Genomic DNA, 72,089 nt, shown 5'->3' with positions numbered 1-72,089 from the left:
TGATTGCTGTGGCAAGGACTTCCAGTATTATGTAGAACATGAGTGGTGATAGTGGACATACCTGTCTTCTGCCCAGTCTTAAGGAAAATGCTTTTAGTTATTGTCCATTGAGTATAATGTTGGCTGTGAATGTGTATGTGTGTGTGTGTGTGTGTGTGTGTGTGTGTGTGTGTGTGTGTGTGTGTCCTTTTTACATTGAGGATTGTCCTCCTATTCCCATTTTGGTGAGAATTTTTTATCATAAATGGCTGCCGGATTTTACCAAATGCTTTTTCTGCATCTATAGATGTGATCATATGATTTTTATCCTTCATTTTGTTTATGTGGTGGATCATGTTTCCTTGCATCCCCAGAATAAATCCTACTTGATCATGATGTATGGTCTTTTTAAAGTATTGCTAGACTTGGTTTTCTAATATTTTGTTGAGGATTTTAGCATCTAAGTTCATCACAAATATTGGTCTATAATTTTCTTTCTTTGTAGTGACCTTTTCTGATTTTGGAATTAGGATAATGCTGACTTTGTAAACTGAGTTTGGGAATCTTCCCTCCTGTTGAATTTTTTGGAATAGTTTGAGAAGCATAGATGTTAGTTCTTTGAATTTTTGGTAAAATTCACTTGTGAAGACACAGTCCAAGACCGTTGTTTGTTGAGAGATTTTAAATTATTGCTTCAGTTTTATTAGTTGTAATCTGTCTATTCTAATTTTCTGATTCTTCCTGATTCAGTTTTGGAAGATTGTATGTTTTTGTCTAGACTTCAACTTGTTGGCATAGAGCTGTTTGTAATATTTTCTTACAATCCCTTATATATCTGTGGAGTTACTTATTACTTCTCCTCTTTCATTTCTTATTTTATTTCTTTGGATGTTCTCTATTTCTTGATAATTCTGGTTAAAAGTTTATCAATCTTGTTTATCTTTTCAAAGAACCAGCTCCCAGTTTCATCAGTCTTTTGTATTGTTTAGATTTTATTTCATTTATTTCTGCTCTGATATTTATAATTATCCTCCTTCAACTCACTTTGGGCTTTGTTTGTTGTTCTTTTTCAAGTTCTTTTAAGTGTAAAGTTAGGTTATTTTTTTATTGAGATTTTTGTTTGTTTCTTGATATAGGCCTGTAATGCTATAAATTTGCCTCTTAGGACTGCTTTTCTGTGTCTCATAGATTTTTGAGTTGTTATGTTCTAATTTTTATTTGTTTCAAGGTACCTTTTGATTCTTCCTTGATCTCATTGCTAATTTATTCATTGTTTACTAATATGTTATTTAGCTTCCATGTCTTTCTGGGTTTTTTTCTTTGTTTTGTGATTGGTTTTTAATTTCATACTATTATGGTCAGAAAAGAGGCTTAATATAATTTCAGTTTTGTTTAATTTTTTGAGACTTTTTCCCCCTAACATGTGATCTATCCTAGGAAATATGCCATGCGCACTTGAAAAGAATATATATTCTGCATTGGAGTGAAATGCTCTAAAGATATCAACTAAATTAATCAGATCTAGTATGTCATCTAAGGATGATATTTCCTTGCTGATTTTCTATCTGGAAAATCTATCCACTGGTGTCCATGAGGTGTTAAAATCCCCTACTATAGCTGTGTAACTGTCAATCTTTCCCCTTATGACCATCAAAAGCTGCCTTATATATTTAGGTGCTCCTATGTGAGATACATAGATGTTTACAAGGTTATATCCTCTTGTTGGCTTGCTTTCTTTACCATTATGTAGTGTCCTTCTTTGTCTCTTACTATAGCCTTTGTTTTAAAGTATATTTGGTCAGAAATAAGTATTACTACCCCAGCACTTTTTAAAAATTTCTATCTGCATGAAATATCTTTTTCCATCACTTTACTTTTAGTCTCTGTGCGTCTTTCATTATAAGGTAGGTCTTTTGTAGACAACATATATATAGGCCTTTTTTTCTTATCCATTTATCTACTCTATGTCTTTTGATTGGAGCATTTAAGCCACTTACATTTAAAGTAATTATTGATAGGTATGTATTTATTGCCATTTTATTCTTTTAACTATGTTCCTCTGTTATTTCTTCTTCTTTCTTCACCTTCTTCAAGACCCTTCAACATTCCTCATAATACTGGTTTGGTGGTAATGAAATCTTTTAGCTTTTTCTTGTCTGGGAAGCTCTTTATTTCTCCTTTAATTTTAAAGGATAGCCTTGCTGGGTAAAGTAGTCTTGGTTTTATGTTTTCACTTTTTATCACTTTGAATATTTCATGCCAATCCCTTCTGGCCTGAAATGTTTCTGTTGTGAAATCAGCTGACAGTCTTATGGGAGCTCCCTTATGGTAACTACTTGTCTTTCTGTTGTGGCTTTTAAGATTCTCTCTTTGGTGTTTGTTTTTTTATTTTAACTGAAAGGAGGGGAGACAGTGAGACAGACTCCCACATGCACTCTGACTGGGATCTAGCTGGTAACCCATCTGGGACTGATGCTCAAATCAATCAAGCTATTTTTAATGCCTGAGGCTGGTGCACTCTAGTCAACCAAGTTTTCCTCAATGCCCGGAGCCACACTTAAACCAATCAAGCCACTGGCTGCAGGAGGAGAAGAAGGAGAGAAGGGGGAGCCTGACCAGGAGGTGGCACAGTGTATAGAGAGTCAGACTGGGATGCAGAGGACTCAGGTTTGAAACCTCGAGGTCACCAGCTTGAGAGCAAGGTCGCTGGCTTGAGCATGAGATCATAGACACGACCCCATGGTCATTGGCTTGAGCCCAAAGGTCGCTGGCTTGAAGTCCAAGGTTGTTGGCTTGAGCAAAGGGTCACTCACTCTGCTGTAGCCTCCCGGTCAAGGCACATATGAGAAAAAGCAATCTATGAACAACTAAGGTGCTGCAACAAAAAACTGATGCTTCTCATTTCTCTCCCTTCCTGTCTGTCCCTATCTGTCCCTTTCTCTGTCTCTCTCTCTCTCTGTGTTTATGTCACACACAAAAAGAAAGAAAAAGGCAGAGAAGGGGGAGAGGGAAGAGAAGAGAAGCAGATGGTCCTTTTCTTGTGTCCCCTGACTGGGAATTGAACCTGGGACATCCATATGCTGGGCCAATGCTCTATCCACTGAGCCAATCAGCCAAGGCCTCTGTTTTTTAACCTTTGCCATTTTAATTATCATGTGTCTTGGCGTGGACCTCTTTGGGTTCAACTTGTTAGTGACTCTGCAGTTCTTGGATTTGTGTCTTTTTCCTTCACCAGATTAGGAAAGTTTTCAGTCATTATTTTTTCAAATAGGATCTCAATCCCTGTTCCCTCTCTCTTTTCCTTCTGATACTCTTATGAGGCGTAGATTTTTATGCTTTATGTTGTCCTAAAGGTCCCTTAAACTATTTTCATTCTTTTTCTTTTTTCATTTTGCTGCTCTGATTGGGTGTTTTCTTCTACTTTGTCTTCTAAATGGTTGATTCAATCCTCTGCTTCAACCTACTATTTATTCTTTACTGTGTATTCTTTATTCCAGATATTATAGTCTTCATTTCTGACTGGTTCTTTTTAAGTTTTCTATGTCCCTTTTAATGTTGCTGTAGTTCTGAGTTCCTTCAACATCCTTACAATCATTACTTTGAACTCAATATCTGATAAATTGTTTGTCTACTTCATTTATCTTTCTCTGGAGATTTCTCCTATTCTTTCATTTGGGGCAAGTTTTTCTGTCTCCCCATTTTGGCTGCCTCTTTGTGTTTGTTTCTATGTATTTGGTAGATCTGCTATGATTCCTATTCTTTGTGGGGTGGCCTTATGTGTTAGGTGTCTTGTATAACCCAGTGGTGCAATCTCCTTGATCACCTGAGCTAGGTGCTACAGAAATGTCCCTTGTATTGGTTATGTAGGCCCTTCTGTTGTAATTTAGTCCTGAATATTATAGGCCCATTCTTGTGTGGGAGTGACCCTCACACTTGCTGACTGTAAGGATCAACGCTGACTATAGTGTATGACCTACTGTACTGGTGCTAACCACATGAAGCCAAATTCACTTCAGCAGGATCGGGTGCCATCTGAGATCACCCTTTGTATATGCTACTTTTGAAGCTATTTGGATCTTGCTCTAATGTTGTCTGAAGCTGGCCACTGAATATGTTGGTTCTGGGGTCTCTTGGGAGGGATCTGATGCAGGCCAGTATTAGACACTGCCTGTGACCGGTCCTGGACAACCTATTTGAAGCTACAAAGTGATCTACAATTAGTAGTTGCTTCTGTTGGGCTTCGGTGTGCACAGGAAGGATCAAGCTGAGTGTCAAGGCTGGCTTTTACCAGCACTACACCTGGGGGCAGGTCAGCAAAAGTCCCAAAGTGCCCTGAGATCTGCCTTGCCTCCATCTGCCTCCACCTGTCAGCGCCTATTAGGCTCAGTCATTGAAATAGCCTCTGGTGGTACTCAAGGTGCATGAGATAGATTCTCAGAGACTCACCAGATAGGGGTGGGTGGTGTTCACCAGGTTGATACAGGTTCAAACTTGATACCAGTACTGAGTATGAGGTCACTCAGCAAATCTCTCAGAGTATTACCAAGTCTAACTGCCACCTGCTTGGTATTCATACACTTTTGTGGTGGTGTGGTGGGGTCTCAGGGAGTCACCAGAGTGAGGCAATCAGAGTTTATCAGGGCCAAACAGTCCAACATTTGACCCTGTGAAGAAAGGGCTCTGCACTTCTTAGGTGTACAAGGGAAAGATGGCCTCTGTTCTAGAGCCACACAACTCAGTCTGTCCTAGATTCTGGCAGGAGCCTGATCTCAGCAGAGCAGGGCTGCTGGTTATCAGAAGATGGGGCTAGTGAATATCCCATAAGGGGGAGGTTCCAATCAGGCTTGGGGGAAGGTGAAGGACGTGGCCCCCATCCCAGAGCCACCAGTCCACAGACTGGCACTGATCTAGAGCATAATTCTTGTTCTTGTAGAACAAAGTCTTATTTTACAAATGGATAAATAATAAGTGAATATTTTAAAAGCTATGCTTACAGGTATGAACGAAGTATTTTTGGAGCATACAAGAAATGCTGAGATCTGCTTAGTGAAATGAGAGAAGGCTTACTAGAGCTGTCTTTGAACTGTACTATAAAGGATAATTAGGAGTAAATAGCATATAGATTGGTATTTTAATTAATGGAAGAAGAAAAGAAAACTTCCCTCCTCCCTTCCCTCAATAGTTATCTAACCACAAAGCAAAAGATAAATACTATTTTATTGATTTTGTCTTTGTGGACATGGAAAGTTAATTACATTTGTTTAATTTGTTAGAGATACATACACTCATACTTTTTCCCATATTATTATGGTGAAATGTAAGGATTAAAATAAATTTGTATTATACTCTCAACTGTATTTGAGATCAGCATGGTTTCATGTATGAAAAAACTCAGGTTTCTCATAGAGATGCTACTATTACTGTGGATAATTATTATTTTTCTTTTTAGCTCAGATAAAATACACTGTATTTTCTTTCATTCACTATATACCAGCCATAATTGATTTCTACCTCCTAAAAATGCCAAGTTCCTGCCTCAAAACCTATAGCCATTTTATGCCCATTACCTAGTACATTTTAAATATTTAGTTGTGTTTCAATATGATGGGGAAAAAATGCAATATGCTTGTCTTCAGTCTCTTCACTTACTAGATCTTTGTATAAAAGACCCTGAAAGGTAGTTATTTTGGTGTAAAAGAAAATCCTTTCCCTTTTTTCTTGGATGTAACTATTCCATATTTTTATATAAGAAATAATAAACTGGACATGGTAATGAAAAAAAATAATTCCTACTTAGATTTTTTTTTTAATTTTTTTTATTTATTCATTTTTAGAGAGGAGAGACAGAGAGGGAAAGAGAGGAGATAGAGACAGAGAGAAGGGGGAGGAGCCAGAAGCATCAACTCCCATATGTGCCTTGACCAGGAAAGCCCAGGGTTTCGAACCGGCGACCTCAGCATTCCAGGTCGACGCTTTATCCACTGCACCACCACAGGTCAGGCCCCTACTTAGATCTTAACAAATGTTTCTTGAATTGTTATTAGGTTTGTCATACTTTTTCTTTTAAGATCCTTTTATTTTTCTACCCATCAAATACAGAGAATAAGAAAAACACAGACTAATTCAACAGATGTAGAATGTTATTAATTATTTAAAAACTCAATGCACAACTCAAATATTTTTATATTATCAGAAGGTATCAATTAGTTATAAAAGGAAAAAGAATAAAGAATAAATATAAGATTAGGGAGTAAATATTTTAATGTTACTGTATTATGATATGTTGGAAGGCAGAATTACTACTTCCTTGGCTAGAACAGAACATGTATAACTTTTGCAAGTAGTTATTTTTCAGATCCATTTGGACCATAATATAACTAAATTAATATAAAATATCTTCATATTGAATACCTGCTTTTTCATTGGACAGACTCTAGAAGCTACTTTAAAATATCTTTCATCTCTATCATTTGATGTGCTTAGTATTTCTTTAAAAATGTTTTTAAAATTTGGACATCAGGCCTGACCTGTGGTGGCACAGTGGATAAAGCATCGACCTGGAATGCTGAGGTTGCCGGTTGGAAACCCTGGGATCGCCTGATCAAGACACATATGGAAGGTTGATGCTTCCTGCTCCTCCCCCACTTCTCTCTCTCTCGCGCCTCTCTAAAATGAAATTTTAAAAAAATCTTTTAAAAATATCTGAACATCAAATTATCACATTTTGCATGAAAATATCTCTAAAACAAATTAGACCACAATTCACCATAAGCTAAGGTAGAATCATCAACCCCATTTTGAAAATGAAGAAACAGCCCTGGCTGGTTGGGTCAGTAGTAGAGCGTCGGCCTGGCGTGCAGGAGTCCTGGGTTCGATTCCCGGCCAGGGCACACAGGAGAAGCACCCATCTGCTTCTCCACCCCCCCTCCTTCCTCTCTGTCTCTCTCTTCCCCGCCCGCAGCCAAGGCTCCATTGGAGCAAAGTTGGCCTGGGTGCTGAGGATGGCTCTGTGGCCTTTGCCTCAGGCACTAGAATGGCTCTGGTTGCAACAGAGCAACGCCCCAGATGGGCAGAGCATCTCCCCCTGGTGGGCATGCCAGGTGGATCCCGGTCGGGCACATGCGGGAGTCTGTCTGACTGTCTCTCTGTTTCCAACTTCAGAAAAATACAAAAAAAAAAAAAAAAAAGAAAGAAAGAAAATGAAAAAACAAAAGCAAAAAGGATAAATATTTGGCCCAGAGTCAGACTTTAGCATGAGCCTCTGTGTTTAAACTCAGACAGTACTCCAGACCCCACACTATTCAATACTTTATCCATCATTCCTCTGCTATACTTGTGCTTCATCAGTCTGAAACTACAAATACTTCATTAAAAAATAAAAAAAAATTTAACACTTCCCAAAGGACACCAAAAAAATAAAAAGGTGAGCTGATTCTTTAGAAAACTGCCTTCTAAAAAGTTAGGTAAGAAAGTTCTAAAAAGAGTATCATATTTATATCAAAATAAAGGTTGACTATTTAAGAAATCATGCTTTAAGAGACAAATTCTCAGCAAGATGTTAATATCAGAACACCAAGTGATGTATCTAGAAGTAGAACTGCTGAGCTGCCAACAACCTGGGTGAGAGTCAGAAAATATTAGGACAGGCCTATCCACCAGGGATGCAGATTTGATTGCATGTGACTTGTGTCAACTTTGGAGAAATCAAGAGCAAAATATAAAAGCAAGGCAATGGGAATGTTTCTAAATGAACCATTCAGCCTCTAAGGCAAGTTATATGGCAGCAATTGAAATTCAAAGGGAAAGCATCAACATGCCAGCCAGGTTTATATATTGCTTATTCATTCATTCTTTAAAAAGATCAGAAAAACTTTAATTTCAAATTGTAATAACACCACTTCAAAACTACTAACACTCTGGTCAGTTATTAAAGATCTAGTCAGCCACTGGTTTAGGTCCCTGAAATTCTAAGTTAATATTTATATTTCCTATAACCCAAAAGAGGATTTACAACCCTGTGGATCAGCAAGATAGTAGAAAGTTTAGTTAAGTCTGTGTGTGTTTGAAGGCAGGAGGTATGTGTGTTGTCCAAATTGTCCTTCCATTGATTTTTTATATAGATTTTATTTTTTAGAGAACTTGTAGGTTCACAGCAAAATTGAGTAGAAGTTTCAGAGATTTCCCATATACTCCTTACCTCTGAAAATGCATAGCCTTCCCCATTATCAACATTCACCATCAGAGTGGTACATTTATTAACAGTCAATGAATCTATATCAGCACATTACCACCCAAAGTCCATAGGTTACGTTAGGGTTCACTCTTTGTGTTGTATATTCTATGGGTTTGGACAAATTAATAATGACATGCATACATCTTTATAGTATCACAGAGTATTCTCACTACCTAAAAATCCTGTGATCTGCTTATTCTTCCTTCCCTCCTAAACCCTCATAACCATTAATCTTTTTACTGTCTCCCTAGTTTTTGCATTTCCCACAATGTTGTATTGTTGGAATCCTACAGCATGTAGACTTTTCAGATTGGCTTCTTTCACTTGCTTATATGCACTTAAGTTTCCTGTTTTTTCATAGCATGATAGTTCATTTCTTTTTAACACTGATAATATTTTATTGTCTGGATGTACCCCAGTTTATTTATCTATTCATCTAGTGAACAATATTTTGGTTGCTTCCAAGTTCTGGCAATTAGGAATAAAGTTGCTTTTAACATCCCTGTTCTGGTTTTTGTGTAGACATAAGTTTTTGCTTCCTTTTTGTTTACACCAAGAAGTGCCAATCCTGGATTATAGTAAGAGTATGCTTAGTTTTGTAAGCAACTGCCGAATTGTCTTTCATTTTGCATTCCAACAGCAATGAATGGGAGTTCCTATTGCTTCACATCCCTGTCAGCATTTGATGGTGTCAATGTTCTGGATTTTAGCCATTCTATAGCTGTGTAGTAGCAACTCAATGCTATTTTTTGTATGTGTGTGAGAGACACAGAGAGAGACAGAGAGAAGGACAGACAGGAAGAGAGATGAGAAGCATCAATTCTTCATTGTGGCACCTTAGTTGTTTATTGATTGCTATCTCATATGTGCCTTGACTGGGGGGAACTACAGCAGACCGGGTGACCCCTTGCTCAAGTCAGTGACCTTGGGCTCAAGGTGGTAAGCTGTGCTCAAACCAGATGAGCCCACGCTCAAGCCAGCAACCTCGGGGTTTCAAACCTTTGTCCTCTGAGTCCAAGTCCGATGTGGACTCTATCCACTGTGCCACTGCCTGGTCAAGCTCCATACTATTTTAATTTGCATTTATCTGATGACATGTTATAAAACATCTTTTCATATGCTCATTTGGATACCTAGACCTTTGCAATTGCCTCCTAATTGGTTTAACTTTTTCAACTGACTGTACTCTCACTTTAATCTTTCTTAACCAATCCTTTTCTCTTGCATTTGTGGCATTAGCCTCAGAAATCAAGTCAAAACACTTGAATATCCTCTATAAATTGGTTCTAGTATATCTTTCTTTTTCTTTTTTTTTTGTATTTCTCTGAAGTTAGAAGCGGGGAGGCAGTCAGACTGCTCCCGCATGCGCCCGACTGGGATCCACCTACCAGGGGGCAATGCTCGGCCCCTCTGGGCATGCTCTGCAGCAATCTCTGTGTTGCTCTGCAGCAATTGGAACCATTCTAGCACCAGAGGTGGAGGCCATGGAGCCATCCTCAGCGCCCAGGCCAACTTTGCTCCAATGGAGTCTTGGCTGCGGGAGGGGATAAGACAGAGAGGAAAGAGAGGGGGAGGGGTGGAGAAGCAGATGGTCACTTCTCCTGTGTGCCCTGGCCAGGAATTGAACCCGGGACTTCCACAGGCCAGGCTGATGCTCTACCACTGAGCCAACTGGCCAGGGCCTATTATATCTATTAAACTCAATATCCTACTTCTATTCTCATTTCCTCCACACATACTAAATTTGTGATTGCATTTTTCTTTTGCTCATATTCTTCCCCTTAACTAGAAAGCCCTCCCTGCCTCCTTTACTAGTCCAGTCAATTTTATTAATTCAACAAGCATTTAATGAAATCCTACTAAAACTTTACCCTAGAGTTAGGCAGTAAAAATTGCAAAGCTACAAATGGCATCAACTTAACATTTAAGAATTTTATAATCTACATTCCTTTAAAGTCCCAATTAAAATCCTACCTCCTTAGTGAATCCTTCCCAGGCTTTCAATTCCTTGATGACTTTTCTTTTTCTGATTCTTAAAGCACTCAACCTCTTCTCTACCACAGACCAAGTTATAAACTATCGTATTTGATTATAAACTACTTTATTGTAATATTTTTATTACCTAAGTTGTCTTCTAAACTAAATTATAAGTTCCTTGAGTATGACTGTTTTTTAGCTCTTCTATATGCTCTCAAAATGTCATGTACACTGTAGATATTTGAAAACTATGTATTTTACTTCACCTCTTTTATTGATACATAAGTCTAAGTATAAGGGTGGGTAAGCATTTATTTAAAGTAAAAATAAACCATAGAATCACTGGGTCCTTCAAGGCTAAAACCAGTTTTGAACCTCTTAATAAATAACAAATATACCAATTACATTTTTCTCCTTTCTCATATATAGTATTTATTTTATCAAAACAACCAATTAATTGTAGTCAATAAAATAAATACTTGCTAGAAAAAGGAAAACTCCAGATTAAAATGTTCATCTTTCAACCCTTGTTGAAGGTTTGTATTTAAAAATTAGTTCAGTTTCTCTTAAATTCTATTGTTAGTTGTATATAATCCTTCTTTTTTCTTTTTTAAATTAATTAATTAATTATTTTAAGACAGAGGAGGGGAGATAGTGAGACAGACTCCCACATGTGTCCCAACAGGGATCCATCCAGTAACCCTGTCTGGGACCAATGCTTGAGTACTGAGCTATTTTTTTGTCCCTGAGGCTGAGGCACTTGGATTAACCAAGCCATCCTCAGCACCCAGAGCCATTCCTGAACCAATTGAGACACTGGCTGGGGAAGGGAAAGAGGGAGAGAAGGGGGAGAGAATCAGATGGTTGCTTCTCCTGTGTGCCCTAACCAGGGATTGAACCCAGGATGTCCATATGCTAGGCTGATGCCCTATTCACTGAGCCATTGGCCCATCCTTCTACTTCTAAAACTAATCTCTGAGAAGTCTTAATTTAATGCATATGTAATATATTGTGAACACTGAAAAAGCAAGATAAACTCTTACCCAATGTTTGCTTGGGATATTGAGACATAATACCAAACACCCTCCAATAGCATATGAAAACTCTTTTTACATGCTTAATGTTTTTTTCTGGGGAAAGTAGGCAAGGCCTGCCAAGTTGGACAGAAAATGCCTTGACAGAAAAGAGAAAGGAGACTGGCTTTAGGTTTTTATATTGTTAGTGGTGGGTCTGAGGCAAGACTTCTTATAGATAGTTTTGACTTGGTGCCAAAGAAGAGAATACCTGGGCTTTCTTATCAGCTTGACTAGATATAGGACAGAAGGGAAGAAAACAGGGTGAGGCTTAAAATCCAAATATAAATTCAGATTCTTTATTACTTAATAACTTAATACAACTAATTTAAAAAATACAAAATACAGAGATATCGAGCAATATGTTTATATAATTACATAAAATTTGAAATACCTTCATTTAAGCTATATAACTGATTAACAAGCAAAAGCTACATATAAAGTATATTTTGGCTGAAGACAGGAAACAAAATTTTAAATGTTCTTCAAAAAGTTCGAAGCAAAAAGGAAAATTAACAGTATTACCATTAAGACAACAATCCAATTTTCAGAAATTAGCATTTTACATTTCCTTTTTTTCTACTAAAGATATTGAAAACACTGATAAAATTAGAATTTTATCCCTTGTTGTACTAGAAGAAAACATTATCCACTACCATTAATGCAAATTCTTTGAGATTACTGTCAAGGTATTACGCTTTATACTGTGACAGTAAAACATACAAAACATTTTTAGCAGCTAAAGAACTAAGTACACCACAACATTAATTGTGCACATATTATAAAAGATCTTTTGATGGTCTGAAGGAGTTCTTGTTCTTATCAAAGCATTAAAATACTACCATAATGAAACTGAAGTTCTGTGGAGAAGCAGGCTTAATTTAATATTTATAATAAAGATTAATGGGAAAAGCATCAACTTCCACTAAGACTAATAAAAGTTCTGCCTAAATATGGCTTGCAAAATCAAAACCAAAATAATGATAATGATAGCTAATACCACAATAAAAACAAAATTAAATGGCATATGCTTAATTTCCTTTAATATTTAAATATCATCAAATATAACCCATTATTGTTTTAATCAACAAAAAAGTAGTCTTCATATTTTAACAACATATATTTATGCCTTAGAGGATTAAAGAGCAATAAAATAATTCAAGAAATTAGTATTAGTTCAAAAAAAAGTAAATTGAGTTGTATTTTGTGAGGAAGATGTAAAACCTTTTACAGAAGAATTCGTTGAGTTTTTATCCTGTTCAAATGAAAACGGAAAACTAAAATCATCTTTTCCAGTTCCAAAGGTATGAGTTGAAGAGTCTGATGGAAAAGAAAATGTAAAAGCATCTTCTCCTTCTGGCTTCCCAAATAAGTTTCCTGAAGAAAAAATATATACAATATCATGCTATTCATGTTACATAATACATATTACAGTATACTGGATATAATAAATAGGGTAACTTCAAGTAATTTATCATGCAGATATTTAACTGTATTCCTCTTATGTGCGAAGTACTGTCCTTTGTACTATGAAAGGTTATACAGATTCAAACTTAAATGTTGCTTTAAAATAATTCGAACTAAAGTATATAAAGAACTAGTATATAAGGTAGAAGGAAGGGTAAAGATCTCAAATGGAGAGCATGACACAGAAACAGGAGTGCATAGGAAATATAAGGGTGACAGAAATTAATTCAGCTTGTCAGGAGCATTGGGAAATAATAAAGTTATTAAAAGGGAATTAATGAAGGCAAGCTTATTAAAATCACTGTATATCCAACTATAGAATCTGGACTTCATTTGGTAGGTAACAGGTAGCCATTAACATTTTCAAGCAGAGATATGGCAGGATTTGTACTTCTTTATTTAAGGTTATTCAGGAGAGAATGTGCTGGAACAGGAGTGGGAATAACAGAAAAGAAATGATGAAAACCTGGCCTTACCTAAAATCACAGCAAAAGGAATGGAGGAAGAACTGTTGAATCTGAGAGACACTGCATAAATCAAACTTATTTAACTATTATTTATAAGCAACTACAATTACTCTTCATGACATTATTCTAGGAAATAGAACAGTGAAAAGGATTCTACAGTTTTAAAAGGAATTTCTAAAGTCAATTCTACATAAAAAAATTATTGGGTTGATGACTCCCAGAATTATTAAGAAAAAATATTGATTTTCCTTCATTTTATTATTTAAGATTATAAATATATTTTCAACATCTTAAATACAATTGTAATTGCTGTTAAACAATTTAAAATGTACAGTAATATACTTACTTGAAAGACATCTTTTAAAGCACCTATTTTTTCCATAGAAAACCAATTCAATGAGTGCATTAAGCAAAACAATTTACTTTGTACCACTTAAAAATTTCATATGTTTTTAAACATCTCAGTTATTTCTTTTTCTTTTCTTTTTTATTCAGTGAGAGGAAGGGAGGCAGGGACAGACTCCTGCGTGTGCCTTGACTTGGATCCACCCGGAAGCCCTGAGGGGCAATACTCTGCCCATTTGGGGCATTGATCTATTGCTCAGCAACTGAGCTGTTCTTAGCACCTGAGGCAGAAGCCATGGAGCCATCCTCAGTGCCTGGGGTCAACTCACTCCAATTGAGCCATGGCAGCAGGAGATGGAGAGAGAGAAAGAGAGAGAGAGAGAGAGAGAGAGAGAGCGCGCACACAAACCAAGAGGGGGAGGGCTGGAGAAGCAGATGGGCGCTTCTCCTGTGTGCCCTGACCAAGAATTGAACCCAAGACATCCAAACGCTGGGCAGATGCTCTACCACTGCGCCAACTGGCCAGGGCCACATTCAGGCGTCCCCAAACTACGGCCCGTGGGCCGCATGTGGCCCCCTGAGGCCATTTATCCCCCCCCCCCCCCCGCACTCCCGGAAGGGCACCTCTTTCATTGGTGGTCAGTGAGAGGAGCACTGTATGTGGCGGCCCTCCAACAGTCTGAGGGACAGTGAACTGGCCCCATGTAAAAAGTTTGGGGACCTCTGGATCTGAGCCAAACAACAGTATGGTACGGATACTTGAATAATTCCTCTCTCCCTTTCTCACTTTATTTTTTTTATTGACTTCAGTACACATGCATAAGATTTAAAGGAAGATAAATTTACTATAGTTATACATCCAGAAAGAATTAAATCTTGAATCTCCTACTGAATAAATGAATGTGTTTTGTTTTTTATTTCAGAAGAAATAAAGTTCATATGAAGTCTTCATTAGGAGTCTGATATTACTGTGAAAGGCAGTAGTCTAGGTGTTATGGAGAATTCAAAAGTGAGTGAAAGAGAGTCCTTGCTTTCAAAAACCTGTGATTAAAAATCTTACAGCCCTGGCCGGTTGGCTCAGTGGTAGAGCGTCGGCCTGGCATGCAGAAGTCCCAGGTTCGATTCCCGGCCAGGGCACACAGGAGAAGCGCCCATCTGCTTCTCCACCCCTCCCCCTCTCCTTCCTCTCTGTCTCTCTCTTCCCCTCCCGCAGCAAGGCTCCATTGGAGCAAGGATGGCCCGGGCGCTGGGGATGGCTCCTTGGCCTCTGCTCCAGGTGCTAGAGTGGCTCTGGTCGCGACATAGCAATGCCCCGAGGGGTGGGGCAGAGCGTCGCCCCCTGGTGGGCGTGCCAGGTGGATCCCGGTCGGGCGCATGCCGGGGTCTGTCTATCCCCGTTTCCAGCTTCAGAAAAATACAAAAAAAAAAAAAAAGAGATCTTACATGTACTGATAAATAATACAGGTGGTAGAATGTAAAAAAGTATTTTAAAAAGAGGTGTTCAGAAAAGTGAAGGAGAGACCATTTTGGAATAAAAGGTTGAAGGGAAAAATAAAGTTTTTATGAAAGGAAACTTGTTCTTGAAAAGATGGTTAGAAAGAAACAAAATTGAGGATATCAGGAAAAATAAAAGTGTGGCATATTTCATTAGCAATGAGTTTTTCAGTCAGTCTGGCCAAAGCATAGATTACTCTTACAAGAAAAAAGACTTAAATGGTATGTTGGAGGTAGGTTAGAAAAGAAGGAGCAAGGGAGCCACTAAATGTATTAACCAGGATCTGAGATGATCAAAACTATACATCAGTAAGATAAATTGAACTGTGATCTATGGGTAAGGTGAAAGGATTAAAAGACTAATTCTGATGTTACTGCAATAGCCCAAGTGAATAGTAATAAGAGTTTGAAATATAATTTCAATAAAAATAGAAAAGGGAAATAAATATTTCAGAGAGGCCTGATAAAACTTGACTAGCTGAATGTCGTCACAGATACAAACAAATGTTATGATGTTCTGAGTCTTGGCAACTAGAAGAGTGGTACATCAGGCCCTGGCTGATTGGCTCAGCAGTAGAGTTGGCCCAGCATGTGGATGTCCCAGGTTCGATTCCCGTAAGGGCACACAAGAGAAGTAACCATCTGCTTCTCCATCCCTTCCCCTCCCCCTTCTCTCCCTTTCTCTCTTCTTCTCCCTCAGCGATGACTCCAATGGTTCGAGCAAGTTGGCCTTGGGCACTGACAATGGCAACCTGGCCTCCCCTCAGGCGCTAAAATAGCTTTGTTGCCGAGCAACAGAGCAGTGGCCCCAGATGGGCAGAGCATCACCTGGTAAGGGGACTGCCAGGTGGATCCCAGTCAGGGCACATGCGGGTGTCTGTCTCTCTGCCTCCCTAACTTTCACTTAAAAAAAAAAAGGAAAAAGAAAAGGAAAAGAACAAATCTGATATGCTGAGGTGTTTTTGTTAGTTTTGTTTAATTTTAAAAACTTTTTCAATTATAGCCCTGGCTGGCTAACTCAGCGGATTAGAACATCAATCCAGAACATCAAGGTTTTGGATTCAATCCTGGTCAGGGCACAGATGAGAAGCAACCAATGATTGCACAACTAAGTGGAACAATAAATGAATGCTTCCCCCTCTCCACTTTGTCTCTCTAAAAATCAATCAATAAAAATTTTTTTAATTACAGTTGCCACTCAATATTATATTAATTTCAGATGTTCAGCATAGTGGCTAGACATTTATATAACTTAGGAAGTGATCACCCCAATAAATTTTGAACCCACCTGATCCCACATATAATTATTATAAGATTACTGACTATATTCCCTAAGCTATACTTTATATCCCATGACTATTTTGTAACTGCTGATTTATACTTCATAATCCCTTCACCTTTTTTCTTATTCCCCCAAACCCTCCCCATTTGGCAACCATCAGTTTGTTCTCTGTATCTATGAGTTTCTGTCTGTCTGTTCCTTTATTCTGTTCTTTTTTAGATTTCATATGTAGGTGAAATCATGATATTTGTCTTTCCCTGTCTGGTTTATTTCACTTATCAAATATACTGAGTTTTTAAAGTCAAAAGATATCTTAGATATAAAGAGATATTATTAAACACAATCAGAAAATAAAGTCAGATGGCTTCATTGGTGAATTTTACCAAACATTTAAAGATGAATTAACTGCAATCCTTCTAAACTATTCTGAAAATTTAAAGAGGGAACACTCCCAAACTTGTTTTATAAGATCAACATTACCTTGATACCAAAGCCAGAAAAGTCAAGTATGGATACAAACTACAAATCACTTACCAACTTCTTGTTGTGATGAGAGAGGATTTAAGTTTCCTGCAGAATAGTGTTCATTAAACTGGAAAATAATTTCCATTAAATATTACTCATGAAATCAGTAGGACATTATATATAGCAATCTAAAGCCTGGTTTTTCTTACAAGCAAAATCAGAGTAGACAAAATGGCAACATTCTATATAGCATACTACTGAACAAATCTATCTTCAAAACCTATCCTTTACTTATGTTACAATAAAGCTTATTGATTTGATTCTGGCAATAGATAAAATATAAGGTCTACCGGAAAGTTCTGTCTGTTTCTATCACAACAAGTTTCAACACGTAAGCACATGTTTATTTGGTGCATGTGTGCCTCTCTATTTTTATCACTTAATGTATACATACTGACGTAGCAAATTAACTAAAACAAAGTTGATTCACGTTAGTCTTATGTGTGAAGCGATAGTGTACCCATGGCTACTGATAAAGTTCATTTACACCACTGTATTGTATATGAATTCCAACAAGGAAGAAATGCTACAGAAGCATGTAGAAATTTATTGAAAGTGTTTGGTGAAGGTACAGTTTCTGATAGGACATGCAGAAGATGGTTCGAAAAATTCGAAACAGGTGATTTCGATCTTTCTGATAAGCCATGTTCTGGGCAACCATCTTTGATGGATGACGATGTTGTTAAGACCATGTTGGAGCAAGATCCTTTTCTGACAACATCAGAGATCTCAGAAAGGCTTAAATCAGCTCAGCAAACCATTTCAGATCATATTCAAAAGATAGGATTGGTGTGGAAATATTCAAGATGGGTGCCACATGAATTAAGTCAGAAGAATTTGTATTTTGTTTTATTCCAAAAACGGACAGAACTTTCCGGTAGACCTTTTATTAGTAGGCAACATATATATTTACTAAGAAAGTTCCTATTTTGGAATATTAATGTAATCTAAAATTCTAATCAACTTTTGCCTTATTCTGAAGGCTTTTTTTACAAATTAGGTTCTTGGTATTGTTTTCCTGCCTGTAAAAGTAATAGAAAGTATGACAGCTTCATGTCACTTCAGATCAAGTTTTTCATTTTAAAAGATAAAATGATGGTAACCTAGTTTTCTCGGTTTCTTTAAATTTTACTTTTTTAAGACTTTATTCATTTGAGAGAGACAGAGAGAGAAGAGAGGGGAGGAACAGGAAGCATCAAATCCCATATGTGCCCTGACCAGGCAAGCCCGGGGTTTCAAACCAGTGACCTCAGTGTTCCAGGTTAATGTTTCATCCACTGCGCCACCACAGGTTGGGCCTTCTGTTCTTTTTTATCTTAATATTGCATTATGAGCATTTTTAATGTAATTATTCTTCCAAAACCTGATTCTTTTTATGACATTTTAATATTGCTCCATATTGACATACTATACAGATTCAATTATTCTTTTGTTTTGAATATTTACATTGTTTCTATTTCTTTTTCAAATATAAAGCACACCTGAATACTATTATGCATAGATTTACATTTCTTGACAATTAATAAGAAAAGCTGTTTTTCCCAGAGATTTTATAAATCATTTGAATTTCTTTTTCAGTGAATTTTTCACTATATGGACTTTGTACATATATCTGTTGGGCCAGCAATTTATCTCATTTGCACATATAAGCTCTTTATATATTAAACATGTTAATTCCTCATCATATTATTGGAAATATTTACATGATCATTTTGCCTTTAAATTTTTTAATATATAAAATTTGTATATAACCAAACCCAAACATTTAAAATTTTCTTTTGGTTCTTCTTCCATTGTTTTTGTGCTTAGGAAATCTTTCCTCCTCTTAAGATCTGGTAAATATTCACCTATATTTCCTCTGAAATATATTATGGGTAAAAAGTTTATTTAATGCATCTATAACTTCTATTGTTGTACAGTGTAAGATAAGTGTCCAATTTATCCCTACTGTTTTGTGATCCCATATTTATCACATTCTAAATTTGTTTAAAGATTATCTAGCTCATACTATTGATCAATCTATCAATCCTTGTACCATTATCATACAATTTTGATTGTTCTAGGTTTATGAGATGTTTTATTATGTAGAATGTGAAATTACATGTTTTTTTCTTACTATTAATGTCAAGAAGATCTGTAATGTTATTTGCTCTTTCATTCCTAAGGTAATTTTATCTTTTTCTCAGTCTAGTAAGGAGTTGATAACTTTTGTTAAAAATTTTCAGAGCCGCCTGACGAGGCGGTAGAGCAGTGGATAGAATGTCGGACTGGGACACAGACGATCCAGATTTGAAACTCCGAGGTTGCCAACTTGAGAGCAGGCTCATCTGGCTTGAGCAAGGCTCACCAGCTTGATCGTGGAGTCACTGGCTTAAGCATGGGATCATAGACATGACCCCATGGTTGCTGGCTTGAGCCCAAGGTTGCTAGCTTGAAGCCCAAAGTTGGGGGCTTGAGCCCAAGGTGGCTGGCTTGAGCAAGGGGTCACTCACTCTGCTGTAGACCCTGGGTCAAGACACATATAAGAAAGCAGTCAATGAACAACTAAGGTGCCACAACGAAGTATTGATGCTTCTCATCTCTCTCCCTTCCTGTCTGTTCCTATCTGTCCCTCTCTGTCACACACACACACACACAAAATTTTCAAAGAGCCAATTTGGCTTTGCTAATAATTTTCTGTTTTCTTTCATTGATTTTCTTATTTTTTCATTTTACTTACTTTGGGTTTATTTTTTATTTTTTTCTAGCTTTTCAAGGTGGAACCTTAGGTCACTAATTTTAGGCCTCTCTTCTTTTCTATTAATTATTTAAATTATTAATCATTTAAAGTTAACATTTTGCTCTGGTTTTGGCAGCATCCCACCATTTTTGATACACTGAATATTTATAGTCATTTATTTCAAATTTTTTCTAAATTCTCATGATTTCTTCTTTGATCCCAAACCTTAATATTTAGAATTTTCCTAATTTCTTGGTATTAATTTCTAATTAAATTTTATTGTGGCATGAGCATATACTCTGTATGATTTCAGTCCTTTTAAATGTATTAAGACTTATTTAATGTCCCAGATTATGATGTTTTGATGCACCATTACCACGTAAAAATAATATATATGCAATCAAGGGGGTCAGTGGTATTATTTAGATTTTATCAAATATATTTATCGACTGTTGTCTAATTCTATAAATTGCTAAAAAGGGTGTTAAAAAATCTCCAAGTTTGTGTTTTTATCTATTTCTCCCTTAATTCTTCAGTTTTTGTTCTGTCTTTTGAGCATATACACATTCGTCACTGTTATATCTTCCTTAAGAATTGACCCTGTTATCCTTACAAAATGCTTCTTTATCTCTGTCAATATCTTTGTCTTGAGGACTACAAAATGCCCCTCTTCCCCTGTCAATATTGTCTTGAAGACTACCTAAAATATTGATAATAGTATAAGCAATTGTGACCACTTATGCTTATAGTTTTCATTATGTATCTTTTTCTATCCATTTACTTTAGATCTGTCTTTGTCTTTATATTTAAAGTATTATCTTGTAGATACCTTTTAGTTGAGTCATGATTTTTATCCACTCTTACAATTTCTGCCTTTTAATGGGTATGTGTATGTGCCCATTTATATTGAATGTAATTATTTTAAAATTTCATATTTTCGTCAAACATTTTACTACTACTTGTTTTCTGTTTGTTCCCTATATATCTTGTTGTGCTGTTCTTCTCTGCTTTCTTTTGGGTCAAATGTTTTCTGAAAATTCAATTTTAATTTATTGCCAATCTTATTTTTTGAGCATTTTTTATTACTCTTGACCAGGAAACTTAGTAATTATTTGCCAATCTTGTTCCCCAACTTCACCACTACAAAATCAAAACAAAAAATTAAAGGTAAGTCAGCTTCCCAGGACTTCAATTAGAATTTGTTTACAGTTATAAGTTATTTTGGGAAAAATTATGTATTTACAATATTTTCTTCCTATACAGGTATTTCATATCTTTTGAAATACTCAATTATTTGTCAATATTTTTCTTTATCCAAATGTATATATTTCCTGCTTAGGTTACATCCATGTATTTGCATTTATGTTGCCATCGTAATGAGAACTAACTAGCTGTAGTCTATCTTCTCATGGCCAGTACACACCTTCCAGGAATTGTCTGTTTTTGAAAGCATTTAGGTAAAAAATTGAGATAAAAGTTGAAGACATAAAATACTAGGAAATGTATAATACTGTATCAACAATCAATAGATTTATAATTTCAACATTTCTTTTAGATTTTGTTTATTCATTTTAGAGAGGAGAGAGAGAGAGAGAGACAGAAAGAGAGAGAAGGGGAAGGAACAGGAAGCATCAACTCCCATATGTGCCTTGACCAGGCAAGCCCAGGGTTTTGAACCAGTGACCTCAGCATACCAGGTCGACGCTTTATCCGCTGAGCCACCACAGGTTATGCAATTTCAACAATTTAATATAATGTGGTAGGAATAAAATATTCTAATCCATATATAATTGGCTGTGACTAACTTAAATAAGCGATAGCAATACTTATATTACATTACATTGCTACTTATAGCATTATTAAGTAGTTAGAAGTTTTCTATGTGTTTTATATACATAAAGCCATTTAATATTCACCAACCCTGTGATAACAATTATTATTTTCATTTTATAGATAAAAACAGAGTTACATACCCAAAATTGTACATCCAGTATACACCCAAGTAGTCTAGCTTCAGAGTCTAGTCTTAACCATTTCGCTATTTCTACTAATCAAATAAAGTATTCTGGCTCTGGCTTGTTGGCTCAGTGGTAGAAAGTAAGCCCAGTGTGTGGAAGTCCCAGGTTTGATTCCTGGTCAGAGCACACAGGAGGAGCACCATCTGCTTTTCCACCCCTTCCTCAGCTCCTTCTCTCTTTCTCTCTCTCTTCCCCTCCCATAGCCTTGGTTCAAACGCATCAGCCTGCGTGCTGAGGATGGTTCTATGGAGCCTCTGCCTCAGGTACTAAAAATAGCTCAGTTGCGAGCAGGACCTCAGATGGGCCGAGCATTGGCTCCAGGCAGGGGTTGCCAGGTGGATCCTGGTCGGGCACATGCGGGAATCTGTCTCCCTATCTTTCCTCCTCTCACTTGGAAAAAAAGAAAAAAAAAGAAATAAAATATTCTTAATTGCTAAATACAGAGATTTCTATCATGATTTCTATCACTGTAACACTGAACAGGAGAATCACTATTAGATGGAAATTCTTTAAGACTTTTAAAATAAAGCAATGATAATGTTGCTGTATATACACATGTAGATAAAAAGAACAACTAATAACCTGGAGTCTTTACACTGATAATATGGAAAATTTGTTTAGAAGTTAAATATATAAATTATAAAGCCAAATTAATTTTTAAACTACCTTTAACTGCAATTCACATCATTTCTACCCTGAGATTCATTTCTATAAACAGATGTCAATTTGGGGCACCTAAAGTTGAAAACAAAAAGATAATGGATGGCTTTGGTCAGTTGGTTCAGCAGTAGAGAATCACCCTGGCAGGTAGAAGTCCTGGGTTGGATTCCTGGTTAGGGCACACAGGAGAGGTGACCATCTGCTTCTCTTCTTCACCCCCTGTACCTTCTCTCTCTCTTCTCCTCCTGCAGCCATGGCTCAATTGATTTGAGCATGTCGGCCCCAAGCACTGAGGATGGCTCTATGGAGCCTCTGCCTCAGGTGATAAAAATAGCTCAGTTGTAAGCAGCCCCAGATGGGCAGAGCATCAGCTCCAGAAAGGGGCTGCCAGGTGGATCCTGGATAGGGTACATGCGGGAGTCTCTCTGTATCTCCCCTACTCTCACTTAAAAAACAAAAACAAAAACAAAAAAAAACAAAAAAAGATAATAGGTGAGAAATGAAGAAAAAAAAAGATAATAGGTGAACTTTGCTATATTGTCAATACTCAGAATCTTTTTAAAAAAATGCTTCTGCCCCAGGATAGTCTGGTACTAAAGCATTAAAATTACCTGAAGTTAAAGTGTACAATTTTTTAGAAATAAAACTCGTTTCTCATATTACCTGGTCTGATGAAACTTCTGAATCAAATAGAGAAGAATCAAATAAATTCAATCCAGGTGATCTAGAAGTATAACTCATAAGAAAAGAACCCCCAGGAGATTCCTTTTCAGTTTGATCTTCAGGCACTCTATTTCTATTACAGAGAAATAAGAAACCACCAAAATGTTAAAAATGTATTATTAAATGTTGAAAACTGGCAAGCACCACAAGAAATGGCATAGAGCAGTGATTCTTCAACCTTTTCATTTCATAGCACACATAAATTACTAAAATTCTGCAGCATACCAAAAATTCTATTATCTTTTGCTGATCTGACCAAAAACAATGGTATAACTGATTCATTCACACCAGTTGGCTACTGTCATTTTTTTTTCTTTGACAATCTAAGGGAAAAGAGGTCAGTGCCCCTGACTAAATGGTCAGTTACTGCATGGTTTAAAAATTCTTGGGGACACCAGTTGCAAATTGCTGGCACAGAAGAAAGAAATGACACAGTAGCGAAAGAGAGGAAGTAGCTATTAAAGTGACAAACCTATAAAAAAAGGTCATTTTAGGTGGAAAATAATGTTAAATAAAGTAGAGCAATGATTATGAAATGGTAATTAAGTCCTACTGAGAATATACTGTTAGGTTCTAGTCTAGGTATTTTCTTTTTAATTTTATTTAGACAATTGACTTTAACAGGGTGACACTGATCAATACTTTCCATCACCTTCTATTTGTCCCTCTTTAGGTCCTTCCTCCCCCCCCCCATGTTCTCTTCCCCCTGGTAACCACTTTCACATTTACCTATATCCATAAGTCTCAGTTCTATATCCACCTATGTGTGAAATCATATAGTTCTTAGCTTTTTCCGATTTACTTGTTTCAGAAGAGGATTTTTTTTTTTTAAGCAAGAGAGAGGAGGGGCAGAGAAGGCAGAGAGATGAGAGGCTTCAACTCGTAGTTGTGGCACTTAGTTGTTCATTTATTGCTTCTCACATGTGCCTTAACCAGGAGGCTCCAACCAAGCCAGTGAACACTTGCTCAAGCCAGTGACCCTGGGCTCAAGCCAACAACTATGGGACCCCATACTCAAACCAGTAAGCCTGTGCTCAAGCCAGATGAGCCTATGCTCAAGCCAGCAACCTTGGGGTTTTGAACGTGGGACCTCAGCATCCCAGGTCGACGCTCTATCCACTGTGCACGACCAGTCAGGCCAGACAAGGATTTTTATGCACAGAAAGGTTAAACAGGATGTAAGTGCCAGAGCTAGGATTTGAATGCAGCAATACAAATTTAAAGTCCAGACTCTTAATCCTGATTCTATAGGTTTTGTTTAGTCTTTTTCTTTTTTTTCTTAAGTGAGAAGCCAGGAGGCAGAGAGACAGACTGCTGCATGTGCCCTGACTGGGATCCACCTGGGAAGCACCCTATGGGGCAATGCTCTGATCATCTGGAGCCTTTGTTCTGTTGCTCGGCAACTGAGCTACTTTAGCACCTGAGATGAGGCCATGGAGACATCCTCAGTGCCCAGAGCCAGCTTGCTTCAACAGAGCCATGACTGTGGGAAGAGAAGAGAGAGATAGATAGAGAGAGAAGGCTGAGGGGGAAGAGGGAGAAACTTCTCCTGTGTCCCCTGACCAGGAATCGAATCCGGGACATCCACACTTCAGGCCAACACTCTACCACTGAGCCAACCGGCCAGGGCCTAGGTCTTGTTTAAGTCTTAAGAAGAAGCCAGTCATTACAGATTGTTGCATATGGAAGTTAAACATAAAATGATTTGGGAAAAATAATTAGACAATACATAACACAGTGGTTAAAAGCATGGATTCTGGAGGCAAAACTGGGTATGAATCTCAACTCTAACACTAATGAGTTGTACCATTTGTAATTGTTTTTTCATCGATAAGAATAAGTACTTAAATCTCATGAAGTTGTGAATCTTAAATGAGAAATATTTACAAATTCTTATAGTGCTATTGTTTATTAAGTATGATAGAAGTCTCAAGATAACTTCTATAACTACCTCCATAACCATTAATGAGTCACTGAACTTTAGATGAGTTTTCTCATCATAAAAAGAGGTTTTAGCATATATTGCCATATCCTTTCAGCCTTCCTGGGTTGATTATGCATTCAACATTTTGAACATGCTATGGTTTTTTTTTTGTTGTTTTAATATTCAGTGAGAGGAGGGGAGGCAGAGACAGACTCCTGCATGTGCCCTGAACAGGATCCACCTGGCAAGCCCACTAGGGGATGATGCTCTGCCCATCTAAGGCATTGCTCCATTACTCAGCAACCAAACTCTTCTTAGCACCTGAGGGGAAGGCCATAGACCCATCCTCAGCACCTTGGCCCAACTCTCTCCAGTCAAGCCATGACTGCAGGGGAAGGGGGAGAAGGAGAGGGAGATGGAGAGAGAGAAGAGGGGGAGGGGTGGAGAAGCTGATGGGCACCATCTCCTGTGTGCCCTGACTGGGAATCAAACCTGGGACATCCACACGCTAGGCTGATGCTCTACCACTAAGCAAACCGGCCAGGGCCTGAACATGCTATGGTTGAGTCGACAGCATTATATTCATATATATAAAACTCTAATTAGCAATTAAAAGCAATAGAACATGCGTGAGAGATTCCTGATTAAGTGAAATCTGTTTCCATATGTTTTAGAGAAATCTCAGGGTTCAGTTAAGGAAGGATGTGAACTGAACAAAAAGGTCAAAATGGAGCATTACTTTCTTGGCTGCAAATTACAAATCTGTGGTTTCCAAAATTAACCATTTTAGAGATATTTATGTCTATTGAAGTTTTAACAGAAAAGCAATTCTTGCTTTAGACACTACAATGTAAGGAAAAATGAGTGCTGGAACATTATTCAATGACGTTCACAATCTATCACATGGGATAGTAGCTTTTTAGCTTGGCATTTAAAATTTTTCCATAGGCTTTCTTATTCTTTGGAAAATCTTAAATATATAAACTATTCTACCAGATAAGTACTCAGGATATATGCTTGATGTGGCGAGGAAAATGGGGAAGAGGATATAAAACAAGAATGGCAGAATGTTATAATTGATTAATTGTTCAAACAGGGTGAGAGGTACATGGGTTTATTATACTAGTGTATACTAGTGTTTATCTCTTGTATATAAATAGGATATTCCATAATAAAAACTTTTTAAAGGTACTACACATTTTATTACTCTTATCAATTATTTATATAACTCAGTATGTAGATTCTTTAATTATATTCTTACCTTTCTAATGAGGGGGGGGTTTTAAGGAACAGTGATTTCTCCAAAGAGTCAGGTGTTTTCACAGCTTCCGAAATTCTTAAAAATGAAGGCATTTCAGGAGTTCGTGAAAGATTCTCAACCCTTTCTTTTACTTCATCATTATCTACTGCCTTCCCAAAATGTTCTCCATATGTAACCTGCAAAGTCAAAATAACAAACACTATAAAAATGAATCTTATTGCATTAATAAACTTACATATTTAAAAATGTGTGAGGTGGAAAAATATCATGTTAATATGTGATATTATTTCTTAGGCTAAATAAGTAAATTATGAATAGTTGGTGAAAGTGACACCAAAAGATAGCTGTCCAAAAATCAGAAAAAGCTTTTAATTTTCCAATTTTTCTTCCCAGTTCCACCTCTCCTACTCCTACCTGAGAAAGTAAATGATAACCAGAAAAAAAAATGGTTAGGAATGATTTTTCTTTTAAAATTTCCATATCATACTCTGGGTCACAAATTGTATGATACCTCCTTGAAAGGGAGAAGCAATTTATTTCTAAGCAATCTTGCTCTCATTGGTTATGTTCTTTGCATTCTTTTTTTTTTTCCTTATAAATTCATCATACTGTTTTCTTGGCCAAGACTAAGAACTTGAAGGACTAGTTTTCATTTACATCATTTTGTATGTTAGCAATGTGATTTCTAAAATACCTTTGCTATACCAAATCCCATTACAGAAATAATTTGGGTTATCCCATCAAAAAAATTCAAATGTGCTTTTTACCTATATTTCTTTTTTTTTTTTTTTTTTGTATTTTTCTGAAGCTGGAAACGGGGAGAGACAGACAGACTCCCGCATGCGCCCGACCAGGATCCACCCGGCACGCCCACCAGGGGCAACGCTCTGCCCACCAGGGGGCGATGCTCTGCCGCGACCAGAGCCACTCGAGCACCTGGGGCAGAGGCCAAGGAGCCATCCCCAGTGCCCGGGCCATCTTTGCTCCAATGGAGCCTTGGCTGCGGGAGGGGAAGAGAGAGACAGAGAGGAAGGAGGGGGGGTGGAGAAGCAAATGGGCACTTCTCCTATGTGCCCTGGCCGGGAATCGAACCCGGGTCCCCCGCACGCCAGGCCGATGCTCTACCACTGAGCCAACCGGCCAGGGCCCCTATATTTCTTTATAGCAAAATACTACTATGTTGTTTCTTGGGGGGGTATATTCTTTTCTTATTTTTTAATTATGTATTGGCTTCTGGTTTACAGCTTAGTGGTTAAACAATCACATACTTTACAGTGTTCTTCACAATATTTCCAGTACCCCAAATGGCACCATACCGTTATCGCAACATACTTACTTTCCCATAACTATTTTGTTAACTACCAATTTATTTCTCGTTTTAAATTCTAGGATGGTGAAGTTAGTATACACTGTCCACATTAAAAAATAATCTGAAGATATTTTTGCAGTAACCACTAATCTTAAATTGCCTTGGTAAATCATTCAATCTTAACAAACAAAATTGTTTTCTTCAGTTATGATTTAGTTGTGGTATCAATATATGTAGTTAATTATTAATGACAACTCTTTCTGTATATTTTTCCTTTTCTTTTTACTTTTTTATCCAGTGAGAGGAGAGGAGGCAGACAGACAGATTCCCACATTTGCCCTGACAGGAATACACGTGGCAAGCTCCCTATGGGGTGATACTCTGCCCATCTGGGACCATGCTTGCAACTGAGCTATTCTTAGAGCCCAAGGCAGACGCACTGGAGTCATCCTCAGCATCTGGGGCCAACCTGCTCCAATTGAGCCATGGCTGCAGGAGGGGAAGAGAGGAAGAGAGAGAGAGAGAGAGAGAAGCGAGAGGGGGAGGGGTGGAGAAGCAGATAAGCCTTTCTCCTGTGTGCCCTGACTGAAAATCAAACCCGGGACCATCCGCATGCTGGGCCGACACTCTATCCACTGAGCCAACTGGTCAGGGCCTGTGTATTTTCATGTAAAATTTTTGTAGCTTAAGTTTTTAATCTAAAACTCCTGTAAGAAATAGATTCCATAATACCACAACAACTTGATTACTAAATTAATCTTCATTATACTAAATCAGAATATTTAAAATTATAATGTTTTGCTGAGAAACTGAGAAACCAAACATTTGACTTACTTGTGAAGCACATTTTGATTCTTTCAATTCTCTTACTGTCCCTTTATCTCCACACTCAGCATCTGTTTGTTATATAAAAACAAACTATTTTTTCTCTTTACAATTTAATTATAAATAAAACATGTTAGTCAGACCATTTGAAATAGCCAATATTTAACTGTTTTTGACCCACAAAAATGTCAATTTCATATAATACAACCCAACCCATAAAGATAAGAGAATAAGACCTAGATGAACAGTTTAATAGACAAAATTATAAAGAGAACACATGTACCCATCACCCAGGTAAGAAACAGAATTATAAGTACTCCTATAGGACTTACTTTCCTCAAATCCTCCTCTTTGGATGTAACGACTTTCCTGACTTCTGTAATAATCATTTCCTTGATTTGTTTTATATGTATATATCATTTAAGCAATATAGTTTACTTTTCCTGTTTTAAAGAGTTACATGATAACAATAATAATATATATACTCTTTATCTTGCCTTGTTTAGTATATGCTTGTGAGATTCATGTGTATTGTTACACAGACATAGTTTGCTTACTTTTAGTGATGTAAAATTTTCCATTGTCCAAACACAACACAATATATCTATCTGTTTACCTGCAAATGGGCATTTGAGGTGTTTCTGCTTTGAGGCTATTACAAAAAATGATATTACAAACACTCTTTAACATATATACTTGCATGTATGTACTTGTATTTCTCCAGGTATATACCTAAGAATGAAATTACAAGGTATAGGATCTGTGTGTCTTCTATTTTATCAGGTGTTAAACTATTTTCAAAGTTTAGTTTCCAAACCAGCAATTTTTGTTGTGGCAAATGACCATACTGAGATACCCTAGAAAATCACCAAATTTCACCAGACAAAATTATTAGCTCCAATTATAATTTAGGTGTGGTCTCAATATATGGTCACTTATAAATGGCAGTTCCTTCCAATAGTTATGATAGTTCCTATTGCCCTACATTCTCATCAACACTTAGTATTCTATCAGAATTTCTAATAATTTTGCTAACTTGGTGAATGTGTAATGATACCTCATTGTGGTTTTATTTTTGTTTCCTGATTCGCTGAACAACTTTTCAGATTTACTGCCACAAAAATTTCTCTATTTGAAGTGCCTATTTGTGTATTTTGTACATATTTCTAACTGAATTGTCTTTCTCTTCTTGGTTTGTAGAAGTTCTTTATCCATGGTCTGAAACTAATCTTTTGACAGTTCTAAATTATCTTGCCTTCCATTCTTTTTATAGTGGCCTTTAACATTTTTTTTTTAATTTGAGAGAGAGAAAAACATCAATTCGTTGTTCCACTTATTTATGCATCTATTGGTTGAGCTGTGTATGTGCTCAGACCACGGATCAAATTGGTGACTTAGTTTCCATTCTTTTTATGTACCTGTTAATAAACAGAAATTCTGAATCTTAATATAGTCAAATTTATCTATCTTTCTTTCATGATTGGGCTTTTTAATTCTATTTTTTTTAAAGTGAGAGGAGGGGAGATAGTGAGACAGACTCCCACATGCTCCCTGACCAGGATCCACCCAGCAACCACCGTCTGGGGCCACACTTACAACTGAGCTATTTTTAGCACCTGGGGCCAGGCTTAATTTTTATTTAATATTAATCCTTTCCTATCTTTAATAGTTTTCTATTTTATTATCTGAAAGCTTTATAGTTTTGCCTATTGTATTTAAGTCACAACTATTAGTTTTACCATTTTACTTTTATTATATTAACCATATTAACTTCTTCAAATAATATGCTTGTAAATTATTGAACACTGTCTTTTTTACTTCTAAGATAACTAAATGCCTTCCTGGGTATGCAGCTTCACAATATCTGCTCAGTGTGCATTTCTCCACATAAGTGTATTAGCAATGTATTGTTTCTAGAGATTAGCCATTCCTTTCTTGTCTAATACTTTGTCAGCTCGGCGTATATAGAGGATCACCTGTGCAGATAGATATATTTCTTTATTCCAAAAGAAAGCAGGAAGAATATCCACTGCATAAAATATGAATATTATATTGGTTGAATCCTATATTGAGAGTGGGAGAAATGGTATATTATATGACCATTCTGACAATGCATATTTACAGAATTTTTATACTGCCAGAATGAGCCATTTTTGAAACTTCAAAATTAAAGTCAGTAATCCACATGCTATAGATATGAACAGGTGAACATTTTTATATAAAACTTTTATATAACCTATGAGTAGAATAGTTATTATTAAATACTGGGTTACCAAAATATGTGTATATGTGTGTATGATATATTAAATATATGTACGCTTACATGTATGCATATATGTATATACACACACAAATAGAGACAGAATCAGTATTTTCAAGGCTGTATCAAAGTTAGAACAACTAGTTGTTTTTAGGATAAAAAACTCATACATATATATCCTGTGACCTTCCTATGATTTTTTTCAATGATCATAATGTAAGATAGTTAGAAGATTTATATAAAAGAATATAGTAGCATTATTTTAATAGCAAAAAATTGGAAACAAAATATTAAAAATGAGAATCATTAAATAAATTATAACATATCCATACAATTATATATACACAATCATTACTAATAAATTCTACTAAATGGCATGAAAATTATCCTCAACACTCGTATATCAAGTAGGAAAAGGACGTAAAATGATATACATAGCATGCTTCAAATTTGCCAGAAAAATGTAAAAACAAAAATACACACACATAGGAAAAAAGTAAAAACTATACACCAGTATAGAGTTGGTTAAGTCTGGGTAGTGGTATTTTTGTATCTTTTATGTTTTTCTTTGTTTCCCAAATTTTCTACAATGAAATGTATTTGTTTTATATTTAAAGAAACATGTATTTAAAAAACAGGCATGCATGGTCAGCTAATCAACAATGCAAACAATCTAAATAATTTATTAAAGTAGTATAAAAACTTGATATAATTTGTTACTCCCAGTTCTTAGGAAAAACCCAAAAAGCAAATACCTGAATCTCCTTTTTCAACCCATGGATGGAATGGTACCTGTTTCTGTGGGGTTAACAATCTAAAATACAATAAATATAATTTTTATATTATTTGCTGAGTTGATAAATTTCAGAAATTAAAGCATTTTGTTATTTTTAAAAGTTACCTGAACTGTATAAAATTCTGTGAACTTTTAATAGCCTGTGAACTAGTAATATTTGAACATTCTGAATGGTAATTCATAGCAGAGTCATTAAATGCCTGAGGAAAAGAAGTTAAGCATTAGAATTGGCTATATAAAACAAAAATTTTTGGCTTGCCATCAATACTCAGAGTTCTCAAGAGCATTGTCACCATCATTATCATTAACAACTACAAATAATAACTAAAACCGCTACATATAAAACATTAAATGAAATACTGAGAAACAAAAAAGATTTAACCCTAAAGGAATTTGATGTTTTTGACAAGGATAGTAACTATGCATGGTTGTATTTCTACATTTAAGGTAAACTTTTCAATATTTTATCCCATACTCATGGCTAATCAAATAAATCTTTTACCATTGATTACCTGATTTCTATGTCTCCTTAACCTCTACCACCTTTCAAATTGAACATAGGAAAACCACTGCTTTAAACTACCCTGTTTCCCTGAAAATAAGACATCTCCCAAAAATAAGACCTAGTGCAATTTTTTTCAAGCTTACAAATATAAATATAAGGCCTCCCCTGAAAATAGACCTAGCGTGTCTTTAGGAGCAAAAATTAATATAAGACACTGTCTTATCTTTGGGGAAACAGGGTAGATTGTTGTACATGGAAATAGAGTCACAAGAAATTCTCGATGGAATTCAGAGTTTGGCTGGTTATGCTGATGTTTGTGATGACATGACTACAGAATATTAATAAATGTTGATTTTTGTCCAACAATAAACGTGAATTCTTGTTCATGGAAAAATAAGACATCCCCTGAAAATAGACCTAGCGCATCTTTAGGAGCAAAAATTAATATAAGACATTGTCTTATTTTCAGGAAAACATGGTATATACATGTTTGCATATGCCTCCTAGTACAGGTATTTGTACAAGTATCTTAAGTATGATATTTGTTTACAGTAAATGCCAAGAAGTGACACTACTGAGTATGTGCATTTTTATTTTTAATTAGTACTGTGAATCAGTCCTCCAAAGTAGTCATACCAAATTATACTCCCATTAGTATCACTGACCACACTAACAGCAAATTATTTTCTTTTAATTTTCCCATTGATTTGAGAGAGAAGAAGTGTCAACTCATTTTACTTAGTTGTTCCAATTAGTGTGTACTCATTGACTGCTTCTTGTACCTGCCCTGACAGGGATCAGACTTGTGACCTCAGGCCTGACCTGTGGTGGCGCAATGGATAAAGCGTCGACCTGGAACGCTGAGGTCGCCAGTTCAAAACCCTGGGCTTGCCTGGTCAAGGCACATATGGGAGTTGATGCTTCCTGCTCCTCCCTTCACCTTCTCTCCCTCTCACTCTCTCTCCTCTCTAAAAAATTAATAAAAGAAAAATTAAAGAAAAAAAGATTTTAAACTTGTGACCTCAGCCTGCTGGGAGGACGCTTTACCCATTGAGCCACCAGGCCAGGGCCAGCAAATGTTTTGATGTCTGAAAACTGAAAGGTGAAAACAGGTATCTCACTGGTTTAATCTGCATTTTCCTGTACTAATGAGAGCATCATCTTGTTATGTTTAGTGACCCTTTATCTTTCCTTTTCTGTAAACTACCTTATCTTTGGCCCATTTTTATTAATTTTTAAGAATTATTATGTGTTTCTTTACATATTATACATTCTGGATATCAATCCCCTGCCCATTCTACCACTGTCTTTTAACTTTGTTAGTATCTTTTGTCATAGAGAAGTTTTTTATTTTGAGGTAGTCTACTAATAAGTTTGTCTTTTCTTATTCCACAGTTATAATCACTGCATTTTCATGATGTTTTAAAGTGTCCGGGAATGATGAAAATGTTTTGGAATTAGACAGTGGTGATGGTTACACTACCTTGTGAATATACTAAAAACCATAATCATACTCTTTAAAATGGTGAATTTTAGCCCTGGCCCGTAGGCTCAGTGGATAGAGCATGGCCTGGTGTGTGGACATCCTAGGTTTGATCTCCAGTCAGGACACACATGAGAAGCGACTATATGCTTCTTTCCCCCTCCCTCTCCTCTTATCACAGCCAGTGGCTTGATTGGTTTGAGCGTCAGACCTGGGTACGGAGAATAACTCAGTTTGTTTGAGCATCAGCCCCAGATGAGGAGGTTGCCAGGTGGATCCTGGTCAGGACACATGTGGGAATCTGTCTCTCTATCCCCGCCCCCACACACTTAAAAAAATGGTGAATTTTATGATATGTGAATTATCTCAATAACAAAAGTAAATAAATAAACATTATAAACATTTTGATATCAGTCAGTATGAGTCTTCCTACCTTTCTGGGTTGTATGCTCTTTGTTTTTCATGGGAACCAAGAACCACCCGAGTATCATCTCTCTCTAACCCAACCTCCTATATTCACTGCTTCTACTTGGAGATAGCCATCTCGTTGTTGCCTGTCCAAAGGCAGGATTATGAGATGAACAGATGTTAACTAAACTAATGTCCACTAAAGTAACCCAATAAATTACCCTATTCAGTGCTCTCAGACCTAAAACTTCTACAACAGTATTCTTCTATGCCAGTCCTAAACCACAGTTTCCCTCTTCAATTCAATCCTGTTTACTATCTTCAAAATATCTCAAAGTTTTTGGTCTACTGGGTGTAGGGCTTACTATGTTTAAATATCTTTTCTGCTATTTTTAGGAGTACATGAGAAGGCTACAGTATATGCTCATGCTGCATACTAAGTTGTTTTAGGCCCTAATGTTGTACTAATGGCCAATTTAATATATTATATATATATATACAGACAGACACACACACCACACACAGAGCATGTCCTAAATACAATACATTCATTATCTCATTTAATGCAAGGAAATACTTAATTTATACTATTTAAAACAACCTACCTGTATATTGTTTTCTTTTTGTTTGGAGTCAACATTGGCAAGCTTTGACTGCTTAACAGAACTATCTTCTTTTTTATCTAAGATATTAAATTGTACAAATCAATTCCAGGGATAGAATCAAATACCATACCCAACATTTAACCTAAGCTTGTAATTTAAAAAATCAAGTCACATGGCCCTGGCTGGTTAGCTCAGTGGTGGAGCGTCGGCCTGGCGTGCAGGAGTCCCGGGTTCGATTCCCAGCCAGGGCACACAGGAGAAGCGCCCTCTGCTTCTCCACCCCTCCCCCTCTCCTTCCTCTCTGTCTCTCTCTTCCCCTCCCGCAGCCAAGGCTCCATTGGAGCAAAGATGGCCTGGGCACTGAGGATGGCTCTGTGGCCTCTGCCTCAGGTGCTAGAATGGCTCTGGATGCAACAGAGCGACGCCCCAGAGGGGCAGAGCATCGCCCCTTGGTGGGCATGCTGGGTGGATCCTGGTTGGGCGCATGCGGGAGTCTGTCTGCCTCCCCGTTTCCAGCTTCGGAAAAATGCAAAAAAAAGAAAAAAAGAAGAAGAAAAAAAAACACTACATCTTTATAATGGGGAACCAAAGACAGAGTTGCAATATTAATGACCCGGGGCAAAAACAGCAATGTAGTCAATCTGATACAATATAGTTAATCTAATCTGCAGATTATTAAATGAATCATGATTCAAATATCCCAGAGACTAAGTTATAAATATCATTAACACAAATCTGCTACCCACTTTTTTCTTTTTTTTGTATTTTTCTGAAGCTGGAAAAGGGGCGAGACAGTCAGACAGACTCCCACATGCGCCCGACCGGGATCCACCCGGCACGCCCACCAGGGGCTACGCTCTGCCCACCAGGGGGCGATGCTCTGCCCCTCCGGGGCATCGCTCTGTTGCGACCAGAGCCACTCTAGCGCCTGGGGCAGAGGCCAAGAACCCATCCCCAGCGCCCGGGCCATCTTTGCTCCAATGGAGCCTTGGCTGCGGGAGGGGAAGAGAGAGACAGAGAGGAAGGAGAGGGGGAGAGGTGAAGAAGCAGATTGGTGCTTCTCCTGTGTGCCCTGGCCGGGAATCGAACCCAGGACTTCTGCACGACAGGCCGATGCTCTACCACTGAGCCAACCGGCCAGGGCCTGCTACCCACTTTTAATCATATATATTGATAATGTAACTTCTCAAATGAAAAATATATAATTATTCATCCTCCTTTGATAGCCATGCAACTAGATCACAACACTTATTAAAATTTGAGTGATTTCTCTTTCAAAGAAAAAAGTTAAGTATAAAAGGCATATCTTGTTTGCTCTCAGAAAATCAATCAAAGTGGTACTTTTCTGAGTCTGTAGGTCCCTAGTATTGTTTGTTCTTGGTTACACCAAATGATGACTAAAATTGCTTCTCTCCATATCTTTTTCTAGGTATTTGAAAAGAAAACTAAGTTTCTGAAGGTAAACAGATACTGTACCTATAAGTCTTGGTTCTGAAGATAGAATATTTATTGGTATGACTAATTTCTGAGATTTGCTTGAAAGAAATAATTGACTTTTCTGAGAGGATTTATTCAATATAAGTACATGTTCATCTTTTTCAAAATTTCTAAGGAGAAGAATAAATTACATTAAATATTAGTGAAATAAGAAATTAACGTATATTGAAAGAAGACTTGACTTTTGGTGGTGAACACACAATACACTATATAGATATGTACTATAGAATTGTATACCAGAAACCTATATAATTTTATTAACCAGTTATCCCAATAAATTCAATAAAAAATTTAAGACAATAACATATATTAAAGTGAGAGGAGGTATTTAGATACTATATAATTAAAACTCCGTATTTCACACACAAAAAAACTGAGTTCTAGATAATTTAACAGATCTACCTAATATTACTGATTTACTTACTAGCATCACAGCTAAAACACGCCTTTTCTGATTAAGTCCAGTGCTCTTCTCAGTATGTACCACACTTCATATTTAAAACATAATCATATTTAAAGACTTTTTAAACATGACAAAAATATTTTAAACTAAAACTTTATCTACAACTAGGATTTCAGAATACTTCAAACTTTAAAAAAAATTATTTTGAAACAATTTAGCATAAATATAGAAACTATTAAAGCAATAGGACATAGATAAGTCTTATAAGTTATTTACTAAAAGAATTTAACTCAGTTTTTCTGAAGTTAAGGAATAATTTTAATTAAGTGATTAAGTAATTTAAATAATTATATTATTTGATAACTATCAAAATTTATATTAAGTAAAAAATGACTAAATAGCTACATAAGTTCCTCTCAATATAGAAAATTTTTATGATATTAAAAATTTGGCCCTGGCGGGGTTGCTCAGTGGATAGAGTGTGGCCTGGCTTGTGGACATCTCAGGTTTGATCCCCAATCAAGGCACACATGAGAAATGACCATCTGCTTCTCTTCCCCTCTCTCTTCCCCTTTTTTCTCTCTTCCCTTCTCACAGCCGGTGGCTCAGTTGGTTTGAGCATTGGCCTTTGGGTGCTGAGGATAGTTCAGTTGGTCCAAGCATCAGCCTCAGGTGCTCAGGATAGCTTGGCTGATTCGAGCATCAGCCCCAGACAAGAGCTGCCAGATGGATCCCACTTGGGTTACCTGCGGAAATCTATCTCTGCTTCTCTCACTTAAAAAAAAGTTAAAAAAAATGTATTTCCCTGGCCAGATAGCTCAATTGGTTAGAGCATCATCCAGAAGCTCAGGAGTTGCTGGTTCAATCCATGATCAGGGCACATACAGGAACAGCTCGATGTTCCTATCTCTCTCTCTTCCTTCCTCTCTCGCTGAAATCAATTTAAAAAAATAATCTACAATGCAAAATTCTGTGCATTTACCTATTTTTTTCTTTTTTAAAACTTACTTTCCTAATCAATTTGGTTACAAAATTAAAACTACATGACCATAAATGTGAGACAAGGGTGTGGGAGAATCAAAGTAATAGATCCAAGAAAGTGGGATTAGGAAAATTAACTTGTATCAAAAATCAGGAAAAGAGTAATGGAGCCTGAGGAGAGGAATTTAAGAAGAATGAAAAAAAGGTATAGGCAGAAGAAAAAACTAAAAAGTTTATCAGAAACAGTAATACACCTATTTTTCCATCACACAATAATAAGACAAAATCAATCTTTTTTTTAAATGCCTCCAACACTGATATTTATTTTATCACCATTAGGATAAATGACAAGAAACACATGATGCCACAATTCAGTAGCACTTTTGGCTCATCTTCACTCTCTGTGGCAAAGGAAGATGGTCAAGCTGGTGACAGGGTGATAAAAAGGTAAGTACATTGCAGCTCCCACCATTGTTCCTACTGGTGACTCATCCTGAAAAACTGGATGAAGTACACTACTGATAGGTTACAGAACATTGAATATGCTGCTGCTACCCTATTTCTCTCTACAAATTATCCTTGGTCTTACTAAATAACAAGCAAATTTTAAAATTAGTCCATAATACTTAAAGGTATAAATTAATATTTTTCATAGGAAATTAATAAATAGCCTGCACAAAAATATGTATATAAATATTGTATAAATATTAATGGGTTGGGACAGAATATAGAATATAATTGTTAGATGCAGAATAGTCACACAAAATCACATTTTAAAGTTTACTTATACCTTTCTTTCAATTCCTTTCTTTTTTCTATATTTTTAGCTTTTTCTTCCAGAGTTTCTGAAAGATTCTTAGTTTCATAAAGTCTTGCAATTTGCTAAAAAAAAAAAATAAACCAAAACAAAATAATTACCTGAAAAACTATAAAGGAACATATACTTTATCTTAATAAGTAAAAAATTTTAATATAAAATCACAAGATTTATATTTTGGTAGTATTAGATACTGTTCAGTGAAAGTTATTAAAACAAAGTAAAATTAACAATAATGAATTCTACTCCTTTCACTTTTTCTTAAAACTCCATTAGGAAGCCTAGATTTCAATGAACTTCTACCTTCTTTTTCAAAAAACAACAGTCAGAAACAAAGTAGACATTGATTCCCTACATTGAGACACAATTACCATATACTTCAAAGAAAGTCAAGTTCACTTTTTTAACATTACTAAAATTATATTACTGCTATCTGGAACCTCATATGTATCAATCACAAATATGCCACCTTTAATACAATTTTCAGAAAAGTTAGAAAATTAGCTATTAAAATTTTCTCAAAATTTGGAAAATTTTGGACTTTAATGGGTTCTCATACCTGTCAAGGAAAGGCACATTTCAACAGATGACTCTAAAAATGTATTCAAGAAAATATCATATACCATCAATCTTAAAGGCTACATTAGTTCTAGCATAGCTCTATAAAAACTCTATATCATAAATTTTTAAGATTTTTTTAAACCGTTTACTTTCTTTTTCTTTTTGTAGAACATTTGTAGCTCTTTCAATGCCTTTAAATTCCTATTATTCTTATATCTTTTTCTTTTATCACCATCTTCCTCAACCCCCAAAGAAAGTTAAACCAGTCCTCAAAATCCAGAGCTGGATATACTCAATACCTGCATTTGGCTCCAAAGGCAATCTGAGGCAAACAAATTATCACAAGCCTTTGTACACATTTAGGCTCTTCAGGAATAGCTCTTCTAAGACTGTCAAGTAACATACCATTACACTTATATATTAATACGTATAATAGAAACATTTAACAAAATATATACCTGGTTTAAATAATCAATTTCTATTTCCACTTCATTTACTTCTTTCTTCAATTCACATAAAATTTTGGAAAAATTGTTGACGTGTCTAAGAATATCTTGTGTTTTACATCTCAAATTAACCCTTATATGTTAAGGAACTATGTCATGCAAACAAATTTTAATTTATAATATATGTACTATATCAGAAATAATTAGTATTATATAACATTATTTATACATATGTTCCACATAAGCAATAACCAATACAATAACAATATCTGAAAACAGAAGAATAATAAAACACCTAACAAACTAACACATAATTTATTGTTTAGTTGTTTTTTTAAGTGAGAGGAGGGGAGATAGTGAGAGACTCGTGCATATGCCTGTATGGGGATCCACCTGGCAACCCCTGTTTGGGGCTGATTCTGGAATCAACCGAGCTATCCTCAGTGCCCGGGTGGATGCTCAAGCCACTGACTGCAGGAGGGAAAAAGAGTGAGAGAAGGTGGAGAGGGAGGAGGTGAGAAGCAGATGGTCACTTCTCTTGTGTGCCCTGATGGGGAATCCAACCCAGGATGTCCACATGCAGGGCTGACACTCTATCCACTAAGCAAACCAGCCAGGGCCAATTTATTGTTTATCTATGTTATACACTGAACTTAAAAAATAACATTTCATCCAAAATACTTGTTAAAATTTTTTTCTTCAGTTAAATATTTTTACAGGGTAGTTTTGTGTTTTTGCTTTTTTTATCCAAGTTTATCATGTCATTTGCATGACCAACAATATATATATAACTAATTCAGGTACAAATTAAACTTCTTGTGTTTGTTTCCATTATTTATTTTTTCCAAAGTCAACATTAAAAATCCACCCTTTTCTTGCTCTTTAAGGTTCATCAGTGTCCTCTGTAGAACTCAGAAGAGAGGTAGACCTTCAACCTGGGCCTTCTGCTTGAACTGAATTTATACCCAATTTCAGGTAGAGAATTTCTCAGCTGTTAATAGACATCCTGCATGGTTATTAGCTACTAAACTTCCTAAGTTGCTCTACAATCCATTTAAGAGAAGTTAAAAATAAATAGAATAGGCCCTGGCCAGTTGGCTCAGCAGCAGAGTGTCGGCCCACCCTATGGATGTCCCAGGTTCAATTTCTGGTCAGGGTGACCATCTGCTTCTCCCCCGCCCCTTCCTCCCTTCTCCTCCCACAGCCATGGCTCAGTTTGAGCAACTTGGCCCTGGGTGCTGAGGATGGCTCTATGGCCTTGCCTCAGGTGCTGAAATAGCTAGGTTGCTAAGCAGGGAAGCAGCAGCCCCAGATGGGCAGAATATCTCCCTGTAGAGGGCTTGCCAAGTGGATCCCAGTTAGGGTGCATGCAGGAGTCTGTGTCTCTGCCTCTCACTTAATAAAAAAAAAATTTTAATTTCTATAGACATATAAATCCGCTCCCTACCTCTATCATCTCTTCTTGTTTGCTATGCATTCATGCATCTTATCCCATCTTACATCCAACTCCTTAAACTCCTACTGTACCTTCTGCATCTACCAACATCTGCCCTTTCCCACTGAGAAATTAAAACACATATGAGCAGCAAATGAACAACTAAACTAAAACTCAAAAATGTGGAAAGAGAAAGCAGCAAAGGAATAAAGGGATAACTGAAAATGAAACAGAAGGAAGAACAACAGAATGCAGGGATAAAAAAGACTTAGTAAAAACAGTGGAGTTATAATCTGATTTTAAAAATAGCATGTGAAGGATTGTGAAGATTGGAAGAGGATTAAAGTTCCAAGTCATAATCAGGGGAGATCTTGACAAACCAGACTTAGACCAATTAAGAATTACTCAAGCATCTAATACAATGCCACTGTATCAGAATTATTTGCTTACATGTCTGTCTCCTCTATTAAAAGCTCTTTTGCAAGAAAGCTCTGTATCTTTTTTAATATTTCCTGGCACAGGCAGGTATACAGGGAATTTCTAAAGATGAATAAATAACTGTGGCTCACCTCCTTATCGCCTTTCATCCTAACAAGTAATAATCAACTGATTTAATTGAAATCCTCTCTTTGGTAAGACAGAGCAAGATGACTTTTTCATTGGTTTAGTTGCTAATATATGCCACATAAAGCCAGATACATATACCACTTTATTTTCATTAAAACTGCCTGCTTCTAATCACATGCATATATGAAAACTAATCCCAGATAACCTTTACAGTAAACTCTAAAATTTTTTAATTAAACAAAAAATAAATCTATGTGATTCTCACCAGGGAAACAAAATAACAATTAAAATATGGAAATAATACTTATCTAATAAAATTTCTAAGAAGAAACACTATTGTGGATACATATGTAATGTCCATTTAGTAAGTGATGGAAAGGGAGCAGGCACTGAAAAACAAAGTCATGTTTTAGACTGAGTTATTCTATTTCTTCATTATCAAGATATTGTTGTTAAAACAATATATAATAATAATGTTAATACCTAGAAATTCCATAAAAGTAGTTTCATTCATTTTCAGTTGTTTAGTACATGCTAATACTCTGTTTTGAATTTCTTCATGTTCTCTTTTCTTCTCATAATATTCACGTGACAGGGGTGTTTCTGAGTATTTTAGTTGGTATTGCTTCAAAACATCTTTATATTGACATATATAATCATGGTACATCTTTCTGTTAAAAATTTTAAAAATGATGTCATTATCAAAGAGTATATCTTTCCAAATATCACTTGTTTGCTAAATTAATCATAAAAGGCAAATCAAAAATCTACTTATCCCTGCTTCCCTCAATACTGTTTGCCCTTCAAATCTGCCTTAACTCCATCATACTTTCCAACTCTTTTTCTTCTCTACCTCAGTTATTCCCTCTTTAATCCTCCTCTTCAATTTACCTTCCACTCCCACCATTCCTATGAAACTACCCTTCCCATGGGCACCAATGATCTATTTCGTCTAACTCGGTGATCTTTAAGTTCTTGTCTCAATTGACATTGCAGAACCTGGTTCTTTCAATCATTTATTGAATTTCTGTCCTTGAATAGAGAACTGGGAGTCTCTATTCTCCCCAGCTCATCTACTTCTATAACTATACTTTTTAAATCTCCTTCAATTATCTAAGACAAAATTATTACATAAATTAATTTTCTATGTGGTATTCTTATATACTCCAAAACTGTTTTAGAAAGAAAATTTCAGCACTGTTTGCAGGAACTCCTCCATTCCAACTGAGGTAGAGGTGGTCGGTCATCTACTTAGTCACAAGCCTTGAGTAAGACAATTAATTCTTAGAAAAGGATATTAACTCTTCTTTCTCAATTGACTTTTGCTTGATCTATAGCAGGGGTCAAATACTCTCACCTATGGGCCAAATCTAACCTGCCACCTTTATTTGTATGGCCCATTACCTACGAATGGTTTTACGTTTTTAAATAATTAGAATAAATCAGAATAATATAATATTTCATGACATATTCAAGTTATATGAAATTTAAACTGTAATGTCTATCAACAAAAATTTTTGTTTTGGGTTGTTTTTTTTTGGGGGGGGGTTGTTTTTTAATGGAATTCTTCACAAATTTGCATGTCATCCTTGCTCAGGGGCTGTGCTAATCTTTCCTGTATCATTCCACTTTAAATACATGTGCTGCAGAGGCGAGCACTTCATCATTTTATTGGAACACAGTCATTCATTTTCAGTGGCTAAAGTTGCCCTTGCACAACAACAGCAAAGTTCAATAGTTACAACAGAGACTATATATAGCCCATAGAGCCTAAAATAGTTACTATCTGGCTCTTTACAAAAAGTTTACCAATCCTAATCAACATTATTGAAAATGTTCAGTACAAGTTCATCACAGAAAATATATTGGGGCTTTTTAAAAATTTTTTTTAAGTGAGAGGAGGGGAGATAAAGAGACAGACTCCCATATGTGCTCCAATGGGGAGCCACCCAGCAACTCCCATCTGGGGCTGATGCTTGAATGAGCAGAGCTATCCTCAGCATTTGAGGCCAATGTCTGGTCCAAACAAGTTATCCTCAGCACCTGAGTCCAGCACTCAAACCAATAAAGCCACTGGTGGCAAGAAGGAAAGAGGGGGAGAAGGGGGAGAGAGAAGGGAAGAGAAGAAGATGGTCTCTTCTCATGTGTGCCCTGACCAGGGATCAAACCTGGGATGTCCACATGCTGGGCTAACACTCTAACCACTAGCCAACCAGCCAGGGCCTTAAAATGATCACCTTAAAGAAATTCAATAAAATGCAAGAGAACAGAGACAACTAAACAAAATCAGAAAAGCTATGCATGAAAAAAATGAGAATTTTAATAAAGAAACTGACACCATAAAAAAACTGAACAGAAATCCTGGAGAATATAGTAACAGAACCGAAAAATTCAACAGATAGCATCAATAACAGACTTGATCATGCAAAACAAAGAATAGTAAACTCTAAATTCACTTGAAATTAGCCAATTTAGAGGAACAAAAATTTTAAAAAAATTAAAAACAATGAAAAAGCTACATTTAAATTTGGATTACTGTCAAGCAAATGTCACTACATGGGAGTCCTAGGAGAAGAGAAAGATGCAGAATCTCATTTAAAGAAATAACAGCTAAATATTTCCTAAATCTTAGGAAAAAATGGATATGCAGTTACATTAAGCTAAAAAGATCCCAACAAGATCAAACCAAAGATTACACCAACATACATTACAATCAAAATGTTAAAAGTAGGCCCTGGCCGGTTGGCTCAGCGGTAGAGCGTCGGCCTAGTGTGCGGAGGACCTGGGTTCGATTCCCGGCCAGGGCACACAGGAGAAGCGCCCATTTGCTTCTCCACCCCTCCGCCGCGCTTTCCTCTCTGTCTCTCTCTTCCCCTCCCGCAGCCAAGGCTCCATTGGAGCAAAGATGGCCCAGGCGCTGGGGATGGCTCTATGGCCTCTGCCTCAGGCGCTAGAGTGGCTCTGGTCGCAACATGGCGACGCCCAGGATGGGCAGAGCGTCGCCCCTGGTGGGCGTGTCGGGTGGATCCCGGTCGGGTGCATGCGGGAGTCTGTCTGACTGTCTCTCCCTGTTTCCAGCTTCAGAAAAATGGAAAAAAAAAAAAGAAAAAAAAATGTTAAAAGTAAAAAACAGAGAATTTAAAAAGCATCAAGAGAAAAATGACTACTAACAGGGGAACCTCCATGTTATATGCAGATTTTGCTGCAGAAATCTTGTAGGCCAGGAGAGAATGGGATTATATACTGCTCACAAATATTAGGGGATATTTCAAGATGAATATGAAGTCATTAAAAAAAAAGCATTTGACTTTTTTTATTAAAGAACATCAGAAAAGCAAATGACAAATCACAGAAAGTTGTTCGATTATGCACCTGAGATGCAAAACCAACTTTTATTTTACTGGTAAAAATGCACTATACAAAAGGCTGAAAGTACTGGAGTATCTGCACGTTCCCTGATCCCCTAATTTTTGTAAGCATTGTTGAAAAGAAAAAAAAATGACCAAGAACACCATACCCAGAAAAACTGTCCTTCAGAAATAAAGAGATAAGGACATTCTCAGACAGACAAAAGGAAAGTGAGTTCATTACCTCTAGTCCTGACCTATAAAAAATATTAATGTGAATTTTTCAAGTTGAAATGAAAGGACATGGGCTGTGGCCAGTTTGCTCAGTAGTTAGAGTGTTGCCCAGAGTGTGGATGTCCCAGGTTCGATTCTCATTCACGGCACACAGCAGAAGTGCCCATCTGCTTCTCCACCCCATCCCTTCTCAGTTCTCTCTCTCCCTCTTCCCCTCTTGCAGCCATGGCCCAATTGGAGCAAGTTGGTCCTGGGCACTGAGGATGGCTCCATGGCCTCTGTCTCAGGCAATAAGAAGAGCTCAGTTGCTGAGCAATGGAGCAACGCCCCAGATGGGCAGAGCATTGTCCCCTGGTGAGCTTGCCGAGTGGATCCCAGGCAGACACATACAGGAGTCTATCTTTCTGCCTTCCCTCCTCTCAGTGAATTAAATAAATAAATGAATGAGTGAATGAATGCAAGAAAAGGACACTAAATAATAACATGAAAACACATAAAATATAAAATTCATTGGTAAAGGTGAATATAGTCAAATATAGAATACCACAGGGTAATGATACACTGTAAATCACTTTTATCTCCAGTATAAAAGTTTAAAATATATTAAAAATAACTATATTACCCTGGCCAGATAGTTCAGCTGGTTAGAGCATCATCCCAAAGTATATATAAAGGTTGCGTATTTGATCCCCCGTCAGAGCACATATGGAACAGTTCAATGTTCATATCTCTATCTTTCTCTTTCTCTCTCCCCCCTCTTCTTCTCTAAAATCAATAAATAAAATAGGCCCTGGTAGAGCATTGGCCTGGTGTGTGGATGTCTTGGGTTCAATTCCTGGTCAGGGAACACAGGATAAGCAACCATCTGTTTCTCCACCCATCCTTCTTCCCCTCCTCTCTCTCTCTCTCTCTCTCTTACCCTCCCATAGCCATAGCTTGCTTGGTTGGAGTAAGTTGGCCCCAGGTGCTGAGGATGGCTCAGTGGAGCCTCTACTCCAATGCTAAAAACTGCTTGTTTGCCAAGTAATGGCTCAAGATGGACAGAGAACATCAGCCTGTAGGAGGCTTGTCGGGTGATTCTCAGTCAGGGTGCACGTAAGAGTCTGTCTCTGTCTCCCCTCCTCTCGTTTTAAAATAAATAACAAAAATAATATCAATAAATAAAATAAACCGTATCTACAATAATTTGTTAATGGATGCATGACATAGAAAGATGTCAAGTATGACATCAATAAAATGTGAGAAGTAAAAGTGTAGCTTTTGTATGCAATTAATGGTAAGTTGTTATCAGCTTAAAATCTGTTATAAGATGTTCATGGTATCCACAAAAATAATTCTATAGTAGGTATACAAAAGAGAAAGAGAAAGAAATTAAACTATACCACTACAAAAAAGTCAATCACAAAGGAAGACAGCAAGAGATGAAAAAAGAAACAAAGGAACTAAAAAAAAAAAAATCACATAGAAAACAATAAAATGGCAATAGTAAATATTTACCTATTAATAACACTTTAAAAATAAATAGACTCAATTCAAAAGACAGAATAGGTCCTGACCAGTTAGCTCAGTTGATTAAGAGAGTTATCCTGAAACAGCAAGGTTGCAGCTTTGATCCCCAGTCACAGCACATACAGAAATAGTCAATGTTCCTGTTTCTCTCTCCCTGCTTCTCTTTCTCTCTCTCAAAGAAAAACACACAAAAAAACAAACAAAAAAAACCAGAGAATAGCTGAATGGATTCAAATAACAAAATCCAACAATATGCTGCCTACAAGAAACTCATTTTAGTTTTAAGGACAAACACACATAGGCTAAAACTAAAAGGATAGAAAAAGATATTACATAAAATGGTAACCAAAATAGAGAAGTGGTTATACTTATAGGAGTTATAATAAGTTAGACTTTCAGTTAAAATCAGTCACAAGAGACAACGAAGGTCATTATATAATAATTAAAAGGTCAATTCATCAAGAAGACATAATAATTGTAAATATGTATGTACTCAACACTAGAGCACCTAAATATTTAAAGCAAATGTTAACAGAATTGAAGGGGAAAATAGAGAACAATACAATAATGATAAAGGACTGCAATACCCCACATTCAACATTGAAAAGATCATCCAGATAAAAATTAGTGAGAAAACAGCAAACTTGAATAACACTATAAATCAAATTAAACAGAGGACATTCCACTGAACCTCACCAGAATGCACATTCTTCTCAAGCACACATGGGATATCCTCCAGGATCATATGCAGGTCCACAAAGAAAGCCTTAACAAATTAAGATGATTGAAATTATATCAAGTATCTTTTCTGGCCACAACTATATAGAACTAACAATCAATAGATTGTTAGCAGGAGAAAAGTGGAAATAGTCACAACTTTATGGAAAATAAACAACACACTCCTGAACAATTCTGGATCAAAGAAGAAATCAAAAAGTATCTTAAGACAAATGAAAATGAAAACACAGTACACCAAAACTTATAGGATGCAACAAAAGAACTTCTAAGAGGGAAATTTATATATCTACATTAAGAAAAAACAAAAATATCTGATACCCTACTTTATATCTAAGGAATTAGAGAAAGAACAATAATCTAAGTCCAAAGTTAATAAAAGGAAGCAAATAACAAATATTAGACCAGAAATTAGTAAAAAAGAGACAAAAAACGTTTTAGAAATAAATCAATAAAACAAAGAATTTTTTTTTTAATTTTAGTGAGAGGATGGGAAGCAGAGACAGACTCACACATGCACCCCAACCAGGATCCAACTGGGATCCACCTGGCAAGTCCACTAAGGGCGATGCTCTGCCCATCTGGGGCCCTTGCTCCGCTGCAACTGTAGCCAATTTTTAGCGCCTGAGGCGGAGGCCATGGAGCCATCCTCAGTGTCTGGGGCCAACTTGCTCTAATTGAGCCCTGGCTGCAGGAAGGAAAGAGGGGAGAGAGAGAAAGAAAGAGAGAGAGAGTGAGAGAGAGAAAGAGAGAAGAGAGGGGTGGAGGGGTGGAAAAGATGGGCACTTCTCCTGTGTGCCCTGACTGGGAATAGAACTGGGCCGTACACACACAGAGCCGACGCTCTACCACTGAACCAACTGGCCAGGGACACGAATTTGTTGTTTGAAAAGATAAACTGAATTTCTAAAATTTTAGATAAAATAACCAAGAAAAAAAAGAGAACTCAAATAAACAAAATAATAACTGAAAACAGAGACATTACAACTGACAGCACAGAAATACAAGAATTAAGAAGCTACTATGAACAATTATGTGACAACAAATTAAGACAACCTAAAAGAAATGGGGAAATTTCTAGAAACATATAACTAAGACTAAATCATGAAAAAATAGAAAACCTAAATAGATCAATTACTTCTAAGTAGATTTAAAAAATAATCAAAAACCTCTAAAACAAAGACTAGACCAGGTGGTTCCACCGATGAGTTATACCAAACATTTAAAGAATAATTAATACCAACTTTTCTTAAACTCCTCCAAAAAACTGAAGAGAAAACAATCCCCAATTCATTTTACAAGGCCAGCATTACCATTACTAAAGTCAGATAAGTACACTACAAGAGAAGAAAACTAAGAGTAGATGAGTATATATACAGAAATACACAAAAAATACTAACAAACCAAATTCAACAATTTACTTAAAAAATATATTCCATGGCCTGGCCAGGCGGTGGCGCAGTGGATAGAGCGTCGGACTGGAATGTGGAGGACCCAGGTTCGAGACCCCGAGGTTGCCAGCTTGAGTGCGAGCTCATCTAGTTTGAGCAAAGCTCACCAGCTTGGACCCAAGGTCACTGGCTTGAGCAAGGGGTTACTCGGTCTGCTGTAGCCCCACGGTCAAGGCACAAATGAGAAAGCAATCAATGAACAACTAAGGTGTCGCAATGAAAAACTGATGATTGATGCTTCTCATCTCTCTCTGTTCCTGTCTGTCTGTCCCTATCTATCCCTCTCTCTGACCCTGTCTCTGTAAAAAAAAAAAAATATATATATATATGTATATATATATTTATGGAATATATATATATATATATATTCCATGACTAAGAGGGATTTATCTTTGAAATGAAAAGATAGTTCAACATACACAAATCAATAAACATGATACACTACATTAACAGATTAAAGTATTAAAATCATATGATCATCTTAACAGATGTAGAAAAAAGTATTTGGCAAAAAAACAAAACAAAGACAACTTTCAACAAATTGGCTACAAAAGAAACATACCTCAACATAAAAAGAGGCCCATATATGACAAGCCTACAATTAACATCATACTCAATGGTGAAAAGCTAAAGGCTTTCACCAGATGTTTACCTATAACAATTTAATTGTATCAATAGTTGAAGCAACACTAAATGAAGCACTTTGGTATAGTAAATACTACTGATAGTTTCTATCTAAGGAAATATCTAAACAAATCCAGGGTTTGATAGAGCTATATAACACATTAACCTCCAATGGCACCCCAACAGTCCAAAACACTGGCTTTACTTTTACTTATTTATTTGTTGTTTGTTTATTTGAGAGGCAGGGAAAGAAAGAAAGAAGCACTGAACTGCTCCTGTATGAGTCCTGACTGGGGAATTAAACCAGCAACCTCTATGCTGCGGCCAGGTCTTAGTTTTTAATGATTTCTTAGACAGACAAAAAGAGGAAGGGAGAGAGCACTAAGGGGGAAGGGAAGCATTCGTTTTTGTTCCACTCAGAAGGCATTCCTTGGTTGCTTCTCAACTGGAGGTTGAACCTGCAACCTTGTCATTTTGGGACATCACTCTTCACTGTCTAAGCTAACTGGCCAGGGCCGACACTGGCTTTATTTTAAAAACAAAACAAAACAACCTTCCAGTGTACAAAATTTCTACATTTTTCAATTCAGTTTTACAAAGCATATCCTATTCATACTAACTTATAGAATTGATAAGTTTAAATTAATATATATATATATACTGTACTTGTCTTTTTCAAATGTTTCTTGAGAAATAGTAAATTTCTCCTGCATATAGTCTTCGTGTTTATAAAAAACATCACACATTGGCTTCCAGCTGTGGAAAAAAAATTATAATTAACATTTCAGAATAATAAACAAATTGTATGAGGTAATTAAAATAAATGTAACCATTTAAAAATAAACAAATCTTTTTCTTCCTGGAGAAAACAAGAAAAATATTCTACCCTCCAAAAATGAAAAGAAAAACATTCTCATCTCCCATCACCACCACTATTACCCTTCATGCAATCATATATATGCTCATATATTATCATCTGCTAATTTTTATATAAAACCTGTTTTGCATCCATGACTAGGGAAGTAGCAACTGTAACATGGCTGGACTGTGGTATTTCAAGAGTATGGCATTTTTAGAATATACTCTGCAACACTGCAACATGACACTTTCTCATCATACTTCTAAAATCTTGCATAAAAAATTCTTTCAGAGTAAGCATTCAAAGAGCTGGGATAAGGGCTAAAGAGAGGCTTTTTTCTCCTTTGAAACTTAAAAAGTCAGGTTGTTCCACCCTACTGAACTAAGAAACAAGGCCAAAATAAATTATAAAATCAGATGCATTTTTTGTTTATTGCATGACTCTAAAAATGTTACCAATGTAAAAAATCTAAAATTAGCATACACCATGGCAGCTTCCATCCTAAGTATTGTTCAAATATTTTCTCTGGCTCTTTTTTCTAATCTTTTTTATTTTTTCAGACTCAAGAAGCATAAATGCCTTCTTTGGAAGCACAGAAAATCATCCATATTCTCAACACTGAAAAACTACTGTTTCTTTTTATTGATTGATTTTAGAAAGAGAGCAAGGGGGGAAGGAAAGGGAGAGAGGGAGAAGGAGAGAGGAGGAGGGGAAGAAAGAGAGAAGAGAAGAGAGAGGGGAGCATTCATTTGTTGTTTCACTTAGTTGTGCATTCATTGGGTCCTGACATGGGATTGAACCCACAGCCTTGGGATTTCAGGATGATGCTCTAAGCTAATTAGCCAGGGCTACTGTTATTAACAAATTGTTTCCTTTTGCCTTTTGTATCATTTTGGGGTGTTTTTCTTTTTAACCTGTATGTAGTCTATTTTTACATTTCCTATGTGATTTCTACTTTTGGTGACACACTTAGAAAAGTTTTCTTCTCTCAAAGATTAAAAAGTTTCCTATATTTTCTTCTAGTTCTTTCATGAATTTGTATTTCACTTTATTATTATTATTCAGTGAGATGAAGGGAGGCAAAGATAAGACTCCTGTATGTGCTCCAACTAGGATCCACCCAGCAAGCCCACTAGGGGGTAATGCTCTGCCCATCTGCAGCATTGCTCCATTGTTCAACAACTGAGTTCTTCTTAGCACCTGAGGCAGAGGCCATGGAGCCATCCTCAGCACCCAGGGCCAACTCACTCCAATTGAGACATGGCTACATGAGGGGAAAAGAGAGAGAGAGAGAGAAGCAAGAGGGGGAGGGGGTGGAGAAGCAAGTGGGCACTTCTTCTGTATGCCCTGACTGCGATTCGAACTGGAGACAGCCACATGCCACACTGCCAAGGCCTCATATTTCACATTTAAACCTCTAAATCAGCATGCTGGAATCACAAACTAGAGGTGTTCATGGTACTAAAATCAACAGATCCTACTAACTGTCCTCAAAACCCAGCAGAGATCAAATTGTATAAAATACAGTATATCTTGGACACAGCAGGTTCTAAAGGGAAACTATCAGTTTTTTTCCAGCACCCACTGCAGTTAGTTAATGGAAACCACTGTTAAAACCTACAATAAAACCTAACTCAAAATAAAAGTTCAACAGTATATAGTTTTTTATTGATCAGCTAAACAAAAAATTTAAACATTGTTAATTCATGTATTGGCAAGGATGTGAGGTAATAGAAACTCTCATGCATTGCTGGTGGGAATATAAACTAGTACATTTTTTGGAGAGCAGTTTGATATTAACTACCAAATGTTTAAATGTGCATACTCTTTGATCTAGCAATTTTACTTCTAGAAGTTCATTTTATAACAATAGGTCTATAAATTTGGAAGAGTACCTGTACATGTTGCTTATAGTAGGAAAAATAGGAAATCTAAATGTCTATTGGGGGAGGGAGAGGAGCTTAAAGAGAAACAAAACATAGGGTGAGAGGATGATTTGACTTTGGGTGATGGGTATACAGCATAATCGACTGTCCAAATGATGTGGAGATGTTTTCTCTAAATCTATGTACTCTGGTTGACCAATGTCACTCTGTTAAATTTAATTGTCTATATAAAATAAATAAATTTAAAAAGTAAATAAATATCTATTAATAGAAGAATGGTTAAGTAACTTAGGATATATAAATACTACACAATACTATGAAGCTGCTAAAAAAAAATTTTTTTTTTAATATTTTTCTGAAGTTGGAAACGGGGAGGCAGTCAGACAGACTCCCGCATGCGCCCGACCGGGATCCACCCGGCATGCCCACCAGGGGGCGATGCTCTGCCCATCTGGGGCGTCGCTCTGTTGCGACCAGAGCCATTCTAGTGCCTGAGGCAGAGGCCACAGAGCCATCCCCAGCGCCCGGGCCATCTTTGCTCCAATGGAGCCTTGGCTGCAGGAGGGGAAGAGAGAGACAGAGAGGAAGGAGAGGGGGAGGGGTGGAGAAGCAGATGGGTGCTTCTCCTGTGTGCCCTGGCCGGGAATCAAACCCGGGACTCCTACACGCCAGGCCGACGCTCTACCACTGAGCCAACCGGCCAGGGCCAAAAAATTAAATCTACACATAATCATTACATATACAATACCATTACATTACACATTATTAAGTTTAAAAAAAACAAGTTGAAGCCTGACTGGTGGTGGCACAGTGAACAGAGCATCCACCGGAACTCTGAGGTGCCAGGTTCTAAACTCGAGGTTGCCGGTTTAAATGTGGGCTTGCCAGCTTGAGTGCTTGATCAGCGACATGACCCCAAGGTCACTGGCTTGAGCCCAGAGGTCACTGGCTTGGAACTCAAGGTTGCTGACTTGAGCCCAAGGTTGCTGGCTTGAGCAAAGGGTCACTGGCTCAGCTTGAGTCCCTGGTCAAGGCACATATGAGAAGCAATCAGTGAACAACTAAAGTGAAGCAACTACAAGTTGATGCTTCTCACTGTCTCCCCACTCCCTTTCTTGTTTCTCTTCTCTCTTAAAATCAATTAAAATAAAATAAGTTGAAGAATAAGTTATGGTATGATCTCATTTTTGTAAAAAGTTATGTGGATAGGCGTGCATGTAATTATATGTAATAATGATGTTAAATATTTATTGAAAAGGTCTGAAAGGATACTACTCATAACTGTTAAATATTATTACTACAAGGAAGAGGACAGAGTAGGGGTGGGGACTGCAGGCAGGGAAAAACTTTTAACTCCATATATTTGTAGTTTCTGAATTTTTATATTAGGTATATATTACTTTTATAAAACTTTAAAACCAGTATAAAAAAGAAATGGGATAAAAAACAAAAAGGCTTGTGAAAATTGTGAATAACAAAATATTTTAAAACAAATATGATTCGAAAGTATAGTACTTAGTACAAAGACAATGGCCCACATAAAATTAAATTTAAAAAAACTACCACATTTTATTTTTTTAAATATTTGTAATATAAAATAAAGTTACATTAACAAGTCTTTATTTCAAAATGCTTATATTTTATAATGTATTTTAGAATCTAAAACCTGAAGCCATGTCAAAAGAATCCCTAACATATTACTTTATTTTGAAAAGCTACTAATTTTAGGCTAGATCCCTCTAGACAAAAAACAAGACCTTGAAAACTCAAAGATGTAAATTGTTTCAAATTTATTTAACAGGTATTTTACATACTGAACCTAGATTGTTCAAAATTCTATATTTAGACTAATTAGATCTGAATTAGAGAGCTTTTAAAGCACTTCTACATTTCTTTTGAATCTCCTGTGGTCCCTACTTACAAGGCAGTTTAAGACTTGAAATTCATCATTGTGCTGATATAAAATGCAGTTTTAAAACAGCAGTTTCTATAAACTCAGAAACCTTGATTAAAAGAATCCAGGAACAATTACTGAAAGTTCTTTTCTTTCAAATACTCACTTACTACAGTTGTCTTTGATTTCCTTACTATGTTTATAGTAATAACCAATTTCCTCATCTGTTGTATTTATAGTTTCCTGTATCTTACAAATAGTTGCTTTGTTTTGTTTAATATCTTCAAAGTCTTCTGAAAAGAGAAAATGTTTATTTTCTTAAAGTAGAAATCACAAATTAAAATAAACAAATACAGTAGAAAAAAAGGGTATGGCAACTTACCTAAAAGGAAGACACACAGAGAATGGAGAGGAAATGAAGCATGAGTAGGGAAGGGCCCTCTAATGGGCACAGTACAAGAGCCAGGATTGCTCCTAGACCCAGAAGCTAAGGATTTGTGTCCGGGACTGAAGAGAAATACACACGTTGCCTTAATTGTAAAAGCATTAGACTAAGTGATATCAAAATCAATGGCATCTTAGGATGCCATGAGTTCATGGGAATATTTCCTCATATATGATACTAACATGAGTTTTGTTTCTGGCAAATGTGAAATTTCTATTCATTAATTCCATGTCAATTAATTATTAAATTTACCTTCAACTTGCTTCTTTTTACTAGTGACTAAAACAAGATAAAAATAAAATATATTTTCTTAAGGTTAAAATAAAAATTTAATACTGTTTTCTTTCTTGTTGTAGAAAAAATAACCAAATTCTACCTTTTCAAAACTATTAAGAAATCGATAATTTTATTTTTGATGGTTTATAGAATCTTAAAATACTATATTTACATAATTTGCTTTGCCATTTCACCCAAAATATTATTTTTCAGTATTATTATTTCCCAAAAATACATCCCTCGATCCTGGTATCTGACTCACTCAAATGTTTGAAATAACCTGTGTTATCTGAGAAAAATAACAATTTTCAACTGCACTTAGTTAAAGGGCCATTTCAGCTTAAAGCTAAATTCTTCAACACAAATTAAATGCTGAATATAGGATTCTATTTTGAAAATCTGTAGTTAGGGTAAACAGCTCACTATTAGGAACTAAATAGAACTGGCACAAAAGTTATAATGCCAACTATAACTTAGCCTAAGCAAGGCAACTGCATATATTACCTTTGTTCCATAAAAGAATTCAAATCAAACATCTCCATCATGCAACACTACTTACTGTCAATTCGCTGAATCACATCTTCTTTAGTTCTTATATCTTGTTCATACTGAAAAACTAAAATAAAGAATTCGATTTCACTTCACTGTTACAACAGCAAGTTATAATACAAGTAGTTACTTCATACCTACCAAATTCTAGCAAAAGTCTGTCCAAACTGACAAATAGGCTGTCATTCATCTTGAATGCTGTTTAAAAACAAAAAAACAACTTATAAGGAAGGGTTTTCTGAGGCCTTATGCAAAACGGCATATATTCAGTAACAACCCTGTTAACATGGCATCATTTCAGAGAACGTGGACGGAGGAGCGCCGGGGAGGGGACCACGCAGCCGGCACCGGGCACCGACCTAGCGGCCCCGCAAACCCCGGGGCGCCTGCACGGCTGGAGCCCGCACACAGCCGGGTTTCCCAGGACAGACCCCATAAAATAAACACTCTGAACACGAATGTCCCTTCTCGGCGTGCCCTACCAGGAGTAGCAAGGTTCCTAAATAAAGTCTGTCACCAACCTACAGGAACAGTGCGACTTACACTCAGTCACAACCACCACGAATCCAAAAGGTGCTGGTTTGCCCAGACTGCCCGGTCGCCGTCCCACCTGCGCCTGAGGCGGCTTCCCGTCGCCCGGCACGCCCCGCACGCCCCGCTTCCGCCGCGCGGCGCCCTGAGGCGGGAGGGAAGGTGCCTCGCGGGCGAGCGCTCGCTCCCACGGCCGCTCGCTCCGCTTCCCCGCGCCGCAGGGCGCCCCCGACACCCCGACGCGCGCCCGCAGCCCGGAGGCAGGACGGCCACGCGCCCGGAAGCCCCTAGAACGCGACCTCCAGTCATTCTCCGGAGAGCGGGCCGCCCGCCCCCGGTCCTCACAGCCGTCTCTCCCGGAATCACCACCACACAGGGCTCCCCCTCCACCCACCTCAATGGCTCCTCTGGGACCCGAGGCCCGCTCCCTTCCTTTCCCGGTTCCAGATTCTATTCGGAGTCCAGAGCCGTCAAGCGCTGAGGACAGACCCCAACACCGAGCAGCCCAGCCCGGCCTCGCCGCCCCCACCCCGCGCAAGCCCCGCCCAGGTCCAAGAAGCCCGCGGCCGTTCACGCCTCGGAAGAGCGAGACCCAAGTCCCCGCGAGACCAGCCCTGCGGCGCCCCTTCTTCCTCAGGGCGAAGCGCGAATCGAGCGCTTGAGAGGGGCTCCTCTCCGACTCCTCGAGAGCACCCCTAAAAGGCGGGGTGGGGGGCCTGTCAGGGACTCTCCTGTTGTCTTGAAGACAGGTGTTGCTTTTTAAGACCACTCCTCTTACAAAAGTTTTTAAAACTTTTGGAGAACCGCAATAAAATTGATCTTAACTTTAACATGACAGTAAAAACACTCGAATCAATCGTCAAAATTCAACTTTGCATTCAGCATTTTTCAAAAGTTCTTAAAAAGCAAGCATGATATTTCAAATATATTTTCGTTCAACAAACATTTGGTAAGTCATTTTGTTTCAAAAAAAAATGCTGTCTTTAGATAATTTATGTTCTTAGACTTTGCATATCCAAAGTGAAAAAAGAATGGGAGAAAAAAAGAATTTAATTAAATCAGTCCCCCAGATTGCCTTAACTATTGGTATATTTCTAGTCAAAATCTTTTTAATACTAAATGATCTAAATAATTACCTCAGTTCACAACCACCTATTTCACAGATAATTAAAATGAGAGGGAAACCCTCAGAAATTTTTTCTTGCTTAAGTACCTCAGATCATATATACATAACCAATTTTACTATGTGATATAATGTTATTCATTAGCTAGCATTAATGATAGCCATCAAAGTTAACATAAATTTGATTATGTAATAAACTTAGCAGCTTTATTGATATATTTGTTTATAATATTATTATTAACTACCCCTTTTAAGGAAGACATGGATTATAATATAAAGGCTAGCATTACACTTAGTCTTGCTGGCATTACACTGCAATGACTGTCAACAAAATCTGATGGCTCAAAAGAGTTGATCCATCTCAATTTAACAGTAGATTTTCTTATGAAAACTGTGGAAACCTAGAAACAGTAGCTTAGTGAGAACTGAAAATCAATTTATTTGCATTTAAATTCAAATCTATATATCCTGTAATTAGGAATGTAATTATTCACAAAAATACACTTGAGTTCCACCAACAACACCACTACCATCTTCTATCCCATTTCAAAATCCCTTTCAGAAAAGCAATAAAGATGATGTTCCATATACTGGAGAGTTTTAAACAATAAATTTTATTTTCCCCTCTAAATTACCCCAATGAAATATAGTGCTCCATTTGGAAAAAAATAGAACATGGACTCAGGTAAAACATTTATCTTAACGTTATTTTTTTTTAAGTACTCCCACAAAATTCTTTCCCTACCTATTTTTATTAGCACCTTCCTCTCTTGCCTCATACATGCAAATCAGAATCTGAAGAACGCCTTTATATAAACCTGCTGCCCATGATAATTGAATTTTCCTTTTTGTTAATTATTTTAAATTTATTCATTTTAGAAAGGAGAGAGAGAGAGTGTGTGTGTGTGAGAGAGAGAGAGAGAGTGAGAGAGAGAAAAGGGCATTGAAGGAGCAGGAAGCATCAGCTTCAATCTGTGCCTTGACTAGGCAAGCCAGGGTTTTGAACCGGCGACCTCAGTGTTCCAGGTCGACGCTTTACCCACTGCGCCACCACAGGTCAGGCCAAATTATCTTTTTTTTTTTAGATTTTATTTATTCATTTTAGAGAAGAGAGAGAGAGAAGAGGGAAGGAGCAGGAAGCATCAACTCCCACATGTGCCCTGACCAGGCAAATCCGGGGTTTTGAACCGGCAACCCCAGCATTCCAGGTCAATGCTCTACCCATTGCGCCACCACAGGTCAGGCCTTCCTTTTCTTTTATTGCTAAGTTTATCCAACAGAAAGCATGTCTCCTACCTACAATTTTTCACTCCTTTCCTCATTGACTTTTACTACTCAATTGCTTTCACCATCATATTTAAGATGATAATCATATTAAAAATTTTTAAATAATTTTTTAGATAATCAATAAAATATTTTTGCTCCAAATCTTATGGCCTTTTCTCAGTTTTATTCCATACTCTTTTTTGTCTAACTCTCTTCAATATATGGTCCCTTAAAATTCTCTAGAACCCTGTCACAATTATCTGACTTCCAAGATTCTACTCCTCTACTTCTCCCACCTCTCCTTCCTGTCCCTCTGATTTTTTTTTTGTTTTGTTTTTGGTTTTTTTTTGGTTTTTTTTTTGTTTGTTTTGTTTTGTTGTTTTTTTTCATTTCTGAAGCTGGAAACGGGGAGAGACAGTCAGACAGACTCCCGCATGCGCCCGACCGGGATCCACCCGGCACGCCCACCAGGGGCGATGCTCTGCCCACCAGGGGGCGATGCTCTGCCCATCCTGGGCGTCGCCATATTGCGACCAGAGCCACTCTAGCGCCTGAGGCAGAGGCCAAGGAGCCATCCCCAGCACCCGGGCCATCTTTGCTCCAATGGAGCCTTGGCTGCGGGAGGGGAAGAGAGAGACAGAGAGGAAAGCGCGGCGGAGGGGTGGAGAAGCAAATGGGCGCTTCTCCTGTGTGCCCTGGCCGGGAATCGAACCCGGGTCCTCCGCACGCTAGGCCGACGCTCTACCGCTGAGCCAACCGGCCAGGGCCCTGTCCCTCTGATTTTGGCTTCTATTTCTTTCCCTCTCACTGTCACTACCCAATTATGGGCTCTTATCAAAGTTTTTCCCCTAATTCTACTCTTCATCCTCTTTTCTTTGGATTATTCATCCATAACAACTTCCATTCTCACTTCTGTGCTTAAAACTCCCAAATTTATATTTCTAGTTCTACCCTACTATCTGCAAATTATCCAAATATTTACATTTATATGCTTTGCCATGAATCTGCAACTAATGCTCTATTCTTTTTGTGTGTGTGTGTGTGTGTGTACTTTTCTGAAGCTGGAAACAGGGAGAGACAGCCAGACAGACTACCGCATGCGCCTGACCGGGATCCACCCAGCACGCCCACCAGGGGCAACGCTCTGCCCACCAGGGGGCGATGCTCTGCCCCTCCAGGGCGTCGCTCTTTCCTCGACCAGAGCCACTCAAGCGCCTGGGGCAGAGGCCAAGGAGCCATCCCCAGCGCCCGGGCCATCTTTGCTCCAATGGAGCCTCGGCTGCAGGAGGGGAAGAGAGAGACAGAGAGGAAGGAGGGGGGGGTGGAGAAGCAAATGGGCGCCTCTCCTATGTGCCCTGGCCGGGAATCGAACCCGGGTCCCCCGCACGCCAGGCCGATGCTCTACCGCTGAGCCAACCGGCCAGGGCCTAATGCTCTATTCTTTTTTATTTAATAACCCCCTACTCATTCTTTAACTCTCTAAATTAATATGTGCACCCTTCATAGCCTTTAGTAGTTGTAATTCCACATTATTTGTATAATGTTATTATATTATATATAGATATTATATAAATATCTATCTCATCCACTATATTCCATGAGAACAGGCCCAACCTCCATTGTCCCCCCTACCCCGCAACACCCACAAACACCTTGGTAGCCACAATGAATAGGGTACAGCAGTAGTTTGCCACAATGGCTATAATCCCAAATCAATTCACAAGCAATTCCAAGGTAATAAATGCCACTTCATCCTGAGAACAGTCTTTATAGGAAAAGCAGTCACAGAAGAGGAAGTAAAGCAATGTGAATCTGCTAATACAAATTTACTTGAATGGCAATCAGGACAGTGGGAAACAACAGGATAAAGTGTGCCAGGATTTTCAAATATGCATGATTAATTTTACATTCTAATATTAAAACAAAAAAAAACCACACCTTCTTTGTTTCTTCATTTGATGTCCTGTGTTGGGACTTGTGCTAACTTTCTGGGCCAAATTAGATTTATTCACTTCCTTGAACTACCAGTACCTTAAAATATGGCTAGTTGTTTCATGACTGTCCTTTCTTGACAATAAGCCTAGGCAAATGCAAAATACCAGCCTCTTTTGTTCCTTTAGATCTCCTAGGCACCATTGAGTGTTACTCTGATCCATCCATTCTTCTACTGATCATGTATCTGATTCTGTTTTTAGTGCAAACCTGCTTCTCTCAAATATGTCTACTACTTCTAAAATCTTATTAAGTAGAATTTTAAATTTTAACTTACTCCTCATTATTCTATTCCTTTTTTTTTTTTTTTTTCTTAGCGAGGCAGAGGGGACAGACAGCGACAGACAGGAAGGAAGAGAGATGAAAAGCTTCAATTCTTTGTTGCAGCACATTGGTTGTTCATTGATTGCTTTCTCATATGTGCCTTGACTGGGGGGCTCCAGCAAAGCCAATGACCCTTTGCTCAAAGCAGTGACCTTGGGCTCAAGCCAGTGACTATGGGGTGATGTCTATAATCCCACATTCAAGCCGGATGAGCCCGCGTTCAAGCCAGTGACCACAGGGTTTCGAACCTGGATCCTCAGTGTCCCAGGACAGTGCTTTATCCACTGTGACACCATGTGGTGAGGCTATTATTCTATCCTTTATGTCATATAATTCTTTAATTTTAGTCTTTTTTTGCTTACCTATATCCCCAGCATCTAGCACAGTGCTTGACATATAATAGAAATTCAACAGATACTTAAGTTAATGAATAAATAAATGAATGAAAAGTGCTAAAAAAAAATGGTTATATCACTTTACATCTGGACTACTGTCACAGACTAGATATAACCCTCCCCTTCGATCTATCTTATAGTCTACCTATTCCACTCTATAGCAATACTGATTTTTCTTACATCTATTTCATCATGGTACTCATCTAACTCAAAAGAAATTAATGATTATATTTTCCTCTGCTTCAAATGAAAATACCTCTGCTTTATTTTAAGACCTTCTATAATTTGACCTCACCTTTATTTCCCCCCAAAAATCTCTCATTTTAAGCAGGACAGTTCCCACATGAATCCATGAAGACTCTATGCTTATTTAAGCCTTAATGACTTTGTGTTCAATGTTCCCATTCATTGGAAAATTTATATATACTTCTTGACCCAATTAAAAGCTATCCGCTCTTTAAGTTCCAACTTCAGACAGTCTAGCCTATTACAGATACCCCTTTTCTCTGAACTCTGTGGCACTTTCTCTGAAGTCTATGGCACTTATGTAGTACTTAAGTACATAAACACAGGGGTTATAAAGATGAAGAAAGTTCTTGCTCTCTTCATTTGATCCCAACCAGGCAGTGGCACAGTGGATAGAGCATCGGACAGGGACGTAGAGGGCCCAGGTTCGAAACCCCGAGGTTGCCAGCTTGAGTGCAGGATCATCTAGTTTGAGCAAGATTCACCAGCTTGAGCCCAAGTCGCTGGCTTGAGCAAGGGGTCACTTGGTCTGCTGTAGCCACCCCCTCCCCGGTCAAGGCACATATGAGAAAGCAATCAATGAGCAACTAAGATGCCGCAATGAAGAAGTGATGCTTCTCACCTCTCTCCTTTCCTGTCTGTCTGTCCCCATATGTCCCTTTCTCTGTCTCTCTCTGTCTCTATCACACACACAACAAAAAATCTCTCCATTTGACTGTGAAGACCAATATTGATGGTTATGAATACTCTAATAAAGATATACACATGTGATTGGGATGATAACTTGAAGATATTGAATCAAAGACTTCAGTAACATTTAGTTCAAAGTCACTCAGCAACTCTGTATCAGTCCAGGTCCCATAGGGCAGAAAAACAAAATCACCTCAGATGAGTCAAGTGATAAAACTTAAGTAAAAAGACTACTGACAGAAGTATGGACAGAGAACAAAGTGTACGGTATTTTACTCCAGAAGGTAAATGTCTAGAAGCCAAGATTCTAATAATGGGTTTCTGCACAGCACTCCAAAGGGCCTCATGAGGGTCAATCCATACTATTAAACCATTCATGCCACAGCAGAGACCAGAAAGGATCCAAGGACACCAAATATATCCAAAGCCCCATCTGCCCCACCATGAAGTCACATTTGTCCCATCCCATAAAACTGACATTTTAAGAAGGCAGAGAAAGGCAGAGAAAATCTCAAAGATTTAGCACTTATCTGAAAAAGACTAAATTATCTAAAAGCAACTTTTAAACTGGCGGTAACTAATATCTCTCAGGAGTTTAAAGGTCCTTCTCACACCCCATTGCTTCTAGTATCCAGCCAGGTAGAAATTTGCAAGAAAAGAAGTTAGAAATAAAGGCTCAGGATGTTCAAGAGTCCCTCCTCACAAAGCAGAATTCCTCTTTCTTAACAGGAACTAATAATACTATGTGTCTAGCTACCATAGGGCTCTGATCTCAGGGATGAACATGTGATCAGGCCAAGAATGGCCTGGCCAAGCAGAGCACTCCATCAAGCAGTAGGGTCTTTCCTTAAACAGTATGTGTTGAATGGTAAACAAAAAAATGTCTCTCTGAACTGGTGAATTCTAAATACCTTGTAAAGCTGTCCTTAGAAGGTACACTCTGCCTATCATTTCCACAGTAGGAGACATTTTCAAGGGCATGGCCTTGAAAGAGTTGTTATGAGGCCATCTGGACTAAACTCAGTTAAGGCCTCTATATGCACAACTTTTAATGTCTGGCACATAGTTGTGATGATCTACTCATCCTACGACCACCCAAGACAAGCCTTGTAATTATGTTCCCTTGCTTATTAAACCTCTTACCTATCAATTTGGAGTCATCTGCATCTTTCTTAGGTCTCTCCATGCCTTCTGGGTACAGGGGCTAGTTTGCAAACTGACAATGGGTAAGCCAGCCAGGAGACTAAAGAAATGGGCCTTGGGAAAGAGGTATCAGCGGGAAACAATTTGTAATTGGGCACTGACCTCTTTGTGGGGAGGGGTAGCCTGTATGTCAGATGTTTGTGGACTACTATGTGAGTCTGGGGATTCCCCCAAAATGCCAGCTGCTTAAAGGCATTCGAAAAACTGCATGTAGCACACTATGGCAAAGAAAGGAAATGAATGCCCAACTAGAGGCTGAAGCCCAAGTTAGAAAATTGGAAGAAGAGCTGAAGTTAGAGGAGGATGTGCAGATGTTCACTACTCTGCTAGCTTCGGGGCTGGCAGACAAGTTGGAAGAGCAGAATAATAAATTGGAGACATTAGTGTGATGTTTTGCAAAGCTAGGAGGTTATAAACTGCCACATATTAAGGTCTGAGTGCTTATGATAAAGCCTAATTAGGATGCTAAGCGGTGGAATCCCTGAGAAAGTGAAGAGAAAAGGAGGATGTGGTGATTAACAATGAAAGAAATGGAATGCCCATGCCATAGAAAGACATTTGGGTTCACCTGCAAGAGCCTAAGGTAGTCCTCACTGTCTTCCACATCCTGACTCATAAGGCACTGACACCCTCTGGCAATCAGGAAGATGATGCCCTTCCTCAGGTAGGTTTAGCAACTGCCTCTTAGTAGATACAGCACGTTGGCTACATAGAAAGAGTGACCACTATATCATCCAAGTGGGATGGTATATTACCAAGGATGCTGGACTGCCCTTGAAATACAATGACTTGGTTAATGCCATAACAGCTTGTGGTATTGAGTCAATTACAAAGGAGTCTGACACCATCCACTGGAGTCCTCAAACTGTAAGAAAAATTAGTTATGTTGGCACCTTTCCTCTGAGTGAGGACTCTAAGTCTGTCTTGGTTTTTTGTGAACACTGCACCTGGCCTAACCCAAGCTTTTCCCTGTCACAGTAAAAACCAGGTTGCTACCATTAGGGGATTAGAGAAGCTGAGTACCATGTACAGACACCATCGTCAAATAAACAGTGATTGGGGGGGTTACATTTCAAAGGTCATAATATGCAAGTCTGGGCAAAATAACATCACACTGAATGGCGGATCCATCTCCCCTATAAATCTAAAAGCGTCAGGGTTGGTAGAAAGGAAAAACAGACTATTAAAGCAGCAGATTAGATTCAAAGATGGCGACAGAGTAAGCAGACATTCCCACATTCCAACTGCCACCTCCCAGGACCAAATTGGATTACAACTTAATTTAAGAACAATCATCTTGCAAAACCAACTGTGGTCTAAACGAAGAGGAGTCTATAACCAAGGATTACAGAAGCCACACCAAGACTGGTAGGAAGGGCAGAGATGCAAAAAGGCTGCCTGCTCCCAGGAGCGAGGGGCAGCTGAGGGTCTGAAGGTGTGTGTGCTCAGCCCTAGGCCCGGAGCCCAAGCTTAGAGCCCCAGAGCCTAGAAGAGGTGCCCACACAGCATTTAGTGTGAAAAGAGCCAGGTTTCTGTCTGTGAGAAAGAGACGGAACTCTCAGAGATGCAGGCTCCATCTTAAAGATTTTCTGCCTGTGCAGAAAATCTCATTCACAGCCACTTACCTGGGGTTCTGGTGGGGCAGAGCCGAGAGGACTAGAGTAGTGTGAAGAAAGTATAAAGTTGGAGGCCCACTGAGAAACACTGTGGAGGATGGCCACTGGAACCCCTGTGCTGAATCATTCTCTAGTACTGCAGTTGCCCTCTGTCTTGGGTGGAGCAGTCCCCTCTGAGAGGCACCAGCCTGGGGAGAAGCAACTGCTCTGCCCTCAGGAGTATCTCCTGCTCCAGTCATGGCGACTGGGTCATGCTGAGAAGCCAGGAGGCAGAGGCGCATCAGTAACTCAATTTTCTGGTGTTGAGGCCGGAGCTTCCCCCGCCCCCACGCTCCAGAGTCTAATACTGATAATGCTACCTCACAGGAGACTCAGTGGAAACTGTCCAGAGAGGGGGCAGACCACACCTCTGGGTTTCAGAGGCCACACCCACTGGACTCCTGGGCCACACCCTACTGAGGTCTGTGGAAAAAGTCTGGACAGACTGACACCTGGGGCTGGGTGTGGAGCCACATCCACTACCCTTCCTAATCACTGAATTGCTATAGGTTCCAGACTCTAGCAGAGGTTTTTTCAGTGGCCAAGCCCAACAAGCAGCCAGCAAGCAGACAGAGGCTATAGGAGGCAGGACTCAGGGAAAATTCCCCCAGGACCAGTATGGGTAAAAGCCAGCCTAGGAGTGCAGCTTGGTATTTCCATGTACACCTGGGTCCAGCAGAGGCAGCCACAAACTCTGGATTGCTTGTAGCTCCAAGAAGGTTGCTGAGAGCCAGTCATGGGCAGTGTCTCCCACTGGTCTGCACCAGGTTCCTTCCAGAGACGCCCAGGGCTGGCACATCCAGTGGCCAGCTGCGGAGAGTACCAGTTTAGTACCTACCAACCCTTGCTAGAGTGGTATGCAAAGGGAGGGCTCCTCACACCTGGCACAGCTGAGGCAAATTTCACACTCTGTGATCAGCGCTGGCACAGCAGCTCATGTGCATTGGATAGGGTGGAACTTCACAGACAGCCAGCCCAACCAGGATGCTGGATAGCCTGCCCTGCTAGGTTAGATTCCAATGGGGGAAGGGAGAGAGGCTTGGAGCATGGACATATATCAGGTCTACCGGAAAGTTCTGTCCATTTCTATCACAAGTTTCGACATGTAAGCACATGTTTATTTGGCGCATGTGTGCCTCTATTTTTATCACTTAATGTATACATACTGACGTAGCAAATTAACTAAAACAAAGTTGATTCACATTAGTCTTATGTGTGAAGCGATAGTGTACCCATGGCTACTGATAAAGTTCATTTACGCCACTGTAATTTTTACAAATTTCAACAAGGAAGAAATGCTACAGAAGCATGTAGAAATTTATTGAAAGTGTTTGGTGAAGGTACAGTTTCTGATAGGACATGCAGAAAATGGTTCGAAAAATTCGAAACAGGTGATTTCGACCTTTCTGATAAGCCACATTCTGGGCAACCATCTTTGATTGATGACAATGTTGTTAAGACCATGTTGGAGCAAGATCCTTTTCTGACAACATCGGAGATCACAGAAAGGCTTAATTTAGCTCAGCAAACCATTTCAGACCATATTCGGAAGATAGGATTGGTGTGGAAATATTCAAGATGGGTGCCACATGAATTAAGTCAGAAGAATTTGGATGATCAAGTCGTCATATGCACATCTCTGCTTGCTCGGAAGAAAACTGAGCCCTTCTTGAACCGGATGATAACTGCGGATGAAAAGTGGATTACCTATGAAAACATCGTAAGGAAAAGGGCATATTATGAACCCGGAAAACCTAGCCCTTCCACCTCTAAACCAAATTTGATTCTCAATAAGAGAGTGTTGTGTAATTTTTCGCATCAAAAGATAAAACATTTTTCAAAAATGGGATATACAAACTGCCCTCATGCTGGCAAGAAATCATTAATAATAATGGCAATTATATTATTTAATAAAGTTTATTGACTAAGAAAAATTTGTATTTTGTTTTATTCCAAAAATGGACAGAACTTCCCGGTAGACCATATATATGGGTCCCTATGGGCCTAGTGTTGGATTTGGTTGAGGGACTTAGCTACTTTCTGTGAGGGTATAGTCAGCCCCAGGAGAGGACTCTCTCAGTCTTCCTTCCTGATACCAGGCTCTCACCAGCTGTAAGAACTTCTGCAAAGGGGACTGTCAGCCCCACTTCAACCTGAACCTGCTGCTCACCTGTCAGGAAGAAATAAAATTTGAGTATTCATCAGTGGCTGAGGGATTAGGCTCTGGAGTAGGGGCCACATAACCTGTACTGAGCTAATGACCAAGAAACCCCTGAAATAGAGGGTCCCACTAACATTGGATTCCCAACCTCAACTTCCCTCACTCAACAAGCCTGCAACCTGAAGAGGGGTTGGTTGGGTGAGGTCAGTCAGGGTCCACACTATAGTCTTTCTACAGAAGACTCTGTGGGAAGACCAGGCAGCTGCAAGAGGAGGTGGTGCAGCTGAAAAGTGGAGGCAAATCTTACGGAGCTTGGGGCTTTTACAGAGCTGCTGTCAGCTCTAAGCAGGAGGAAGCTGATCCTTATACACATGTTGGCCCCTCCCACAATAACCAGGCACAGAAAACGAAGACACAAACAGTGAAAAGAGCAGTAGCTGCAGACAAGTAGCCCACAGTGGGTTACAAACAACAGCTAATACCAACCCAAGAAGATCTAGAACCATCACAACTGGTAGTGGGTGGCAGACAGCAACAATTCTAGACTCAGCTAGTTACACAAGACACTGTGGAGAATAAATACGCCCAACAAGATGAACATTGCATAGTGTGTAACACACACAATCAAGGTAGAGCCTTAGAGCTAGCCAGCCTAAAGGAATAACCATATCCACAAAAGGTCCAACTGCATTCAATACTCACAGACAACAGGAGGAAAAACAGCACCCTCAAGAAGCATTCCTAGAATAAGGAAAACAGGCAGCCTGGAGGTCAGTACTACCAAGCCCATCTTTCTCATGAAGAAACTACAAAAAGTTCAAAGTCAGACAGCACTACCTAATACATAGATAAAATGGGCAGACAAAGAAATGTGACCCAAATGAATCAATAAGAGAAATCCCCAGAAAAAGAACTAAATCAAATGGAAGTAACCAAACTACCAGATGCAGAGTTTAAAATAATGATTTTTAGGATGCTCAAGGATCTTAGAGCAACAATGCATGGTTATAATGAACACATAAATAAAGAAATAGCAAGCATCAAAGAGGACATTGAAATCACACACAAAAAAGACCCAGTCAGAAATGACAAATATGATATCAGAAATGGAGATGGCACTAGAAGGAATCAACAGCAGGCTGGATGAAGCAGAGGACTGAATCAGCGATTTAGAGGACAAGATAAATGAAAGCATGGAGGCAAAACAGCAAAAAGAAAAAAGAGGATCAAAAAGACTGAGGAAATGCTAAGAGACCTGTTTCTTAGATGTTGTTTCTCTTCATGACAACATGAAACAACATCTGCATCATATGGGTTCCGAAGGAGAAGAGAACAAACAAGGGATGAGAACCTGTTTGAAGAAATCATAGCTGAAAATTTCCCTAAATTGATGAAGGAAAAGTCACATAAGTTCAAGAAGCACTGAGAGTACCATTAAAGAGGAAACCAAGAAGGCCTACACCAAGACACATCATAATTAAAATGCCAAAGTTAAGAGACAAAGAAAGAATACTAAAAGCTGCAAGAGAAAAGGAGTTAATTCCCTACAGAGGAGCCCCCATAAGGATGACATTGGACTTCTCAACAGAAACACTTGATGCCAGGAGGGATTGCCAAGAAATATTCAAAGTGATGCAAAACAAGAACCTACAACCAAGACTACTTTACCCCGCAAGGCTATCATTTAAAATTGAAAGAGAAATAAAAAGCTTCCAGGACAAAAAGAAACTCAAGGAATTCACTACAACAAAACCAGTACTGTAAGAAATGTTAAAGGGCCTACTATAAAAAGAGCAAAGGAAAAAAAAAGAAATCAATAAAAAGAGGAATGTAGGTTTAAAGAATAAAATGGCAACAAGTAAGTACATGTCAATAATAACCTTAAATGTAAATGAATTAAAAGCTCCAATCAAAAGACATAGGATAAAGATCTGGAAACAGCTCAGAGGAAGTAGAAGGAAAGAAATTAGATAAGAGCAGAAATAAATGACATAGAGGCTAAAAAAAAATACAGAAGGCCAATGAAACCAAGAGCTGGTTCTTAGAAAAGGTAAACAAGATTGACAAACCTTTAGCCAGACTCATCAAGAAAAAAAAGAGGACTCAAATAAATAAAATTAATAATGAAAGTGGAGAAGTAACAACTGACACCACAGAAATACAAAGGATTGTAAGAAAATACTATGAAGATCTATATGCCAAAAAATTTGGACAACCTATGTAAAATGGATGAATTCCTAGAAACATACAATCTTCCAAAACTCAATCTGGAAGAATCAGAAAACCTAAATAGACCAATTACAACAAATGAAATTGAAACAGTTATCAAAAAACTCCCAGCAAACAAAACTCCTGGACCAGATAACATCCCAGGAGAATTTTACCAAATATTCAAAGAAGAACTAACCCCTATCCTTCTCAATCTATTTCAAACAATTCAAGAGGAGGGAAGACTTCCAAGCTCCTTTTATGAGGTAAGCATGATCCTCATTCCAAAACCAGGTAAAGACACTACAAAGAAAGAAAACTATAGGCCAATATCCCTGATGAACTCAGATGCTAAAATTCTCAACAAAATATTAGCAAACTGGATCCAGCAATACATGAAAAAAATTATACATCATGATCAAGTGGGATTTATTCTGGGGAGGCAAGGCTGATACAATATTCACAAATCAATCAATGTGATTCATCACATAAACAAAAGGAAGGATAAAAATCACATGACAATATCAATAAATGCAGAAAAAGCATTTGATAAAATCCAGCACTCATTTATGATCAAAACTCTCAACAAAGTGGGAATACAGGGAACATACCTCAACATGATAAAGGCCATCTATGACAAACCCACAGCCAACATCATATTCAATGGGCAAAAATTAAAAGCAATCCCCTTAAGATCAGTAACAAGGCGTGGTGGCCCCTTTCACCACTCTTATTCAACATAGTTCTGGAAGTCCTAGCCACAGTAATCAGACAAGAAGAAGAAATAAAAAGCATCCAAATTGGAAAAGAAGAAGTAAAACTATCATTATTTGCTGATGACATGATATGGTACATAGAAAACCCTAAAGTCTCAGTCAAAAAACTACTAGACCTGATAAATGAATTCAGCCAGGTGGGAGGATATAAAATCAATATTCATAAATCAATGGCATTTATATACATCAACAATGAACTGTCTGAAAGAGAATTTTTAAAATTTTTTTTTTTACAGGGACAGAGAGAGAGTCAGAGAGAGGGATAGACAGGGACAGACAGACAGGAATGGAGAGAGATGAGAAGCATCAATCATCAGTTTTTTGTTGCGACATCTTAGTTGTTCATTGATTGCTTTCTCATATGTGCCTTGACCGCGGGCCTTCAGCAGACCAAGTAACCCCTTGCTTGAGCCAGTGACCTTGGGTCCAAGCTGGTGAGATTTTTGCTCAAGTCAGATGAGCCCGCGCTCAAGCTGGTGACCACGAGGTCTCGAACATGGGTCCTTGGCATCCCAGTCTGATGCTCTATCCACTGCGCCTCTGCCTGGTCAGGCTAAAAGAGAAATTAAGGAAACAATCCCCTTCACTATTGCAACCAAGAAAATAAAGTACCTAGGAGTAAATTTAACCAAGGTGGTTAAAGACCTGTACTTGGAAAATTATAAAACATTAATAAAAGAAATTAAGGAAGATACAAACAAGTAGAAGCATATACCGTGTTCATGGATAGGAAGAATAAACATCATTAAAATGTCTATATTACCCAAAGCAATTTATAAATTCAATGCAATTCCTATTAAAATACCAATGGCATACTTCAAAGATATAGAACAAATGTTCCAAAAATTTATATGGAACCAAAAAAGAACACGAATAGCCTCAGCAATCTTGAAAATGAAGAATAAAGTAGGAGGTATCACACCTCCTGATATCAAGTTATTCTACAAGGCCATTGGACTCAAAACAGCTTAGTACTGACATAAGAACAGGCACATGGATCATTGGAACATAACAGAGAACCCAGAAATAAACCCACGCCTTTATGGTCAATTGATATTTGACAAAGGAGGTAAGAACATACAATGGAGTAAAGACAGTCTCTTTAATAAATGGTGCTGGGAAAGTTGGACAGGTACATGCAAAAAAAAAAAATGAAACTAGATTACCAACTTACACTATTCACAAAAATAAACTCAAAATGGATAAAAGACTTAAATGTAAGTCATGAAACCATAAACATCTTGGAAGAAAACACTAGCAGTAAATTCTCTGATATCTCTCATAGCAATAATTTTGCTGATTTATCTCCATGGGCAAGTGAAATAAAGGACAGGATGAACAAATGGGACTATATCAAACTAAAAAGCTTTTGCACAGCAAAAGACACCATTAACAAAATAAAAAGACAACCCACACAATGGGAGAACATATTTGCCAATATGTCTGATATTATTAATTAGCAAATTTTGGTTAATAACCAAAATTTATAAAGAACTTCTAAAACTCAACACCAGAAAGATAAAAATTCAGTTAAAAAGTGGGGAAAAGAACTGAATAGGCACTTCTCCAACGAGGACATAGAGATGGCCTATAGGCATATGAAAAAATGTTCAAGGTCACTAATCATCAGAGAAATGCAAATTAAAACCACAATGAGATACCACCTCACACCTGTCAGAATGGCGCTCATTAACAAAACAACACACAATAAGTGCTGGTGAGGGTGTGGTAAAAAGGGAACCCTCCTGCACTGCTGGTGGGAATGCAGACTTGTGCAGCCACTATGGAGAACTGTATGGGGTTTCCTCAAAAAATTTAAAATGAAACTGCCTTTTGACCCAGCTATCCCACTTTTAGAAATATATCCTAAGAATACCACATCACTGATTCAAAAGAAGAAATGTACCCCCATGTTTATTGCAGCATTGTTTACAATAGCCAAGATCTGGAAACAGTCCAAGTGTCCATCAGTGGATGAGTGGATTAAAAAGCAGTGGTACACACCTCACACCTGTTAGATTAGCTATTATTAACAAGACAGGTAACAGCAAATGTTGGAGAGGCTGTGGAGAAAAAGGAACCCTCATACACTGTTGGTGGGAATGTAAAGTAGTACAACCATTATGGAAGAAAGTATGGTGGTTCCTCAAAAAATTGAAAATAGAACTACCTTATGACCCAGCAATCCCTCTACTGGGTATATACCCCAAAAACTCAGAAACATTGATACGTAAAGACACATGCAGCCCCGTGTTCATTGCAGCATTGTTCACAGTGGCCAGGACATGGAAACAACCAAAAAGCCCGTCAATAGATGACTGGATAAAGAAGTTGTGGCACATATACACTATGGAATACTACTCAGCCATAAGAAATGATGACATCGGATCATTTACAGCAAAATGGTGGGATCTTGATAACATGATATGAAGTGAAATATGTAAATCAGAAAAAAACAGGAACTGCATTATTCCATACATAGGTGGGACATAAAAGTGAAACTAAGAGACATTGATAAGAGTGTGGTGGTTACGGTAGGAGGGGGGAAAGGGAGAGGGAAAGGGGGGAGGGGAGGGGCACAGAGAAAACTAGATAGAAGGTGACAGAGGACAATCTGACTTTGGGTGATGGGTATGCAACATAATTGAACGACAAGATAACCTGG

The 72,089-nt window shown here is 37.9% G+C and overlaps 1 protein-coding gene and 2 non-coding genes across 5 annotated transcripts; all 3 read right to left on the bottom strand.

Annotated features, from left to right (window-relative positions):
- Positions 1-11,728: 11,728 nt before the first annotated feature.
- On the bottom strand, positions 11,729-55,877 carry C6H14orf39 (chromosome 6 C14orf39 homolog). Of its 3 annotated transcripts, none has more exons than XM_066341740.1 (18): positions 55,780-55,877; positions 54,996-55,052; positions 54,865-54,921; positions 53,751-53,877; positions 49,612-49,701; positions 41,529-41,716; positions 41,392-41,434; positions 39,056-39,176; positions 38,010-38,101; positions 35,815-35,945; positions 34,339-34,415; positions 31,443-31,537; positions 31,297-31,355; positions 28,291-28,352; positions 26,148-26,323; positions 22,903-23,035; positions 16,852-16,909; positions 11,729-12,639 (listed from the first exon to the last, which is right to left on the bottom strand). In XM_066341740.1, exons 2-18 carry the CDS (start codon positions 55,042-55,044, stop codon positions 12,440-12,442), a joined length of 1,758 nt encoding a protein of 585 aa, XP_066197837.1. In that variant the 5' UTR covers positions 55,045-55,052; positions 55,780-55,877; the 3' UTR covers positions 11,729-12,439. The 3 variants fall into 3 exon arrangements, with proteins under 3 accessions (XP_066197837.1, XP_066197839.1, XP_066197838.1); XM_066341742.1 differs by having other exon boundaries at positions 54,865-54,913; positions 55,780-55,854; XM_066341741.1 differs by lacking the exon at positions 55,780-55,877 and adding an exon at positions 55,398-55,449.
- On the bottom strand, positions 35,407-35,482 carry TRNAD-GUC (transfer RNA aspartic acid (anticodon GUC)). The gene has a single exon. It is a non-coding gene; the product is annotated as a tRNA-Asp (tRNA).
- On the bottom strand, positions 42,598-42,704 carry LOC136377819 (U6 spliceosomal RNA). The gene has a single exon (XR_010746445.1). It is a non-coding gene; the product is annotated as a U6 spliceosomal RNA (small nuclear RNA).
- Positions 55,878-72,089: the final 16,212 nt, after the last annotated feature.

The sequence above is a fragment of the Saccopteryx leptura genome, chromosome 6, assembly GCF_036850995.1.
Source record: "Saccopteryx leptura isolate mSacLep1 chromosome 6, mSacLep1_pri_phased_curated, whole genome shotgun sequence".
In the NCBI taxonomy this organism is placed as follows: domain Eukaryota; kingdom Metazoa; phylum Chordata; class Mammalia; order Chiroptera; family Emballonuridae; genus Saccopteryx; species Saccopteryx leptura.
Note: the sequence above shows the minus strand (reverse complement) of the source record. Positions and strands in the feature narration are given on the sequence as shown.

Coding starts and splice junctions, on each gene's coding strand:
- C6H14orf39 (XM_066341740.1), bottom strand. CDS start 55,044: ATGAATGACAGCCTATTTGTCAGTTTGGACAGACTTTTGCTAGAATTT. Junction 41,717..49,611: donor GAAACATTTGAAAAAGACAA/GTACAGTATATA, acceptor AATTTTTAACAG/AAAGATGTACCATGATTATA. Junction 31,356..31,442: donor CAGAATTTTATACAGTTCAG/GTAACTTTTAAA, acceptor ATTGTATTTTAG/ATTGTTAACCCCACAGAAAC.